Source organism: Hemitrygon akajei, chromosome 32, assembly GCF_048418815.1.
Source record: "Hemitrygon akajei chromosome 32, sHemAka1.3, whole genome shotgun sequence".
NCBI classification, from domain to species: domain Eukaryota; kingdom Metazoa; phylum Chordata; class Chondrichthyes; order Myliobatiformes; family Dasyatidae; genus Hemitrygon; species Hemitrygon akajei.
The window spans coordinates 2,429,068-2,501,156 of record NC_133155.1 but is presented as its reverse complement, the minus strand read 5'-3'; positions in this window follow the sequence as shown (position 1 = coordinate 2,501,156).

Genomic DNA, 72,089 nt, shown 5'->3' with positions numbered 1-72,089 from the left:
CTGGATGAAAATGTGATTAACTTAATCAAAAAATTTGTGGATGACAGCGAGATTAGGGATGTAGTGGATGGACAATGAGGAAGGCTATCAGGGCTTGCAGAGGGATCTGCATCAGCTGGAGAAATGGCTAAAAATGGCAAATGGAATTTAATGCGGACAAGTGCAAGGTTTAGCACTTCGGTAGGACGAACCAGGGTAGGTTTTACACAGTGAATGGTAGGGCACTGAGGAGTGCGGTAGAACAATGGGATCTGGGAATTCAAGTACATAATTCGTTGAAAGTGGTGTCAAAGGTAAATAGGGTCATAAAGAAAGTTTTTAGCACATTGGCCTTCATAAATCAATGTATTAAATACAGGAGATGGGATGTTATTGTTAAAGTTGTATAAGATGTTGGTGTCTTATTGGAGTATTGTGTGTAGTTTTGGTCAACTACCTCCAAGAAAGATGTAAACAAATTTGAAAGAGTATAGAGAAAATTTATAAGGATATTGCCAGGTCTGGAGAACCTGAGTTAAAAGGAAAGACTGAACAGGTGACACTGTATTCCCTAGAATGCAGAAAATTGGGGGAAGATTGAATAGATCTGTTCTGACGAAGGGTCTCGGCTCAAAACGTCGACAGTGCTTCTCCCTATAGATGCTGCCTGGCCTGCTGTGTTCCACCAGCAATTTGTGTGTGTTGCTTGAATTTCCAGCATCTGCAGATTTCCTCGTGTTTGAAGATTGGATAGAGGTATTCAAAGTTATGAGGAGTACAGGGAGGGTAAATGCAAGCAGGATTTTTCCACTGAGTTTGGGTAGGACTACAACCAGAGGTCATGGGTTAAGGATGAAAGGTTAAAAGATTAAGGGGAAGATGAGAGGAAACTTCTTCACTCAGAGGGTTGTAGGAGCGTGGAATAAGCTGCCAACACAAGTGGTGCATGTGCGCTCAATTTCAAATTTGAAGAGCAGATTGGATAGGCACATGAATGGTAGGGGTATAGAGAGCAGTGGTCCTGGTGCAGGTGAATGGGAGTAGGTAGCTTAAATGGTCTTGGCATGTACTAGATGGGCTGAATGGCTGTTTCTGAGCTGTACTCCTCTATCACTCTGACTCTATAATGCCAGTGATATTAAATCTGATTCTGAGTCTGTTTAGGCCCTTCAGGCACTTTAAGCAGTGCTGCCCCAAATTCAACCCTAGCCTAATCACGGGACAATTTTACCAGTGATGGTTGTTAGTCCTGAGCTGAACCCCCGAACCTGGAGGACTGATGCATCACTCTTAGTCTGGCCTCTGCCCTTTGACCTGTTTGGCATGGGTGACTCTACCAAGCATGAAGCTCTGACTCGAGCCAACATAACTCTTCCAGGTCACTGAGGCAAGCAAACTTCCAAAAACTAGACAAGGTTGTGGTCCTCTTGGAGGTGTCTTCTGTTCTATCAACTCTTAATAAAATGATCATGAAGCAACACATTTTGAGCCTCTTTCCTGACTTCTAAAAGAACCTTGGATTAATAACATCAGAACCCAACATGCTACTGAATATCCAGGGTATTTGGCTTGGCTCTGTCCTTTTGGAGATGGTCAATGATTGACATTTAGCTGATATGAGTATTACACTTATCCATCCAACAATTTCTTTGAACCCCTACCATCAGGCAGGAGGTACTGTAGCAATAGGGCATGAGCTGTTAGGATAGGAAACAGGTTCTTCACCCTGGCTGTAAGGCCACAGAACTTTCTGCCACCACGCAGATCTCATCACATATGAATTTCTGGAAGTTAGGGAAATTGATGCTCATAGCGTTAGGTTGAAGGCTACCTAGAAGGAATGTGAGGTGTTGCTCCTCCACCTTGAGAGGGGCCTCACTTGGCAGTAGGGGAGGCCATGAAGCGATACTTCAGAATGGGAATGACAATTGGAATCCTTCCTTCAGTGCTACAGTTTGGATATTGTCGTGTGTCATAGTTTTTGCTGTATCCAGTGCACTAAGCTGTTTCTTCATGCCATAAGGAGTGTATCAAATTGATTAAATGCTGACTCCCATCATAATGGACAGCACAGAAGGAGGATTGAAACAGATCATCTGCTCAACATTTCTGCTGCAAGTATCTCTCCATTACCTACAATAGTCAGGCAGTTTACTCTACCAACATGGATTAAGTGTGTGAAAATGATGGGTCAGAAAATATTCTACCGTAAGAACAGTTGCTTTTGCAAGAAACCCCTGTGTCATTTTTTTCTCACCAATCCAGTGCAAAACTGTGAGATTAAATGCATGAAAGATTGATACTTCGATGGGACATTATTTATAATGTTTACAGACTGTGCATCTTTCCCTGTACAAAGCTTCTGAGAACTTGTGATACATTACTTGGAAAGAACAGTGAGATTTCTTCCCACTTTGCAGACTGAAGATCATGTCAAAATACTCCATTATTCTTCATCAGGCAATCTGTAGTCTCAGCATTATTTCTCTCTCTGTTTCTCACAAAAGACTAATCATAATGTTATTTGCACAAGGATAAAGAAATTACACAAAAGACAGTTCTCTGCCCTTTTATGGGGAATGAGCACTAAACCAGTTCATCTTACATAGCGCAACTTTTCATGGAAATCTGCCTTCCTCTGATTACAACACCAGCTTCTCAAGTTGCAGGAACAAAAAAATAATATCCAAGCAGGTGCTACCAGTAAATATTGCGAACTACTATGAATCATACAATCAATCTGTCAGGGAGCAGCTACTAATGCTGTGAATAGAAGATAAATCTTTAGGTGACCCTGCTGGGCAGAAGGTCAATCTGCCACATAGTTCTCTTGAAATGCACCATCATTCTCCAGTGAGAACTGTTTATTTACATCACCTTCTCAAGCTCAAAGTAAATTTATTATTAAAGTATGTCTATGTCACCACTCGTCACCATGGGATTCATTTTCTTTCAGGCGTTCACAATAGAGCAAAGAAATACAATAGAATCAATGAAAAACTGCACACCAAGACTGACCAACAACCAATGTGCAAAAAGAAGACAAACTGTGCAAATATATAAAAAGGAAAATGACAATAAACAAATAAATAAATAAATAACATGAAGAACAAAAGTTGTAGAATCCTTGAAAGTGAGTCCATAGGTTGTTGGATCAATTCAGTATTGAGGTGAGTGAAGTTATCCACGCTAGTTCAGGGACCTGTTGGTTGAAGGGTAATACCTGTCCCTGAACCTGGTGGTGTAGGACCTGAGGCTTCTGTATCTCCTTCCCAATGGAAGCAGTGAGAAGAGAGCATGGCCTGGATGATGGGTTCCTTGATGGTGAATACTGCTTTCCTGTGGCAGCGATCCATAATGTGTATCTCAAAATTCCTTTTAAATAAAAAAATCATCTTGTAGCTTTATTGTCTCATGACTGTAAATCTGAATTAAAAACCTATCACCAGCCTAATGATGGTGGCATTAGGACCTGAGACTTACTCTTTGGCTGGAAAGGCAGAAAGGTTTGGCTGGGCATTCTGGTGCTAATAGTCCTGACGACTGAAGGTGTAGCCACCAATCACAAACAATAAGCAAAAGGCAAGAAACGGAGGAACGTGGTTGTAGGGCTGAGAAGTTTCTGCTAATTGTACCCATCTGTGTATCTTTGAGGATACACATATTGCAAATAAATATTTCTTAAAAAGTGTATATTTTTTTAATAACTCGCTGCTCTGCCAGATTCTAATCTGAAAATACATTTGTAGATTTTTGAAGAAGTTATTTTGTACTGGATTACTGACTGTGGAGTGTGATGTGCTGTGGCTGTTCTGGGTTCTGTGTCTGCAGGCTCACTTTCATTCTAAATGCTAGCTGCTTAATTTTATTGTTTGGCACAATTTGTTTTTTTCCCCCTCTTTGCACATTGGGTGCCTGTCAGTCTTTTTTTAATGGATTCTTTTGGCTTTCTTTCTTTTATGGCTGCTTGTATGGAGATGAATCTCAGAGTTGTATAATGTATACATACTTTGAACTTCACTCTGTGATTTAAAGTGTATATCTTTGGTGAGAAGCCCACTTTCAGCTGAATTAATCAAATGTTACCTGGTCACCAATCTTAAATATATCAAGAAAAATCTGCTATAGAAAAAAAATACAAATAATACATCTTAAACATTGGTTAATTGTACTAGAAAATGGCAGCTTTTGTGACTGCTAAAATGCAAATGGGTTGAACTTAACTTGATGGTGCAGGAGGAAGGTAGAGAATCACTTCAAAAACAAACGGTTTTTGTGCAGGATCACTGATTACAGCCAAAGAATTAACTCTGTCCTAGTGTAACCCTGCATTCACCTTTCCATCTAGTATCAACTTACCTCATTGTTAATTCCAATGTTACGTTGACAATTTCCTTCTCACTTGGCTGCAGTGACACACTTAGCTCACTGCCTGTTACATCGTTGGCACTTAGAGCAGCAATGAAGGTCTTCCATCTCTGGTGGTGGTCAGGGTTTTCTTCAACATGTCAGCAGCTTTCTCTCGCTTTTCACCACCGTCAGCAATGCAAATCCCGAGGAATACCATCACCCTCAGATGTAGAAGGATTCTTCATTGCCGTATCTGTAACAATTTTATTTGACCAGTCAGGGTTGTTAGTCCTGAGCTGAAGCCCTGAACCTGGTGAACTGGTGGACCACTCTTAGTTTTACCTCTACCCTTTGACTGCTACTCCGAGTTGCGTGTTCTGTCTCTTCATTGTCCAATCCCTTGCAGCTGAGTAGATCTGGCCGTTTGCCGCTACTCCGAGTTGGGTAGTCTGTCTCCTCCTTGTCCAAGTCCTCCAAGTCCAGGCTCCAAGCCGTGTTCAAGATCCAAGTCCCGAGTCTGAGTTAAGATCTGAGTCCCAAGTCCGAGTCAAGATCTAAGTCCGGAGTCCGAGTCCAAGTTGAGTTCGAGTCCAAGTCCTAGTCCAGGTTTTACCAGTTTGTTATCCAAAGTTTACGTCCATGTTGACATTTTTGTCCTCGCTCCCTGGCCTTCCTAGTAACTATCACTAAACACTTCTGTTTATACTACCCCTGTGGCTGTGTCCTGAACTTGGGTCCGCTCCAAATGCCCCCTTGTAGCAGGCACATCTCTAATCACTACCTCAGTGTGTTGTTATAACCCTGGGTGGTAATGGGGATATGCTTACATTACCTATTAAATGCTCCCAATGACGTGTATTTCAAATAGCCTCAGACAACCAAGCCCAACTCCTGGCCTTCCCATGTGGCTTAGCTACTAACCCAGACAGAACCATTGCTATTGACAGCAAAAGAGACACAAGTGGGTTAATGGCACCTTAAAACTAGTTGCTTCGGACAGATTCGTCTTGTCAGCTGTGGTTGGCAGCTCATCTGGGAGAAGGAAAACTGATCTCAGACTTCTGTGCCCACACATGGGGAAGGCTTCGGAAGTAAACCCCAAGGGGAAAAAATGGAGTTGGAGTCTCTAAGGCAGTCCTACATTGAGTTCAACGCTGACTGGCATCTCCTGCAATGCTGTTGGCACCAAAGTGTATCAGTCACTGTTGTTCCTTTGGTTCATGATATGTGTGGAGAGGGCAACAATTTGCTCTTCATTTTGTACTGTCCTGGTTTGTGTATCTAGACAGCGAGAGTACAGCAACCCATCATTGACTCTGACCGATAGAGGCCTATTAACTCAGTAGAGAAGCATTATGGCCATTTTAATTACTTTGCACTGCAATAGACTTAGTTTTGTTTTGTTTTAATTGTCACTTTCTTGTACAAATAGACGTGTATATTTTTTCATGTGAATGCTGCTGTCATGTATCATTCAGCTGGTCCTTCTAATACACAGAAGCAAACTTCAGCAAATTCAGAGTGGATCATATTATTAATGCATTTAGTATTTTACTTGCAAGGCAAGTTCTATCTCCAGATAAGTATCGTCTGGAAGTAACTTCCATCTTATGTTTCAAGCAAAGCACTTTTATACTTTTTACAGAGAACAGTAACTAGGTTGCTCCATTCCACAACATTCCTCAATTATCTTATTCTGACATTTGTTCTTTAGAAGCTGTATCCTGTTTACCTTTGTTGTCAAAACAGCCCCCCACCATAAAGCACACATTTTCCTGTCATAAGGCACACTCGTTGATGCCTATTGTAAGACACATACAGACTTGTAAGCTTCCCATTCAAACTAGCAAAGCACCCTGGATTTCATAGGTTCCATTTTGTCACATTACATTTTACAAAAGGTACAAATTCATGAAGGCACCAGGGTTACAGCTATATTTCCACACTGATCATTTGATACTATGTGCCTGTGATGCTGCAGTAAGTTTTTCATTGCCCCTGTGTGTACATGTACTTGTGCAGATGGCAATAAACTTATCTTTGACTTCTGAAGCTGTCAAGATGCCAGGGAAAACTTGTCTCAGTTAACTTGTTAAAAAAGAAAATTGAAAACACCAGAGGTTATTCAGTGGAGTTTTTGTTTTCTGTCACCCCTTTGGATCATGGCTAACATGAACTTAACTCCAGTTTCTCTCTGCTTTTTCCATCTCCCTCTTTATCATTCGCTACCAGGATTTTGTTATCTCTAATCTGAAAGTTTTAATCCACAGGGTTCAAGGGGAGAGAATCCAAATTCCTACCCTATTATTGATTTTACTTCTAATTTGCTCAGTTCTGAACATTGATTTTGTGACTTCCAAGCTCTCCAACCTGTTGACAGAAGAAACATCTTCTCTCAGTCAATCTTATTGATTCTCCTTTCAGCTTGGAGACTCCATAATCTCTGCAGCAATGGTAACATGAGGTAAAAGGAAGCAGATGTCTTTAAAAAGTTTTAAATTTGTAAAGTGAATCCTAATCAAAACAAAAACTCAGAGAACTTTAATGGTAATGGAGCTCTATGAAGAACTGAGCAAGATACACAGATTGCTGGGGAACACAGGTCGGAGGAACCAATACACTCAAAATCCTGGAGGAACTCAACAAGTCAGACAGTATCTATTAGCAGTAAATAAGCAGTCGACGTTTCTGGCCGAGACCCATCATTAGGGCAGGAAACCACCAGGTGGGAGAGTTAATAATAGTCATAATAGTAAGTACTTTATTGATTCCAAATCAGAAGTTCTTGTATTAGAACAGCAACATTTAAAACACACTTAGCAGAGTGCAGACTTAACTAGTAATAAAATAGAGGACTCATGAAATGCACCACCTGCTCCCATGACTTCATGTGACCCTAATCGGTGGTGGGGTGGTGGGGGTAAGCAGGTGCTACGCCTTGCCTCACAGTGACCTGCAGGTTAGTGAGGGGAAGGAACACCTTATAACTCCTTTGGTAGAGATGTATCTCCAACCCGCCACCCAATATGAAGCACTGAGCAAAATACAGAAAATGCTGGAGGAACTCATCAGGTCAGGCATTCCCATGATGGTTTCTAATCTGAGCTCTTTGACTTTGTTCTATCACAGCTTTTAATGATGTTGAACTCCTCTATTTGGTCACCTCTCCATGTCTTTTCTCAAGAAAAGGATTCCAATCTGGTCAACCTTTATAACTTCTCAGTTCTGGTATTATTTTCATTAATCCTCTTTCACACTTCACCAATGCTATAATATTCCTCTTGTCATATGGTCTGCATCACAACTGCAGTCTAACATACACATTTTAAACAATAACTATTCTTTATTCAATCCTATCCTCATATGGTGATGAAACATTTGATAATAGATTGCCAAGATTAGAGAAAAACTCAACCCAATCATCAATCCTATCCCTTTAGAATTCAAAATAAATTTATTATCAAAGTATGTATTATCAAAGTATGCAGATGTCACCGTATACTCCCCTGAGATGTATCTTCTTGCAGGCATTCTCAGCAGAACAAAGAAATCAGGAGGGCTAAAAGAAGGCAAGAGGTTGTCCTAGCAGACAAGGTAAAGGAAAATCCTAAGGGATTCTACAGATATGTTAAAAGCAAAAAGATTGCACAGGACAAAATTGGTCCTCTGGAAGATCAGAATAGTAATCTATGTGTGCAGCCAAAATAGTTGGGGGAAATCTTAAATAAATGTTTTGCATCTGTGTTTACTCAGGAGATGGACACAGTCTATTGAAGTGAGGCAAAGTGGCATCAATTTCACTGACCATGAGCAGATTACAGAGGAGGAGGTATGAGGCAAATGAGAATGGATAAAGCCCCAGGGCCTGACAAGGTATTCCCTTAGACCTGATGGAAGACAAGTGCAGAAACTGCAGGGGCATCCTTAGCAACAGGAGATGTACCAGAAGATTGGAGGATAGTCAATGTTGTTTCACTGTTTAAAAAAGGCTCTAAACAGAAACCAAGGAATGATAGGCCAGTGATTCTGATATCAGTTGTGGGAAAGTTATTAGGATCCTGGATTACAGGTCCATAGTTCGTTGAAAGTGGCATTATGGGTAGATAGGGTCGTAAAGTAACCTTTTGGAACATTGTCCTTCATAAATCAATGTTTTGAATACAGGAGATGGGATGTTACACTGAAGTTATATAAGATGTTTTCACACAAAAAAACTGTGTAACCCTTGGGCTCGGCCAGCAGCGTTAGTCTAGGGAAGACAGTCTCTGGCCCCGCCCAACATGTGAAATCTGAGGTGCAAAACATTTTGTTTGGGTGGATGCTGTGTGATTTATTCCCCTGTTACAAGTCAGTACCACAAAATAACAGACAGTACACCATATGCTATTAAATGATTTAGCTTTATAATTCTTAATTTGACTAAAGGGTTAGTAAAAAAAACAAAAAGAAAGGGGCCCATTTTAATGAAACAGTCCAATGTGCATGTTGGAGCTCACAGTTTCCCTTCCGCTGGTCCTCCATCGATTTCCCCAGGCTTCGTTGACTCCCGGCCCCACTCCAAGTCAATTCCTTTTGGATGTCTACGACCTCTTTCTGGTATCTTCTCTCCTCATCTTCCACTGAACAAAAGGCCCAGATCACCTCGTTGTCAGGCACACAACGAGAAAAAACATTCCCCTCATTGGATGGCATAAATTCCAAAGCCCCCGTTATCTCTAGTCATAACCCAAACACTGCTTCTACAGAAAAAACATGACATTAGCAGTGAAACCTTTCCCAGGGCGTTGCAAATGAAAAATAATTAATGTGCAAAAGAGGACAAACTGCTCAAATACGATAAAGTATATGCATAAGTAAATAAATAATAATAATGAGAACATGAGTTGCATAGTCCTTGAAAATGTGTCCATAGGTTTTGGAATCAGTTCAGAGTTGAAGTTATCCATGCTGGTTCAGTAGCCTGATGGTTGAAGGGTAATAACTGTGGTATGGGTCCTGAGGCTCCTGTACCTCCTTCCTGATGGTAGCAGTGGGAAGACAGCATGGCCTGGATGGTGGGGTCCTTGATAATGGATGCTGCTTTCTTGTGGCAGTGATTCTTGTAGCAGTGCTCAATGGTGGAGAAGGCTTTGCCTGTGATGGGTTGGATTGTATCCACCACTTTTTGTAATCTTTTATGCTTCATGGGTTTTGGTGTTTCCTTATAACCAGTCAGGATACTCTCCACTGCACATTTATAGAATTTTGTCAAAGTTTCAAAATTGAAACTTCATACTTGTCTAGAAGTAAAACTCTGTACTGTTTCCTCTTGTGATATTATCTTTCTTACTAAGATCTGAGATTAAACCCTAGACTTTTCATGGACTGCTTCCAACAGCTCATTGCAAATTAGTTTTGACATCTGATATTTGCAGATGTCCTAGTAAACATTCATTCTTCAAACAAGCCCTGAAATGGGGAAACTGTCAATTATTTCATTGTTTTTAATGTGAGCTGCCTGTAAATTATAACAACTGTAATTGTCAAAATGCATTTAATTGTCAAAACAATTTTCCACTGAGTTACTAAATAAAGTTTTACAATCTTACTAAAGATAGGAAGCAGGTGATGGCTACTTACTAAGGCAGATTTTATTTTAAAGTGTTTAAATTGAAGATGAAGACTTATTAAATAGAATATAAATTTCAAGCATGCAAGAGGAAATTAGTTTATTTGGACTCAAAATGATCCTTTTTGCCCTGAGCATAACTTCTGTAAAATCTTCATTGGTTCCTTGATGACTTGATATGCTGATAGCAGACTGTGGGCATGAGAAGAGGACCTGGATTTCCTATTTGACTTGAGCTGAGCCTCCGACATCCCCTTTCCCTCTTTTCTCTCCACCATCAAAATGATTGAATTCCACTCTTTTATCATCCATCATTGTCTCCACAGCTCATCCAAAACACTCACCTTTGCCCTCATTACAACTAAACCGGGTTTTCCAACCTTTTTTATGCCATGTACCAATGCCATTAAGCAAGGGGTCCATGGTCCCCAAGTTAGGAACCCTGCATTCATCTACTCTGTTGCTACCAGTGGCAATCTTTAATTTTGAACTCATCTGAATGCAGTTGTCTCTATGCTAACTTGTAAGTTCTGTTTACTCATTACCTCTGGATTTGTTGAATTATGGTGACTCCAAATACGATAATGACTATATAATTCCCATTCCCTGTCTTAGACTCTATTAAGCTCATATTCATTTCTATTCCATGAGAACCTGTGGAGTTCATTTCTATCCTCTTAATAGGCCCTTTCTTTTGGATGATGATCTGGGGATCTTGTGACAAGGAAATCTGCAGATCCTGGAAATGCAAGCAATACCCACTCAAAATACTGGAGGAACTCAGCAGGCCAGGCAGAATCTATGGAAAAGAGCAAACAGTTGACATTATGGGCTGAGACCCTTCATCAGGACTCAGCATAGATCATGGAAGGGGAGCAGTGAGAGAAGGTTTCACTGAGCTCCTGTCAAAGGGAAGATTTAAACTACTTCAGGGTAGGCATCCCTGGAAGAGACTTTGCAGTGTAGTAGTCCAATCACAAGCAAGAGGAAATCTTCAGATGCTGGAAATCCAAGCAGTGCTGATGAAGGGTCTCGGCCCGAAACATCAACTGTTTACTCTTTTCCATAGATGCTGCCTGGCCTGCAGAGTTAGTTCCTCTAACATTCTGTGTGTTGCTTGGGCATCTCATGTGTTGGACTAGACTGTTTAATTGTTATTTTCTTTGTAGTTTAACAATTAATTACCTGCTAGTATTTTAAATGACTATTTATATGCATGTAACTATTTAGTATGTTTCCTAGTGATCACAGTTATTTATATCATTCTGGAAAGTTCTGGAAGCTTCATTAGCTTTGTGTTAGTTGAATAGGGCTCTCTGATTGGTTAGCTCTTATCTATGAATTTGAATGGCATGTTTCTTATCTGAAGAGTACAAGAAGGGTGGAATGGCCTCACCATCTTTTAGTCTTTCATCTCTCTGTTCTTAAGCTACTAGACTTTTGCAGCTCTATATGTCCAATTCCCTTTGTTCTCTTTGTGCATAATAAAATGATTGTGAAGCAACAGGTTTTGTGCCTCTTTCCTGACTTCCGAAAGAACCTTGGATCAAAAACATCAGGATCAAACACTTGCCACTCTTGCCCCATGTGAAAACCTCTGCACCAGCCTCAAGGTGAAAATGCAGCCTTTCAGTTCCTCCCTGTCTTTTGACAATTACTACAATTTGTCACATGCACTCAAAGTAGGAATAATTCAGATTCAGGAACTTGTCCCTTAAAGTGATCTTTGTTTCTGACTTTGTCACTGGGCTCATGCAAACTGGTCTCTAGAGAAGAGTGTTGCTGCACTCATTAACTCACTGAGGTGTGGAGACTTGAGCATCTGCAACCTCTGTTTGTGCCAGATAGAGAATTCTAGGAACAGAAGTAGCACATTCAATCTTTCATGGTCAGACATTTAGTATGATCATGGTTGATCCTTTATTTCAATGGCATATTTCCATTCTCGCTATATCACTTCACACCTTGTGTGCCTGTAAGTACATGTGATTCCTATGTAAGTATATTCAGCAAATGGAATATTGGCCTACATATTATTTGGAGCAGAAATTGATCTGCAGTGACAATAGACTGGTGGAGAATGGTTGAGGTGCACCTCACAAAGACAAGATCAACGTCAGCACAGGTGCGCCACAAGGCTGAGGGCTTAGGCCCTGCTCTACTCACTTTATAATTTTGACTGTGTGGCTAGTAACAGTTCCAATGCCATATCACATCACCAGGAACAGTTATTACCCCTCAACCATCAGGCACCTGAACCAACGTGGATAATTTCACTCACCTCAACACTGAATTGACTCCACAAACTATGAACTCACTTTCAAGGACTCTACAACTCATGTTCTGAATATTATCAATCTATCTATCTAATCTTCCCTTGCACATTAGTTGTTTGTCAGCTTTTGACTGTTTATGTATAGTTTTTTTGTAAAATTCTATTGTATTTCCTCTTTCCCTGTAAGTGCCACCATTGAGCACATCTGGATGGAGAACTGTCGGAGGAAGCAGCATGTTTCTTCGGGGACTCCCACCACCCAGGTCATACTTTCTTCTTGTTGCTGCCATCAGGAAGAAAATACGGGAGACTCAGGACCCTCATCACCAGGTTTAGGAACAGTTAATACCCCTCAGCCATCAGGCTCTTGAACCAGAGGGGATAACTCCACTCAACCCCACACTGAACTGCTCTCGCAACCTATGGACTCACTTTCAAGGACTCCACAACTCATTTCCTCAATAATTATTGCTTATTTATTTATTATTATTATTTTGTATTTTTTCTAGTTTTGTATTTGCACTTTGATTGTTTGTCCATCCAGTTGCATATGGTCTTTCATTGATTCTATTGTGTTTCTTGGATTTATTGTGAATGCCTGCAAGAAAATAAATCTCAGGCTTGTATATGGTACTTTGATAATAAATTTACTCTGAACTTTGAGCAAATGAATCTCAGGGTAGACATGGCAGCATATACATTCTTTGACAATGTTTACTTTGAACTTTGAAATTCTTTGAATGTTACCATAGCAACAGAAAGTCAGTGTGGTATGGTAATCTCAACTTGGATAGTGAGAGAGCTAAATTTGCTTTGGGTGCTGGATAAGTGAACAAAGGCATGAGTTAGGATCCTTACTCCTGACTTTAACTGAAAGATATCTGATCAATCCCGAATGAAGACCGAACAATGCCTTCCGAGGGACAAGTATCTGTCAACCCTCATTCCTTTGTTTCAAACTTAGCTGCTTGACAAAAAGTCTTGCACAAGAGAGGGCTTCATCCCATTCTTCAATATACAATGTCCTAATTCAGTTAGATTAAAATAGAAATCCACTGTTAAATTCTGTTTCTTCTGGGACATTTATCAGGAACGCCGTGTACGCAGGATCATTGGTATAATCAAGAATCCCACCCATTCATCCATCATCCTCTGACATTCTACTGTCAGGCAGGAGACTCCGGTACTTAAAGTCAGGATGGGAAACAACTTCTTCCCTCAGGCCATTAGGCTTCTGAACTGCATCACATTCAAAGTGTCACCAGTTAGTTAATTTGTACTACTGTATATCTTACAACATTTAATTTATGCACTTCACTTTATTTATGCATAATTCATTTGGAGATTTAATTCTTACTTTCCTAAGTTATTACTTTACACCATGGTCCAGAGAAATGTTGTCTAATTTGGTGGTATACAATATAGTTAAATGACAATAAACCTGACTTGACTATTGACTGAATTGGATATTTAATGCACAATATATGAAGGCAATAGAGAGAATGGAGAGGAGTGAAAATTGTTATAAATTACTCTGGCAAAGCTCTAGCACAGTCACTATGGAATACCAGTACTGGAAATTAGGAGAAAAAACAAGATGTGTGCAATTAATCTTCAACACACGAGCTCATAACTGGTGTAAACCAACGTGGACCAAAGCTTGACCTGCCCTGTTGTGAAGATCTTTGATGAACTTTTCAAACAGGCTGCGAGCTGAGGGCGAAATGCTGAAGGAACTGTTCATACAAACCTGAACAGGAGGTGGTGGGGAGCCCCACAATGTGACTGACAACAAAGTTTTATAAACCAATCTGTAAGTAACCAAAAGTGTTGCCAGCATGGATTGTTCTGTTTAAAGCTGTTAACCACCAGAAAGTCACTGAAATAAAATCCATTCACCAGCTTTTCAGAAAGACAATCAGCTGAGACTTTTCTCCGGCAAGGATTTCTTGTACTAATGGTCAAACAACAATTTATAGACAAGTTCAAGTTCACGTCTATTGTCATTCACCCGTACACATGTATCCCATCACATAACATGTTTCTTCAGATCATGGTGCACAACACAGTACATAAAACTCATACACATAACACATAAAGTAATATTACCACAAATAAATTAACAAACAATAAGGTGCATATACAATACAATTAAGAAATAAACAGTATAACACTACTGGTCCTTCATACATGATAAGACTTGGATAGTGGCAGGGAGTTCAGTAGCATTACGGACTGGGGAAAGATACTGTCTTTCACCTTAGCAGTTCTTGTCCTCATGCTATGGTACATCCTGTCTGACGGAAGGAGGTCAAAGAGATTATTTTGAAAGGATTATACTTGAAATTATTTAAAATTAAAGAATTAATTACATTTTAACGGACAGTCCTTAAAGGAACTGCAGACAGAAATGATTGTCTGCAGGATGAAAATAGTCTCCTTCAAGCATTTGCTGGAATGAAATACATTCCGAGTTAAACTAAGAACGAAGTTCATGTGATTATAGTTAAGGGTTAAAGCACTGTGTGGTACAGATGACATGGTATTATAGAATGGTTTGCAGTATGTTTCATCATGTAATTTTTGATGGTGTTGTCATCGATGATAACAAAATAAGATAACTGGGCCCAGAACACACATTCTCTTATGACTCAAACATACTTTATTTTACTTGCGCATGAGGAGAACAGCATGGCCAGTGCCATCCACACGTTCTGAAGTCTGAACAAAGAAGTACTATTTTTATAGTGAATTGACAAGCAGTTACACATGTTGACCATTTGGTAAACTGTAAATATTTGAATTCCTTACTTGCAAGATCAATCACCATTCACAGTAGGTGTTAAAAGTCAATAGAGACAACAAGCTGACAACTGGTAATACTTTGAAATTAGTAAAGCAATTGTTCTTTAGTTGGGGTGTGTGTGTGTGTGTGCGTTGGACTACTCATCTCTAGACCCCTCATGTGCAAAGGGAAGTTATGCTCCTCAAAGATCGTTCTTGCTTGGGCTCTCTGCACTCAAACTGTCCTTTCTCCTTGCCTGGATATTATGTTAATCCTTCCCTTACCACAGCTTCCACAGTATCATGCAATGTTTTATATAATGTTAGTTGTAATGTTTATTCAGTCTGGATATAGTCTTGTTTTGAATAACGCTGATCTGTGAGATTTGGCTATCTGTGATCCAGATGGGTTCAGACTGACTTCTGTGGATAGTGTCAGAGACTTTGAGGTCTGCATCAAAGTCATAAAGGCTGGAAGGACAAGGTGAGAATACTAATATAATGTATTGTCTACCTATTCTTTGTAGGTATTCCCTTGGGCTTGAGGGCGAGTTCTGAGCTGACTAATGATTTCAATGATTACAGATTCACTGGGACAGGTGGAGCTTAGCAGGATAAGTAAATTGAATTATTACATGATCTTTTCACTGCTGATGTTAGGCCTCCAAATCCCCCTGTCAGAGAGATGTAAAATGCTGATTGTCTTCCTAAATCCCTTTCTGTTAGTTTGGGCCTAGGTTTTCCAACGAGTCACTGAGGGAATTACAATTTCTCAATGAGTTTTTCAGAAAGACCTTGAATCATTTTTTCTGACTTTTACGCAACCAGCAGCGATAGATATGAAATTGAGTCGGGTTTTTATAAATAAACAACAAAATTTATTAACCTCTAGTCAAAAATATCAAAATGTAAACAAACGACTAACTTAAATGGAAGTTAATAGTATTATGCGTCTATAGTTATCACACAGTCGAACTTAGAGATAATTTCTAACAGAGCTTATTCAAGCACAGTCTTAAAGTGGTAGTTTAAGAAGTGCAAGTGATTTATGAAGTAAGTGAGAGGAGAGACTTCCCGAACCAGCGATGAGTCGAACCTTGAAGAAAAGACGAAACTGCTGATGCAGATCCCAGCCGATAAATGCCTTTTCCGAAGAGATCTCGAAGAATAAGATTTCTCTAAGTAACTGATCTTTCACCGGAGGTGGTCACCACACACCCAAGACCTTTCAGGGGTTAACCAAAAGTGTGTGCCACAGTCCACATCAATCACTTCGAGATACCCAGAACACCGTTGATTTCTACCGAATTCTTTGGGTTTGCATGAAGCTGGTAATTCTTCACTCTCTCTCTCCTTCTACGATTGCGTAACCACGGACTGTGACTCCCAACAAAACAACTACGCAACAAATTACGGTCTCCCCTTTTATACCAGTGGGACATGCCATCACGTGACATCACATCACCCCACTATCAGAAGGCAATTACATCATACCAATATCACAAGGCAATTACATCATGCTCATGAGAAACTCATGGGCAGGTAACACTGACCTAGAAGTTTCTTGCTTTGACATAGCTTGGAGAAGAGTGTCTGCTTTCTTTGGTTGAGGTCAGTGTTAAGCAGGCAGATGGAATGAACTGCCTAACCTGATCATAGCAGAGCCCTGATGCTGGGGCAGTTGGCCTGGGAGAGGATGCTAACATTACTGCACCTATCGATGAATTCATTTGGAGGAAGATACAGTTTAGTCAGTGAGACCAAAAAACTGATTGTGAACTTCAGAAAGGGTAAGCTGAGGGAACACACACCAGCCTTCATAGAAGGATCAGAAGTGGAGAGAGTGAGCAATTTTAAGTTCCTGGGTGTCAGTATCTCTTGTGGATCTAACTTGGGCCTAGCATATCAATGCAGCTACAAAGAGTGACTATATTTTGAAAGCAATTTGAGGAGATTTGGTATGTCACTAGACACTAGCAAATTTCTACAGGAGTACCATTGAGCATTCTAACTGGTTGCATCACCATCTGGTATGGGGGAGGGTGTTACTGCACTGGATCAAAATCAGTGCAGAGAGTTGTAAACTTAGTCACTCCACCATGGACACTAGCCTCCATAGTATCTAAGACATCTTCAAGGAGTGATGCCTCAAAAAGTCAGCATCCATCTTTAAGGACTTCCTTTACCAAGTAGATGCCTTGTTATCATTGCTACCATCAGAAAGGAGGTACAGAAGCCTCAAGGCACCCACTCAACAATTCAGGAGCAGTTTTTTATCCTCTGCCATCCAATTTTTGAATGCACAGTGAACCCTTGAGCTTTTTCTCTATTATCATGTATTGCAAAGTACTGCTGCCACAAAGACTGCAAATTTCACGATATATGCTGGTGATATTAAACCTGATTCTGATTAATGGTACTCCTCTAATGTTGGCATATGCATACCCTAGGCTATCCATGTTTTGAATGTTTACAAGAAGGCTGAGATTATTGCTCATTTGTAGACCATTAACAGTGTGGGATTTGAGATCCTGGTCCTCAGTCTTTTCTTAGGAAGCTGAACGCTTTCCTAATATATTGCAGCCAGTGGCAGATTGCATCGTTGTTGCCTGCCCTCACCAAGGCGTGGCCACTAGGATATTGGTAGTGAAGAATTCACAACCTTTAGCTTTGTCAACAGAAGCAAAAACAATGACAATCTGTTAATCATTGTAAAGAATCAGGCCTTATTTTCAATAGTGTGACCAGTTCTAACTCAATGCATTGAGAACTTTAGAGAAAGTACAGGAAGAGTAGAAGGGGTGAGAAGGGATTCTGCCTGCTCCTGCCCCACTGAACTCAGTAATCTAACTGTTCAGATAGGCTCATTGTCTCTGCCTGCTCCTGCCCCATGTGCTCATATCCATATCCGCATGCATCAACTCCATTCTATCCTCAGTTCAGTCCCTTCCCACCTACATACACGACTTCACATGTTCTCAATCTCCTCAACAACTTTCAATTTCCTGGACCTGACCACTTCATTTTCACCATGGACGTCCAGTCCCTATACATGTCTATCTTTGATCACAAAAGCTTTAAAGCTCTCCGATTCTTTCTCAACAAAAGACCTAACCAGTTCACCTCTACCACCACCTCCTCCATCTGACAGAACTGGTCCTCACTCTCAAAAATTTCTCCTTTGGGTCCTCCCACTTTCTCCAAACTCAAAGGGTAGCCATGGGCATCTGCATGGGTCTCAGCTATACCTGTCTTCTTATTGGCTTTGCAGAACAGTCCATGCTGCAAGTCTTCCCTGGTAGTGCTCCCCAGCCCTTCCTCTGTTACCTTGACGACTGTGTTGGTGCTGCTTCATACACCCATGCTGAGCTCATCAATTTTATCAACTTTGCCTCCAACTTCCACCCCGCCCTTAAATTCATTTGTTCATTTCTGACACTCAATCTCTTTTCAAATTCTTTCTCACATCTCTCCGTCTCCATCTCTGGAGACTGACAGGGATTACTGACAGTTTTATAAATCTGCTGATTCCCACAGCTATCTTGACTATTCCTTGACATTTCCTGCCCTGTCTCCTTTAAAATGATATTCCCTTTTCTCAGTTCCTTTGTCTCTGCCACATCTGTTTCGAGGATAAGGCTTTCCTTTCCAGGACAACAGAGGTATCCTCCTTCTTAAAAGAACAGGATTTCCATTTCTCCTCCATTGATGCTGCCTTCACCTTCATCTTCTCCATTTCCCAGACATCCATGCTCACCCCATCTATCGCTGCCTTAACAGTGATAAAGTTCTTGTCCTCACCTACCATCCCATGAGCCTCCACATCCAACATATCATTCTTTCACAACTTCTGCCATCTTCAATGGGATCCTATCACCAAACATGTCTTTGCCTTCCACCCAGTTTCTGCTTTCCACGGGGATCACACCCTCCATGATCCCCTTGTTCATAGATCCCTCCCCACTAATCTCCCTCCTACAAGTAGGGTCAGAGCCATCTCTACTTCCTGAGGAGACTGAGGTCCTTTAACATCTGCCAGATGATGCTGAGGATGTTCTACAAGTCTGTGGTGGCCAGTGCTATCATGTTTGCTGTTGTGTGCTGGGGCAGCAGGCTGAGGGTAGCAGACACCAACAGAATCAACAAACTCATTTGTAAGGCCAGTGATGTTGTGGGGGTGGAACTGGACTCTCTGACGGTGGTGTCTGAAAAGAGGATGCTGTCCAAGTTGCATGCCATCTTGGACAATGACTCCCATCCACTCCATAACGTACTGGTTAGGCACAGGAGTACATTCAGCCAGAGATTCATTCCACTGAGATGTAACACTGAGCGTCATAGGAAGTCATTCCTGCCTGTGGCTGCCAAACTTTACAACAACTCCCTCGGAGTGTCAGACACCCTGAGCCAATGCGCTGGTCCTGGACTTATTTCCACTTGGAATAATTTACTTATTATTATTTAATTATTTATGGTTTTATATTGCTATATTTCTACACTATTCTTGGTTGGTGCGACTGTAATGAAACCCAATTTCCCTTGGGATCAATAAAGTATGTCTGTCTGTCTGACACATATCCTTGTAAGTGACAGAAATGCTGCACTTGCTCATTCACCTCCTGCCTTACCTCCATTCAGAGCCCCAAACAGAACTTCCAGGTGAGAAAACACTTCACCTGCGAATCTGTTGGAGTTGTCTATTGTAACTGGTGCTCCAGATGCGGCCCCCTCTGTGTTGGTGAGACCCAGCGTAAATTGGAGGACTGCTATGTTGAGCATCTCTACTTCATCTGCCAAATGTGGAATTTCCTGAAGGTCAACTATTTTAATTCCAATCCCCATTCGCTTTCTGACATGTTGCTCTATGGCCTCCACTTTTGTTATGATGTGGCCACCATCAGGGTGGAGGAGTAATACCTCATATCCTGACTGGGTAGCCTCCAACCTGATGGCGTGAACATTGATTACTCTTTTCACTAAAACAATTCATCCCCACTGCCCTCTTCATGTATTCCCTACTCTGGCCTCTTTTCTCCTCACCTGCCTATCAATTCCCCCGGTGCCCCTCCTCCTTCCCTTTCTCCTACGGTCCACTCTCTTCTCCTGTCAGATTCCTTCCTCTCCAGCCCTCAACCTTTCCCATCCACTTAGCTTCACCTACCATCTTTTAACTAGCCTCAGCATTCTTATTCTGGTGTAACTCCTCTTAATTTCCAGTCATGATGAAGGGTCTTGACTCAAAACATTGACTGTTTATTCATTTTCGGTAGATGCTTCCTGACCTGCTGAGTTCCTCCAGCATTTTGTGTGTGTTGCAAGGGAGGATAAAGGATCAGAAAATTTGGAAATATTCTTTTTGAAGTCAGTTTGATTTAATTGTAGTTCCAAAATTATGAAGAGTTTGAGGGAGGGTATGAGGTGAAACTTCCTACTGGCAAGAAGGTTGGGAATTAGAAGTCACAGATCTAAAATACTTGATAAAAGATATGAGGTTTTTTATTGAATGCAGTAATTTGTTCTAATGTGGAATGTACAGTTTGATATTGTGCATGAAGCAGATAGTATCTTTCAAAGAAAATTGGGAAGCTGCTAGAGAATGAAACACTTGTGATTTTAGGAGAAAAAGCTGGGAGTATATACTGAACTGAAATACTCTCTCACAGAACCAGGGTACTAATGATGAGCTGAATATCTTATGTCCTGTATTGTTCTGTGACACAATTACATATAAATCAGCAGCTGGCAATATAAATAACAAGCTTGAGCTTTAAGAACATCCTTGGATATCTGGTCCGTAGGGATTTTGGTAAGATGTGGCATGTTCAGGCATGGTGGTTTCCACAGGGCCAACCAAAGGGGGCATTGTCTTTTGTAAACGTATTTTATATGTTTGCAAAATCCTGCTGGACATTGAGAACTTGGAGTGGTGCAGGTCCTCCCTGCCAGTGGGTTACTTGTTTGCGGAGGAGCTGGGTTTGGTGCCGATCGTGCTGCTGTCTGAGTCAGAGGAGCTGGAGCGCGAAGGCGGTGTGCACTCCAACAGCAGGTGATCGTCTTAGCCACTTATCTTGCGGTCGCAAAACACTATTGGACATGGTAGTTGTGAAATGCTGCAAGTCATATTTATTAGTGGACAGCAGGGATGGACAGAGGGGGCAGTGGGGGGAAAACTGTCAGGTCTCAGTCAAAGTGTGGACTGGGCCTCGGGCTGTGGTGTTGCCTGTTTGTAGACACCCAAAAGAAAGGTGCTGGAGTCGGGTGTGGGGCGGTGTGGCATGGCGTCCAAACAAGAGTTGACTGTGTTCCCCAGAATTCGCTCAAGCCATTTTGTGTTTGTCTGCAGACTGCTGTAACACTCATGGGCACAGGGTCTTGAACTGTATTTTTTGTGTGACTGTAGTTTACTGATATTTATGCCTCTACTGCTTATAAAGTATAATTCTGGAAAACTCTGGAAGCTTCTTTGTTCTGCATTGTTTGAATAAGTGTCATTTCACTGGTTAGCTCTTAACTATAAATTTGAATGGAACTTTCCTTATCTCTGTAGTATAAAAACAGCTGACTGGAAGGCAGCTCCATCTTAATCTTACTTTTAGTTTCTTTCTCATAACCTCATAAATGAAAGCTACAATCCTGTTTACCTGCATTAGGACCTGTATCCTTATAAATCTTGCCGTTTTAGTACCTTGTCTAAATATTTCTTAAATATAGTGCTTGTATCTGATCCCACCAGTTCCCCAGGTGGTGTATTCCAGATCTCATCCATTTTCCATATTAAAAATAATCCTTTTACATCTCCCTTCCCCTCACTTTAAATCTGTGCCCTTTTGTATCTGATACCCCTACCATGGAAACTAGATTCTAATTAATTTATTTATGACTTCCATAGTTCGGTATATCTCTACTAGTACAGCTCTCAGCCTCCTTTACTCCAGAGAAAGCAAGTCCACCCTATCCAATCTTTCTCCATAACTTAAAGCCCTACACTTCAAACAACTATTCCTGATGAATCTCCTCAGTATTCTCCAAGAGTAATCACATCCTTCTTATAGTTAAACTGCACAATACACTGAGTGCAATTTAACTGCTTATTTGTAAAATGTCAACATAACCTCCCATTTTTAAAATATTTTATTTCCTAAGGCAAGTATACCACACGCCTGGTCCACCACTTTATTGGTCTGTGTTACCTCTTTCAGGGAGCTGTGGACTTAGAAACCTTAATGTCTCTCAGTTCGTGAATATCTATTTGTGCTAAATGATTTCCAATATATGTCTTATTATCCTTATTAATGTCTTAAAATGCATCACCTAACTTTTGTGGGGATTATATTTTGTGTGCTGATGCTCCACTCAAATTTCCTGCTGCTCGATTTCCTGCTGCTCCTTCAAAAGCCTTGCTTGCTGTCCGCAACACCTCCAATTTTTGTGTCATCTGTGATTTGTATTCCTCTATTCCTTTCTCCCTCATACTCACCTACCTCCCGATAACTACATGAATGCCCTGTCACAGCCAGTTTGACTTTGTAAAGGTATTTCTCCTGAATTTCATTTTGAATTTCATCTGAATACCCTGCACTTATGATCCCAAGTTCTGGGCTTTGCCGCACCTAGATATCCCTTCTCTATCCTTACCCTGTCACACCCCTCTATTAGAACACAGAACATAGAACTCAGAACAATACACCTCTGAACAGACCATTCTGGTTCAATGAGAGGCTAACCCTTTAACCTATGCTAAAATCAATATAATCTTTCCCTCCCACCTACCTCTGTATTTTCCTTTCATTCATATGCCAAAGAGGCTCTTAAATGTCTCTAATATAATTGTCTCTACCACCACCCCTGGCTGCACATTCATGCACCCACCAATCAGTGTGAAACAAACCTACCTCTGACATCCCCTATACTTTTAATTTCCTTTGGACACCTTAAAGTTGTTTATTTTATTTTTGTTTAGAGAAACAGAATGTTAACAAGCCCTTCCAGCCCAGTGACCCCACGGCACCCGACTCCAGCCACGTAACCAATTAACTAAATAATCTCTACGATTTTGGAATGCAGGATGAAACTGGAGCAAACCCACACTGACACGGAGGTAATGTACAAACTCCTTACAAACAGCGGTGGGATTGAACCCAGGTCAATGGTGTTGTAAAAGTTCTGCAGTATCCACTACGCTACCTTGTCACCCTTGAATCAGCCATGTACAGTACATCCTGGGAAAACATCTTTGTCTATCCATGTGATCTATGCCTCTTCTCCTCTTGTACTCTGTCAAAGCACCTCTTCTCCTCCAAAGCCATAGCTGACTCAACCTATCCTTATAAGATGTGCTTTCTCATCCAGGCATCCCACTGTAAATTGGGGAACTGCTTCATCGAGAACCTCCGCACCATCTGCCACAAGCAGGACTTCTGGTGGTCAAACATTTTAATTTCGATTCCCATGTTGATCCTCTTGTACCAAGATGCTGCCACCATCGGAGTGGAAGAACAACAGATCTGGGTGCCCTTCAGCTTGATGGCACGAACATCGATTTCTCCTTCTGATAAACAAGTTCCCCTTGCCCCCACCCCACACTTCATATTGTCCACTCTAAACTTTTCCTCCTTCTCATCTGACTATTACTTTCCCCCTGGGTTCCCTCCTCCTTCCTTTTCTCTTCACTCATCAGATTCTTTCTTCTCCAGCCCTGAACCTTTCTGCTGTGTCTGTGCATATCAACTAAATAAAAACACGCACGCGGGAGATGACTTTAACTGGCGTATTCACATTGCAGCGAGGGAGGGAGGAAGAGAGAGAGAACAATGCACATGCATAGACAACAGTGCATGGGCAGACAACAGATCAAAACATAGTGCTAGGGTGGGGGGGGGGAGTTAATACTCTAAATGAAATAGGTCCATAATTACACTTTCCTTCCCACCTGGCTTCACCTATCACTTTCTAGTTAGCCTTTTTCCCCTCCCTCCACCTTTATATTCTGGTGTCTTTCCCCTTCCTTTCCAGTCCTGGTGAAGGGTCTCAGCTTGAAACATTGACTGTTTATTTTTTACCATTGATGCTGCCTGGCCTGCTGAGTTCCTCCAGCCTTTTGTTTGTGTGTTGCTTTGGATTTCCAGCATCTGCAGTCTTACTCATGTTGATGATTGATCACCTTGGTAAACCCCTTTTGCACCTTTTCTAAAGATATCACATCCTTCCTATACTGAGGTGGCCAGATACATTTTTATAACATAATACATTTCGGTTTTGTTTCTTTTAAGATAAACATCCAAAGCTCTTTAATCCTTATCAATAATTATAATTTCCCCTTCTGATGTTATCCATTGATCTGTGTTACACATTCAATATATCTTCACCAATGTCACCATGTCCTCCGAGACCAGAGTTGCTTATCATTCTTCAACTCATTTCAAAGATATAATGGCTACAAAATTCAGACATGCATGAAAAGGGCTGCTGAATAAGTTGTAAGATTTTGAAAAGAGGCAAATTAAAGTTGGACTTTGAATAAAAGGTCTTTGATGTTAACTTTGATTTCAGCCCAATGGAGAGAAAAAATAGAGTTGAGGAGAATGTGGGAGGAAGGACTTGAAGCTGATGAGGCACAGGGATGAAAATGAAGAGGTGAGCTGATCTGATCATCTGTAGAATAGGAAAGAAAAGTATGAGATGATTTTCTAACAGGTAACTGAGAAAACACGGAGAAAAGAAGCCAAAGGCAATCTGCTGAGTGGTGTTTTTGATCTATTGATTCCTTGCCAATCGATTAATATGGAAACTTTTCATCATTTCTCTTGCCTTTGGCTACATCAATGATTCAGGATGATATCAAGTACAGCTGAACAAGTTTAGAAGGCAAGAGACTTCTGTGGACACGAGAGACTGCAAATGCTAGAATCCAGAGCAACGAAGCAATTACTGGAAGAGGTACAGTCTGTAGTTTTCTTCCCAGTTAACAAGGGGTTTGGAAAAATTAAGTGGGTCCAATGAAATGCAACACATACCTGGAATACACATTTGGAATTTTCATGTGCACAAGTATGTTTTGAAAATTCCGTATGCCACACACACACTCACACAAAGACACACTCTCTCTCTCTCTCTCTCTCTCTCACTCACTCTCTCTCTCTCTCTCTCTCTCACACACACACACACACACACACACACACACACACACACACACACACACACTGTCCTCTGCCTTCTTCTACTACCTTTAGTGCTTTCCCCTTAGATTCCTTCTTCACCTCTCCTGCCTATCCCCTCCCTGCTTCCCCTCCCCCACCCCTTGGTCTTTCCTCTGATTGGTTTTCCACCCTCCCCTCACCTTCTTTATAGGGCCCCTGCCCCTCTCCTTCTTTAGTCCTGACGAAGGGTCTCAACCCGAAACGTTGACTGCTCCTTTCAACGGATGCTGCCCGACCTGCTGAGTTCATCCAGCTTGTTCGTATGTCTTGGTTTGACCACAGCATCTGCAGTGTACTTTGTGAAGCTGTAGTTAATTGTTTGTTGTTACCTTTGTGCTGAAGAAGTACATCATGTAAGGAAAATGAGTTTCTCTTGGATTCTCTCTCCAGACGGTTTGCTTATCACTGTCTAGTGATTTTTTAAGTATCAGGATCCAGTTCTGCAGCTGTTTCTTGAAGAGGGAAAGTAGCAAACTGTAATGCACCTTTATTGGACTTTTTCAAAATAAATAAATCGCTTCACAGATTTTGTTTTCTAGATTTATTTCAGTAATTGGGGCATGAAGGCTACTGTATTGATATTTTTGAGTTTTTGTAATGTCTAAGGAAATAGAAATAGGAATAAAGCACCAGATCATACTAGTTATAGATCTCATTCCACTTTCTGTAGAACACTGGAGCAATACATACAAATGCTGGAGGATCTCAGCAAGTCTGACAACATCTAGGGAGAGGAATAAACAGTTGATGTTTCGGGCAGAGACCTTTCATCCGGGCATTTTGTATGTGTTATTCTGGATTTCCAGCATCTTCAGAGTCTCTCAAGTTCAAGATCAAGTTTAAATATCATTAAACCATACATGAATAAAGCCAAACAATATGTTGTTCCTCCAGGGCCAAGGTGCAAAACGCATTACCAACAGCACACAGCACATGTCACACAGCACAATAGCAGATATTTCCTGGAATGCCTTTTATCCCATTGTGGCTGTGCTAGTTCTTTGCATGAGTTATCCAATTAATCTCCTGCCTCAATCTTTTTCAAGTTTTTCTAAAAATGAAACTCATTCAAACTTATTCATTACTTTTTGAAAGTTGATATGGAATCCCCTCCTGCCATCTCTTTAGAAAATTCATTCCTAACTATAGCATTTTGGAGCATAAATAACGTTTTTCACAATGCTTCCAGTTTCTTTTTCAATTATGTCTTTGTTTATTCTGGTTACTTAATTTCTTTTCAATGCAATTTCACCTTATTTAATCCATCAAAGACTCATAATAATCTTAATAGACTCCAACCTCAGGCAATAACATTTTCATTCCCACTGATACATTAGATTAAAATCCAAGCATTGCACTAAATGATATTATAATCAAAATTTCGATAACTTTGTGCTGACATTTGGATGATTTAGTGACTTGGGCTCAATAACTGTCCTTTGTAATTATGACCTATTTTCTGAATGAATGCATGAATGGTTGACTGATATTTATTCTTCGTTGACATTAAATTAAATTGTGGTGCATCATTTAGCTGTAATGAATAGACATAAAGATTTGTAACACACACAAAATGCTGGAGGAAGTCGGCACGTCAAGCAGCATCCATAGAAATGAGTAAACAATCGACGTTTTGGGCCAAGACCCCTCTTCAGGACTGGATAGGAAGGGGGGAGATGGTAGAACAAAAAGGTGTGGGTAGGGGAAGGAGGTTAGCTGAAAGGTGATAGGTGAAGCCAGGTGGGTAGGAAAGGTTTGAAGATTTGCAATGAAGATTTTCCTTTTTTTGTTTAACCATTATGTATAGAAACCAGAGTTCATTGTCTTTAGTACATGCAGTCTGTGCTAGGTATAGGATTAACACCCAGTCAGATCTGGTATAAATTCAAGAAACTGGGTAACAATGTGTTTAAATCATGCAGTTTTTACTCAATGCTTGTTCTGACATGAGGCCTGTGCAGTTTCTATACAATGAAGGCAATCACACCTTAGCCATACTCTCTCTATGGCATTTACAGACAGGTTCAATAATGTGGAGACCAACAGCAGAAGCAGACAGGATATTTCCGGCAGCAACCGCACAGCGGGATCAGGACTAGTGTCCTGAAGTTTGCTGGCATGAAGGTAGATGTTTGCATCTTGTGATTTCTTCCCAGAGTCAGTTGTACAGCCAACCTGTCACTGCTACAGTACTCTGAGGTGCAGGCTAAATAGGTTGGCAGACATATTGGACTGAGGGACATAATAAGGAATTTCTATGATCAATGTTCTGTTTAATTCATTTTTACAGTAGCATGGACCAGCGATTGCTCTGAGCAGGAGATTTTTACATGGAAACTACCTGGCACATTAAAATCAACAGTATATAAAATAAAATTCCATCTGCACGGCAACAAAGGCTATGTCTGTGAGAGCATTTCAGTTACTGTGTGGCCATGCACCCACTCAGCTTAGAGGGAACAGTTTCAAATGATGCATCGCTGTTTCATTTGGCTATATTCACGGTATTGATGTGTGGTTGAATGATAATCAAATTTGAATTATGACCAACATCAGCAAACCACATAATAATGTTCATGAAATGAGTTGCAATATGAAAACTGACTTTGATAAATACTGTGAGTGAGACATTGTTGACATATTGGGGATGCATCAACTTCTGTGTCCTAGCTAATCTGATTCTTAATTGTGCTATTCAAAAAAGACTACAAGTTGTACCGTAATGTACCAAAAATAGTAAACCTGAAGTATTTAAATGACTGTAAATGGCTACATAAATACAAGTTCTTTCTTTTAAAGTGAACACGATCATCTTGAAGGCACGATTAGACTGTAAGCACCAGTCAAGGCAAATGAAAGCAAAGTGCCGTATGTGCAATACTAAAGACTGTTGATTGGTACATGACATGAAGAAAGGAATGTTTAGGATTTGGTGGACTTTTCCAAATCAAATTTAGGAAAATTAAGCCAAAAAATACTAGATTGGGAAAAGCATGGTCCAAGGTAAAACACATATTAGAAACCACTTTTTAAATACTTTTTCTAAGATAGTAGATGAATTAATGTAAGACTAACGTTGAAGTTTAATCATAATTTGTACTTTTTAACAAGCTCAGTACGTGGTGGTCCGTCCCCTCTTACTGGCAGAAGGCAGTATAGAGGTCACATATACCTTTTCATTTTTCATTGACTACCCATGTGATGTGATTGAGCAAACAGAGACCAGTTTAATTTTATCTAAGGAATTTCTCTTATCTCGAAGATAAAGGTGATGGATTTTTCAGAGGTGCTGTCTTTTTTTCTTTCTTATCTTCGCTTTCTTTATTTTTCATGCTTTGCTTCTCAGCTCTTCACTTAGTTTGCTTAGTGTTTGTGTGTTTGTTTAAGCTTTAAAATAACCAATCATTAAGAATTAAATTGCTTATCATTCTTGACCCCTGGAGAAATCCTAAGGATCAGAAAAATAACAGAGATAAAACACACATGACAAATGAGCCGAGGCATTTATTAAACTAACTAAGAGAAATAGTATATGTGGGCAGCATAGCAGTGTAGTGGTGAGTGTAACATTTTACAGTGGCAACTGTAACATCAGGGTTCAATTTCCATTGTTTGAAAAGAGTTTGTACATCCTCCCCGTGAGCGCATGTACTTCCTCCGGGTGCCTCGGTTTCCTCCCACATTCCGAGGATGTGTGGGTTAGAGTTAGTACAACGCAATGTTGTTGCCAGAAACATGGTGACTTTTGCAAGCTGCCACCAGTACATCTTCAGTCTGTGTTAGTTGTTGATGCAGACCAACACAATACACTGTATGTTTCCATGTACATGAGACAAATTAAGCTGATCTTCAATCTTTAAGTGCTCAGACTGATTTCTAAATGGGCACGAAGAAACTCAGGCTACATCCACACTACACCGGATAAATCCGTAATCGAAGCTTTTTCTCTTCATTTTTACCCTTCGTCCACACTAAACCGGCGTTTTCATCCCCCAAAACCAGAGCTTTCCAGAAACGCTTTCCAGGGTGGGTATTTTTGAAAACGCTGCTCGGGCAGATCAGTGTGGACGGGGTAACCGGAAATATCTGAAAACGCTGTCAGACAACAGTGTGCCATTTCATTGTTTTCCTGAATGTAACCTAACAATTTCAGAACAGACGGCAACGAAACTGACACCAGAAGTGTTAGAAATGTACTCACCAAATACTTCGACCCATAACTTACTGAATAAATAAGTCTACTCACTTTGCCCTGTTTTCCGTCCTTGCTTGTATGAATGTGGTTCACCTAGTACTTCTAGTAAGTACTTCCCTGACAATAGATGTGTAACAGCCTAATGTAACATTGTATGGAAATACAAGATAACAATGATGCAGACATGTTTTATACATTTAACAAGGTGCTTTATTAATGCAACAGAGTTAGTCAGTTTTTCAGTGTTGGTTGTCAGCCGGGTCAGTCTGTCCGTGAACTCCCTGTCGGTTGCCTCCGTACATTCCAGTATTTGTTTTATTTATTTTAAGTTCTCCTGCATGAGAGCCAAAAGCTGTCCGTTGTTTTAAGTTTTTCTAGTCTGTAACTACACAAACGCACACTTCTACGGCGAGATTCGACACCAAACATGTTGCTTGTTTTCGGTAGATGTGTCCTGCGCATGCGCAGGAGGAGGAGATTCGCCGAAATCTCCGTTTCAACATGGACAGAGATATTTTCAAAAACGCATAGTGTGGACGCCTATCATTTTTATGCGAAACCGGCGTTTTCAAAATTATCCTGTCTAGTGTGGATGTAGCCTCAGAAACAATCTCCAATGTGATCTATCATGCTGAAAATTGCTAGGTTGTACATCTGGGGCAAATTGCTGTTTAGTGACTGTAAAATGATTACCATACAATACACGGTCTCTAATCTATTAAGGTTGATGTACAAGTGGCTAACATTCCATGTCAACATAAATTAAAAACACCGATGTGGGCCTTTGATTTATATAAATGCCATTGACCAGCTGACTATATGATGTGTGTGTAAAAGACAAGAGGCTTGGAAGACCAGTCAGTAATCAATATTAGTGAGCTGTTGTTCCTAAACTAAGAATTATCCCCTCAGCAACAAGTGAAATAGATAAACTATTTATCACACTGATGTTTGCCAAAGTTTGCTGTGCAGAATTGATTCCCCAATTTTCAACTCAAGAAGAGTAGCCTCACTTTATATTGTACAGTAAAGCACTTTGGAATAACATGAAACAGTGAAAGACACCTTGGAAAAGCAAACTCTTTCTTTTAAAGCTACCAGTATGAACTTGATGACAACACTGCTATATTAATGGCTTGCAAGATAAATTAAAACTGAAGGCAAAGCCAGAAGAGATTGACTGGTATAAGATGAAAATTGTGATCTATCTCAGTAGTCTCTCGCAATGAAAAAGCATATTTTAGAATACTACATTGGGGAAAGTTGGTTCCACGGTGAAACTTCAGTTTGGACTTTGCTGGGGTTTGCCATCTGTTCAGTATGCAGCTGCCAGCACTTGCCTGAGTATTAGTGATATCCCTTATTAACGTTGAAGTTCTGATTTCACTGGCTGAACTCTGCATGGTTAGACCCCGCACAAGGTTCCACATGGCTGTAGAAATAAAGGATGATATAGGAAGTCGTGCTTTTCTTTAAGTTATTTTGTTTGTCATAATGGTTTTATTTAATTGATTTAAACAATTTTATTTTAGTAATAATTTTTGTATGTTTAAAGATTATAGATTGTCATATACAGTGAAATACATCATTCACGTCAAATCAAATTAATGAGGATTGTGCTGGAGGCAGCCCGCAGCTGTTGCCACACATCCAACACCAACACAGCATGCCCACAATTCATTAGTCCTAACGGTATGTTTTTGGAATGTGGAAGGAAAGCCGAGGACCTGGAGGAAACACTTGCAGTCATGGGCAGAACTGAGCACCAGTCTTACAGTTGCTGTTGTAATAGTGTTATGTTAAATACTATTGTATTGCCCCTGCTATGCTACCATGCTGTTTATTGTTCAATTTGCATGTTTATGAATGGCATGGGTATTCAGAAACATAGCTAAAATTCTGACAGCTGGTAAAGCTGGGTTTGGGACGTTGTTGTCTCTCAAAGTTTCCAGAGAGGCTTAATGGGCAGAGTTTGTTCTTCTTTATGGCCTTAGAGCCTCATATTGGGTCTTGTTGTTATATTGTGCTTTATTGCATCTATATCATAACTATCTGTATTGTGTGTGACTATATGTACTGATGTACTGTGTGTGACTATATGTACTGTGTGTGACTCTCTGGGCTGTGTGTGTCTCTCTGTACTGTGTGTGACTATCTGCGCTGTGTGTGACTCTCTGTGCTGCGTGTGACTCTCTGTACTGAGTGTGACTCTCTGTACTGTGTGTGACTATCTGCGCTGCGTGTGACTCTCTGCGCTGTGTGTGACTATATGTACTGTGTGTGACTATATGTACTGTGTCTGACTCTCTGGGCTGTGTGTGTCTCTCTGTACTGTGTGTGACTCTCTGTGCTGCGTGTGACTCTCTGTACTGAGTGTGACTCTCTGTACTGTGTGTGACTATCTGCGCTGCGTGTGACTCTCTGAGCTGTGTGTGACTATATGTACTGCGTGTGACTATATGTACTGTGTGTGACTCTCTGTGCTGCGTGTGACTCTCTGTGCTGCGTGTGACTCTCTGTGCTGCGTGTGACTATTTGCGCTGCGTGTGACTCTCTGCGCTGCGTGTGACTCTCTGCGCTGCGTGTGACTATCTGCGCTGCGTGTGACTATCTGCGCTGCGTGTGACTCTCTGCGCTGCGTGTGACTATATGTACTGCGTGTGACTATATGTACTGTGTGTGACTATATGTACTGTGTGTGACTATATGTACTGTGTGTGACTCTGTGCTGCGTGTGACTCTCTGTGCTGCGTGTGACTCTCTGTGCTGCGTGTGACTCTCTGTGCTGCGTGTGACTATTTGCGCTGCGTGTGACTATTTGCGCTGCGTGTGACTCTCTGCGCTGCGTGTGACTATCTGTGCTGCGTGTGACTATCTGTGCTGCGTGTGACTCTCTGTGCTGCGTGTGACTATCTGCGCTGCGTGTGACTCTCTGCACTGCGTGTGACTATATGTACTGTGTGTGACTCTGTGCTGCATGTGACTCTCTGTACTGCATGAGACTCTCTGTGCTGCGTGTGACTATCTGCACTGTGTGACTCTCTGTACTGCGTGTGACTATATGTACTGTGTGTGACTCTGTGCTGCGTGTGACTATATGTGCTGTGTGTGACTCTCTGTACTGCGTGTGACTATATGTACTGTGTGTGACTCTGTGCTGCGTGTGACTATCTGCGCTGCGTGTGACTATCTGCGCTGCGTGTGACTCTCTGCGCTGCGTGTGACTATATGTGCTGCGTGTGACTATCTGCGCTGCGTGTGACTATCTGCGCTGCGTGTGACTCTCTGCGCTGCGTGTGACTCTCTGCGCTGCGTGTGACTCTCTGCGCTGCGTGTGACTATATGCGCTGCGTGTGACTATATGCGCTGCGTGTGACTCTCTGTGCTGCGTGTGACTCTCTGTGCTGCGTGTGACTCTCTGTGCTGCGTGTGACTATCTGCGCTGCGTGTGACTATATGTACTGTGTGTGACTCTCTGTACTGCGTGTGACTATATGTACTGTGTGTGACTCTGTGCTGCGTGTGACTATATGTGCTGTGTGTGACTCTCTGTACTGCGTGTGACTATATGTACTGTGTGTGACTCTGTGCTGCGTGTGACTATCTGCGCTGCGTGTGACTATCTGCGCTGCGTGTGACTATCTGCGCTGCGTGTGACTCTCTGCGCTGCGTGTGACTATCTGCGCTGCGTGTGACTATCTGCGCTGCGTGTGACTCTCTGCGCTGCGTGTGACTCTCTGCGCTGCGTGTGACTCTCTGCGCTGCGTGTGACTATCTGCGCTGCGTGTGACTCTCTGCGCTGAGTGTGACTATCTGCGCTGTGTGTGACTCTCTGCGCTGTGTGTGACTCTCTGCGCTGTGTGTGACTCTCTGTACTGCGTGTGACTATATGTACTGTGTGTGACTCTGTGCTGCGTGTGACTCTCTGTGCTGCGTGTGACTCTCTGTGCTGCGTGTGACTCTCTGCGCTGCGTGTGACTCTCTGCGCTGCGTGTGACTATATGTGCTGTGTGTGACTCTCTGTACTGTGTGTGACTATATGTACTGTGCTTTGCATCTTGGCCCCAGAGGAACATTATTTCATTTAGCTGTATTAATGTGTATGGTTGAATGACACTAAACTTGAACTTGTTCCAGGGCTGCAGGGCTCAACAGCAAGATTGGCCCTGCGAATATGGGCTGAGTACACCTGGAACCATGCAAACATTGAGTGTTTGCATCAAACCTGCTTAACAAAATTGGGACGATCCCAATTAGTATGGTTCTTATCATCCCAAATGTGAAAATGACCCAAAACGTGCCACATCTTCCTACAGCTGCGTGCCACTGGATTTTGTACTGGCTTGGGGGCTGGTGTTGCTCTTTGTTGTTCACTCAGTGCTGCCCTCTGGTGTTTTCTTGGTGGAAGAACAAGCTAGACCAGGACAATACAGAGACTTGGGCTATATAATTTTTTTTTCTCTTTGTGACTATATTTTTCTGAAATCATAACCATATGCCTTCTCCTTCACCTTCATCCAGGGCCCAAGGCAGTCGTTCCAGGTGAGGCAATACTTCACCTACAAATCTGCTGAAGTTCTCTGTTGTGTCTGGTGCTCCTGATGCAGCCTCCTCTTCTTTGGAGGGCTCCTTCATAAATTGGAAGGACCACTTTGTCGAGCACCATCTGCCTCAAGTGGGACTTCCTGGTGGCCAAACATTTTAATTCCCATTCCTGCTCCAATGTGTTGGACCATGGCCGCCTCCTGTGCCAAGATGAGGCTGCCCTCAGCGTGGAGGTGACGCAACTTATATTCTGTCTGGGTAGCCTCCAACCTGATGGCTTGAATATTAACTTCTCCTTCCGGTAAGCAAATTCATCCTCTCCACCCCCCCCCCCCCCTGTTCCCACTCTGACCTTTAACCTCTTCTCACCTGCCTATTGCTTCCACCTTGGTCCCCTCCTCCTTCCCTTTCTTCCTTGGTCCTCTCTCCACTCCTGTCAGACTCCTTCCTCTCCAGCCCTTGACCTTTCCCACCAACCCATCACCTTCTGGCTAGTCTCCTCCCCCTCCCCCTATCTTTTCATTCTGGTATCTTCCCTCTTCCAGTCCTGAAGAAGGGGCTTGGCCTGAAATGTCAACTATCTATTCATTTCCCTGACCCGCTGAGTTGCTCCAGCATTTTGGGTGTGGTAATCTAAATAGATGTAATCTGCAGTCAGTGGAAGGCTCATTATTGTTTACCTTGATTAAATGAAAACTATATTTCAGATGTTAACTACTGCTAAGTTTTCTGTCTGCGTTACTATTTACTGACGACGGTATCTAAGCGAATCCAAAATCAGTGAGGATACTGTACCTGTCCAATTGTGAAGCAACCGGGGAAGCAAAAATTCGTTTTGCATTTTTGTTTTCCACACCTACCATGGACATAATGCACTTAACTACCATTGGTTCTGGTACTCCGAGTCAAAGTCGACTTTCCTATCATATAACCAAATGCACAGGGGCAATGAAAAACCTGCTTGCAGCAGCTTCACAAGCACATGACATCAGATTAGCAGCATTCACAAGGAAAACATAATTAACATAAATTATGCACAATTTTTACAAGAAAGAACACAAAAGCACAGCCAACAAAAGCCATTTCTTGTTCAAGTGATCAAAGTGGTCATAGTGCTGCTTAACTGTTGTGATTAAGGTTGTGCTAGTTAGTTCCAGAACCAATTGGTTGAAGGGAAGTAGCTGTTGTTGAACCTGATGGTGCCTGTGAGAAGATGTCATGGCCCAGATGGTAGGGATCTTTGATGATGCATGTAGCCTCCTGTAGAAAGTACCATTGGTGGGATGGGGCAGGACGTATTGGGAAGGGTCCAGCACATTCCGCAGTTTCTCATGTTCCTGTGTATTTGATTTGGCATACCAGACCATGATACTATTTGCCAGCATACTTTACTGGTACATCTGTCGAGGTTTATTTGAGTGTTTGGTGAGAAGCTCTCTTTCTGAATGGCGGTAAAGGGACTTGAACCCTCTTCGCAATATTTCAGAAACTAATGGTATTGATTCACAGAAGGAACAGGGGAAAAGCATTACCTACAAATGAATTCAGTATTATATATAATAGCCTAATTATCAGGTAAAAAGCAGTAGAATCATCAATTGCCATTAAAGATAAATAAATGGAGAGAGTGAATCACCAAACAACTAGAAACACCAGAAGGGTGAGGAGAACAAGGGAAACTTCCTAAACAAGAGAAAATCTGCAGATGCTGGAAACAGTGTGTGTTGCAGGGAAAACATCTTGTTGTTTGGGATTCTTTTGTCAAGCACCTCTGCTCCATCTGCAAAAAGTGGAATTTCTCAGTGGAAATTCCTATCCCTATTTCTGTTCTGACATGTTCCTCTTCTGCGATGATGATGTTGTTCTCATGTTGGAGAAGCAACACTTCATATTCTGTCTATGTAGCTCCCAACCCAATGGTATCAACATTAATTTCTCCAAATTCCAGTAATTTTTCCCTCTTCTTCCATTTCCCACTCTAGCCTCTTACTACTTCTCCTCACCTACCCACCACAACCTTCTGTTGCCCCTCCTCTTTCCTTTTCTCCTCATGATCTACTCTCCTCTCCGATCAGATTCCTTCTTCTTCAGCTCTTTACCTTTTTCACCTATCACCTCTCAGCTTCTTACTTCATTCCCCCTTCCCCACCCACTGACTTCACCTATCACCTTCTAATCCCCCGCCCAATCTTTTTTTTCTGGCATCTTCCTCCTCCTTTCTCAGTCCAGATGAAGGGTCTTAGTCTGAAAAGTTGACTGTTTATTCCTTTCCATAGATGCTGCCTGACCTGCTGAGTTCCATCTATCATTTTGTGTCTGTTGTTCTGGATTTCCAGCACATGCAGAATCTCTTGTGTTAAGGAAAACTTTCTGTTAGGTAATATAGAAAGACCGTTTTATAATCAGTTGTGCTTCCAGGACACTGTTTATCATAAGTTTATAGATGGAGCTTTGATCTTCAATTATTTAGTTTGTTGTCTTTTGTCAACTAAAAATCTCATTACATGAAACAATGAAATGACTGAAAAAGCTTCATAAATTTTTCCTATTCCTCTGACCTCAATTAACTTCAGCATGAGCTAGAGAAAGCTTAGAGCTCTGCATTGTCAGGTAAACCAAGGCCTCCCGAGGTTCATTTCCAGCTCCCACTGTTTCTGCTGAAGAATACAGTGCATGTAGACTAAATTGCATCGTGTTTTTATGATGCCATTATTGATCTATTTGTAATGCAGAGACAGAGGCTGCTAGGGGAGGGAAGCCCATAGATATTGGAATGGAACTGCAAAATGTTAGATAAAAACTGGAACACTGAGGATTTACTTAAGAGTGCCCTGGACCATAAAAAGATGGAAAAATAAATGTGTAGCACATAGTCACATACAAAACAAATGTGTCATTATGGCTCATCAGTTAGCACTTTATTCTTAAGATAAAACAAGAGGCAAGTTGCACACTATGCTAATTTATAAATACACTCTGTGGCCACTTTATTTATCTCCTCTTGTACCTAATAAAGTGGCCACTGAGAGTGTGTTCATGGTCTTCTTCTGCTATAGCCCATTTACTTCAAGGTTTGATGTATTGTGTGTTCAGAAAGGCTCTTCTGCACCCCACTGTTGTAAGGTGTGGTTATCTGAGTTATAGTCACCTTCCTGTCAGCTTGAACCAGTCTGACCATTATCCTCTGACCTCTCTCATTAACAAAGAGTTTTCATCTACTGAACTGCCACTCACTGGATGTTTCTGTTTTTCACAGCGTTCTCTGTAAACTCTAGAGCAGGGGTTCTCAATCTGTTTTTATGCCATGGACCCCTACCATTAGCCGAGGAGTCCATGGACCCCATTGGGAACCTTTGCTCCAGAGAATGTTGCGTGTGAAAATCCCAGGAGATCGGCAGTTTCTGACATACTCAAACCACCTCATCTGGGACCAACAATCAAAGTCAAAGTCCCTTACATCATATATAACAATTACAGCACGGAAACAGGCCATCTCCGCCCTTCTAGTCCATGCTGAACACTTACTCTCAACTAATCCTACTGACCCACACTCAGCCCATAACCCTCCATCCCTTTCCTGTCCATATACCTATCCAATTTTGCTTTAAATGACAATACCGAACCTGCCTCTACCACTTCTACTGGAAGCTCATTCCACACAGCTACCACTCTCTGAGTAAAGAAATTCCTCCGCATGTTACCCTTAAACTTTTGCCCCCTAAGTCTCAAATCATGTCTTCTTGTTTGAATCTCCCCCACTCTCAATGGAAAAAGCCTATCTACGTCAACTCTATCTATCCCCCTCATAATTTTAAATACCTCTATCAAGTCCCCCCTCAACCTTCTACGCTCCAAAGAATAAAGGCCTAACTTGTTCAACCTTTCTCTGTAACTTAGGTGCTGAAACCCAGGTAACATTCTAGTAAATCTTCTCTGCACTCTCTCTATTTTGTTGACATCTTTCCTATAATTCGGTGACCAGAACTGTACACAATACTCCAAATTCGGCCTTACCGATGCCTTGTACAATTTTAACATTACATCCCAACTCCTATACTCAATGCTCTGATTTATAAAGGCCAGCATACCAAAAGCTTTCTTCACCACCTTATCCACATGAGATTCCACCTTCAGGGAACGATGCACCATTATTCCTAGATCACTCTGTTCTACTGCATTCTTCAATGCCCTACCATTTACCATGTATGTCCTATTTGGATTATTCCTACCAAAAGGTAGCACCTCACACTAATCAGCATTAAACTCCATCTGCCATCATTCAGCCCACTCTTCTAACTGGCCTAAATCTCTCTGCAAACTTTGAAAACCTACTTCATTATCCACAACACCACCTACCTTAGTATTATCTGCATACTTACTAATCCAATTTACCACCCCATCATCCAGATCATTAATGTATATGACAAACAACATTAGACCCAGTACAGATCCCTGAGGCACACCACTAGTCACCGGTCTCCAACCTGACAAACAGTTATCCACCACTACTCTCTGGAATCTTCCATCCAGCCACTGTTGAATCCATTTTACTACTTCAATATTAATACCTAACAATTGAACCTTCCTAACTAACCTTCCATGCGGAACTTTGTCAAAGGCCTTACTGAAGTCCATATAGACAACATCCACCGCTTTACCCTTGTCAACTTTCCTCGTAACCTCTTCAAAAAATTCAATAAGATTTATCAAACATGACCTTCCATGCACAAATCCATGTTGACTGTTCCTAATCAGACCCTGTCTATCCAGATAATTATATATACCCTCTCTAAGAATACTTTCCATTAATTTACCCACCACTGACGTCAAACTGACAGGCCTATAATTGCTAAGATTACTCTTAAAACCCTTTTTAAACAATGAAACCACATGAGCAATACACCAATCCTCCAGCACCATCCCCGTTTCTAATGACATTTGGAATATTTCTGTCAGAGTCCCTGCTATTTCTACACTAACTTCCCTCAAGGTCCTAGGGAATATCCTGTCAGGATCTGGAGATTTATCCTCTTTTATATTCCTTAAAAGTGCCAGTACTTCTTCCTCTTTAATCATCATAGTTTCCATAACTTCCCTACTTGTTTCCCTTACCTTACACAATTCAATATCCTTTTCCTTAGTGAATACCAAAGAAAAGAAATTGTTCAAAATCTCCCCTATCTCTTTCGGCTCCACACATAGCTGTCCACTCTGATTCTCTAAGGGACCACTTTTATCCCTCACTATCCTTTTGCTATTAATATAACTGTAGAAACCCTTTGGATTTATTTTCACCTTACTTGCCAAAGCAACCTCGTATCTTCTTTTAGCTTTTCTAATTTCTTTCTTAAGATTCTTCTTACATTCTTTATATTCCTCGAGCACCTCATTTACTCCATGCTGCCTATATTTATTGTAGATATCTCTCTTTTTCCTAACCAGGTTTCCAATATCCCTTGAAAACCATGGCTCTCTCAAACTTTTAACCTTTCCTTTCAACCTAACAGGAACATAACGATTCTGTACCCTCAAAATTTCACTTTTAAATGACTGCCATTTCTCTATTACATCCTTCCCATAAAACAAATGGTCCCAATCCACTCCTTCTAAATCCTTTCACATCGCCTCAAAGTTAGCCTTTCTCCAATCAAAAATCTCAACCCTGGGTCTAGTCCTATCCTTCTCCATAATTATATTGAAACTAATGGCATTGTGATCACTGGACCCGAAGTGCTCCCCAACACATACCTCCATCACCTGACCGATTTCATTCCCTAACAGAAGATCCAACACTGCCCCTTTCTAGTTGGTACCTCTATGTATTGCTGCAAAAAACTATCCTACACACATTTTACAAACTCCAAACCATCCATCCCTTTTACAGTATGGGCTTCCCAGTCTATGTGTGGAAAATTAAAATCTCTCACAATCACAATCCTGTGCCTACTACAAAGATTTGCTATCTCCTTGCAAATTTGCTCCTCCAATTCTCGCTCCCCTTTAGGTGGTCTATAATACACCCCTATAAGTGTTACTACACCTTTCCCATTCCTCAATTCCACCCAAATAGCCTCCTTAGACGAGCCCTGATCTATCCTGCCAGAGCACCACTGTAATATTTTCTCTGACAAGCAACGTAACACCTGCCCCTCTTGTCCCTCTGATTCTATCACACCTGAAGCAACAAAATCCAGGAATATTTAGTTGCCAATCACGCCCCTCCTGCAACCATGTTTCACTAACAGCTGCAACATCATATTTCCAGGAATCAATCCATGCTCTAAGCTCATCCACCTTTCTTACAATGCTCCTAGCATTAAAATAAATGCAGTTAAGAAATTCTCCACCTCTGCCTCTCTGTTTATCTCTAACAGTACAAAGAACTTTACTGTCTTCTTTTTCTTCCTTCTCCCATACATCTGTTCCTACACTCTGGTTCTCCTCCCCCCTCATATCTAGTTTAAACCCACATTTCTTTCTCTTTCTAATGTTTGGTCTGAAGAACAAATGAACCACTTGACCAGGTCTGCATGTTTTTATGCATTGAGTCACTGCCACTTGATTGGCTAATTAGATATTTGCGTCAACAAGCAGATATACCTAATAAAGTGTTTTTCAATTTCTGTGTTTTTGATATATATTCTGAAAATCACAATGCTAGAGGAAATCACAGCAACTGGGAAAGGGTGATGAATCCTGGCAATTTGATATGTTTTCACCCAATCACGTATCACTGAGAGACATCCAGATGGGAGAAGTGTTCTTTGTGTGTATGCATATCGAATACTGATGGATTACATAACCCAGGAGATCCTGATCAGCAATAACCCAGAATGGTTGCTGGATAACCTCAGTAAGTAGATAAATAAATGGTACAGCTGGAGCTTGGCAGAAAGACTGGAGAAAGCAGCTAACAGTAGCTAATAGTGATGTGAGGATGGAGTTAGCATACTCTTACCTAGGGCTCAGCAGTTGGTTTTGCAGGTTCAGGAACAGTTATTACTCCTCAACCAATGCCCCAACACTCATCTCATTCCACAACCTATGGACAACCTATAGACTCACTTTTAAGGCTCTACAACTCATGTTCTTGATATTTATTACTTAATTATTTATTATTATTATTATTACTTTCTTTCTTCTTTTATATATTTACACAGTTTTTTATCTTTTGCACATTGGTTGTCTGTATTTGTTTGCATTCTCACTGACTTTAGTGTTTCTTTGCACTTGCTGTGAATGTCCACAAGAAAGTGAATCTCAGGGTTCTATGTGGTGACGTATATGTGCTCTGTTAATAAATTTACTTTGAATGTTGAATTTTGAATAACATGAATCTGATGGAACTGCTGATGGGTTCATCTAAATAAAGCAAATGGGAGAAGTGAAAAGGATGATAAATTATTCTGACTGGCAAGGAAGAATTTATAAATCTTTTAATCACTTAATCCCATGATTTACAGAGTTTTGAAAACTCATTAGTTCCATGAAGTAGTGTGATGACTCAAGATAAGTATGGTGCTCTCCCGAGGGTTATTTCCTTAATGGAGAATGCCTTTGCTTAAGTTTGTTTAGCATGGGGAGGCTGATGCACAGGCAGCCACCGCATGGTTCTTGATGATCAGAGTCAGGGTCCAGTGGCATGGAATGCAAGACGACTAGGGACTCTTCACAGCTGCAGTCTTCCTCCAACTTCACTGCCGTTGTGATGTGTCATCATCTTCCACAGCTCCACCACTGAGATTTCGGTTGGTCGTTCTTTGTCTGGATCCCGCTCCCCCCCACCTTAACCTTACCACCATGGGCCAGAAGCATTACTCTCTGGAACTCCAAGCCTCTTCACCGTGACAAGGAAATGATCCTCAGAGCAGAATGTAATTCCATGTAATGTACTTTCAAGCAACTTTAGCACAAAGTCTTCAAATCCTTTTTGCTTCAAGCATGCAAAGGGCAAGTTGTATAGTTGACATCTGTGTGCAGAGAGCAAAAATTGCATGACTAATCTAAAGTGCTGTCACTTCAGACAGGCAGAGCTGCACTGTTGCTCTGTGTCATGTCAATCCTAATGACAGGTTCTCAGACAGGGCTAGAAAATGCCAGGCAGATTAAATAGCCTTTGAAAGAGGGAAACTGCCTATATTCAGTCAGCCATGTGCATAATATGGGTGATGGTCTATAAATTTTAATGCTGTCAAGTAGGCACAGAACAGAATTTATTTATCTACCTACCTACTTCCCTATTGATTGAGATACAATGTGGAATAGGCCCTTTGAGCCTTGCCACCTAGCAACCACTGATTTACGCCTAGCCTAATCACAGGGCAATTTGGACTGTGGGGGGAAACTGGAGTACAGAGAGAAAACTCATGCATTCCACGGGGAGGACATACAGAGTCATTACAGATGAATTCCACCCTGAGCTGTGATAGTGTCACGTTAACTGCAAAACTACCATGGCCTTTGTGAAATGCAGGAGAAAGGATGATGGTTGGGGTTGTCCAGGAACTGTTACAGTATTTGGTTCCTTCTCTCCCTTGCTTTCTCCCCACAAACTCCAATTCCCATCCCAAACCTCCCCCCCACCATTCACTGTTCTAGTTGTCCCCGAGTTGTACAGGAGTTGAACATTTTCAGAATCAAAAATGTGCCATAAACTATGCAGCTCAGGGGACCATGATGCCCACAAATGTGAAATCCTTGTTCAGCCATGAGGAATCAATGGTAGACACACTTACAGATAATATAACCAAAAATCTCCATCAATATTGCAAGAGATATGATGCACAGAGGATAAAGAAATCCACGCGTAAAATTCCATTTGGTTAAGTAATGCTCATCTGAGGTGAAAACACTGCTCTTAGTCATTCTGGCTAATGTGTGACTAAATCAACTTGATGCAGTTGATTTTTAACTGGCTCACTTCAGGGACAATTAGAAATAAAGAATGCTATCTTATTTTAGTTCTGTCCCCTTTCATCTCCTTATTTATATTTGCTACACATCTACAATAATTCTCTCTATTTTTCTTTGTTGAAATTCACCCTCCTTTCCACCATCTTCCAGCTTCTTCCCAGATTCTTAAATCTATGGGGTTAAAGTGAAACACGTTGACTCGCCTTTCACTGTGATCTCGTCTCTCCCCATACTTCTCCTGCCTTGATGTTGTTTGCATTTTCCAGTTCCTGCAAGTTAAAAATGAGATGTTTTAGGCCTAAAAAATGACATCAACTTTTATCCTGGCATGAATTATGATTATGAATGCTTTCAGCTCATTTTGCATCACTTTGGAAGTTCAAGGATCTCATGTAATCTTCAGTCACACTTGTACCCCTGACATGATTTCTTTGGCAATCATTTATTTGATCAACCAAGTTCAGATTATCGCCTTTCACTGCAGGAGAAAATTGATTTTCAATGGCATGATATTGAAAAGGATGTTATTGAGTGAACTTCCAGGCAATTATATGTTTCACATACAATGTGTCACTTGGAAAGATTGCTTTTCATGCATGTAAACAGCACTATGGGATTTTCTACATTAATGGAGCAGTCTTGATTGTGTGGATTTGACATGTTACCACAGACAAATTTCTCTACTGTAGGTTCACAGTGGAGAGTACCCTAACTTGGGGTATCACAACCTGGTATCCAGCCTAATGGCCCCAACTTCTGGTATTTTTTTCACCCTTCCCCCTTCTTCATTTTCTCACTCTGGCTTCTCTTCTCACCTGCCGATCATCACCCCTTGGTGCTCTTCCTCCTTCCCTTCCTCCCCTGGTCCACTCACCTCTCCAATCAGATTCCTCCTTCTCCAGCCCTTTGCCTTTTCCATCTATCACCTCCCAGTTTCTTATTTCACCCCCCTCCCCAACTTACCAGGCTTTATCCATCATCTTCTAGCTTGCCCTCCTTCCCCTCCCCCCACCTTCTTATTCTAGTACCTTCCTCTTCTTTTCCAGTTCTGCTGAAGGGTGTCAGCCTGAAACATTGACTGTTTATTCATTTCCATAGATGCTGCCTGACCTGCTGAGATCCCCAGCACTTTTTTTGTGTTTTGCAAAGGAAATACCGACGCACAGGAATGAAAAAGACACAGAAAGTGGTGGACAGAGCCCAGTTCATCACAGGCAAAGCCCTCCCCACCACTGAGCACATCTACATGGAGCACTGACACAAAAACCAGCATTCGTCATCAAGGACTCCCATCACCCAGACAATGCTCTTCTCACTACTACAGTCGGGAAGGAGGTTCATAAGCTTCAGATCCCACACCACCAAGTTCAAGAATGGTCATTCCTCGACAACCATCAGACTCTGAGCCAGCAGGGATAATTTCACTCATCACTCTGAACTGATTCTATCACCTACAGATGCACACTCAAGGAGTCTGTTACAACACATGTTCTCAGTATCCATTCATTTATTATGTGCCGTGTCACATGTCATAGGCGATCATGGTCTTTCCATGACTATAATTATTCTACAGAAGTGGTTTGCCATTGCCTTCTTCTGGGTAGTGTCTTTACAAGATGTGTGACCCCAGCCATTATCAATACTCTTTAGACTAAAGATTGCCTGCCTGGCATCAGTGGTCGCATAACCAGGGCTTGTGATTTGCACCGGCTGCTCATATGACCATCCACCACCTGCTCCCATGGTTTCACATGACCCTGATCAGGGACTAAACAGCTGCTACACTTTACCAAGGGGTGATCTGCAGACTAGCGGAAGGAAGCCTTATCCCTCCTTTGGTAGAGATGCATCACAATCCCAATTATGATTAGTATTATTCTCAGTATTATTTTGCTTTATCTGCACAATTTGGTTTCTTTGTATGCATTGGTTGTTCATGAGTCTTTGCTGATCAGAATCCGGTTTAATATCACCAGCTTATGTTGTAAAAATTGTTAATTTTATGGCAGCAGTACCATGACATACATGATAATAAATATAGAGAAAAGACTGAATTATATTAATTATAATTAGAATGAAGAAGCTGATCCTGAATCACTGAGGAACTTGAAATTGCTCACTCTCTCCACCTCTCATCTCTCTATGAGGATTGGTTTGTGTTTCCTCGTCTTACCCTTTCTGAAGTTTACAGTCAGCTCTTGAGTGCAAGGTTGCTGCTGTGACACCACTCAACTAACTGGTATATCTCGCTCCTCTGAGATTCTGCCAGCAATGGTTGTATCATTAGCAAATTTACAGATGGCATCTGAGCTGTGCCTAGCCACACAGTCGGGGTGTAGAGAGAGTAGAGCAGTGGGCTAAGCACACCTCCCTGTGGTGCACCAGTGTTAATTATCAGGGAGGTGGAAATAATATTTCCAATCTATACAGATTGCTGTCTTCCAGTTAGGAAGTTGAGGATCCATTTGCAGAGGTTCTGCAGCTTTCTGATCAAGACTGAATGAATGATGGTGTTAAATGCTGAGATATAGTCAATAAACAGCATCCTGATATAGATACTTGCATTGTCCAGGTGATCCAAGGCCAGGTGGCAAGCCATTGGAAATGCATCTACTGTAGACTCATTGTGGCGATAGGCAAATTGCAGTAGATCCATGTTGGGATCCTAGCCATGATCAACCTGTCAAAGCTGCCATACTTGATATTGGGCTTTGCTTTGTAGGAAGTAATAGCCTGCAAACCTTACTAGAGTTGACATATAACCATATAACAATTACAGCACGGAAACAGGCCATCTCAGCCCTTCTAGTCTGTCCCGAACGCTTACTCTCATCTCGTCCCACCAACCTGCACTCAGTCCATAACCCTCCATTCCTTTCCTGTCCATATACCTATCCAAATTTTTTTTTAATGACAAAAATCGAACCTGCCTCTACCACTTCTACCGGAAGCTTGTTCCACACAGCTACCACTCTCTGAGTAAAGAAGTTCCCCCTTGTGTTACCCCTAAACTTTTGCCCCGTAACTCTCAACTCATGTCCTCTTGTTTGAATCTCCCCTACTCTCAATGGAAAAAGCCTATCTGCATCAACTGTATCCATCCCCCCTCATAATTCAAAATACCTCTATCAGGACCCCCTCAACCTTCTACGCTCCAAAGAATAAAGACCTAACTTGTTCAGCCTTTCCCTGTAACTTAGGTGCTGAAACCCAGGTAACATTCTAGTAAATCTCCTCTGTACTCTCTCTCTATTTTGTTGACATCTTTCCTATAAATCGGTGACCAGAACTGTACACAATACTCCAAATTTGGCCTCACCAATGCCTTGTACAATTTTAACATTACATCCCAACTCCTATACTCAATGCTCTGATTTATAAAGGCCAGCATACCAAAAGCTTTCTTCACCACCCTATCCACATGAGATTCCACCTTCAGGGAACTATGCACCATTATTCCTAGATCCTAGACATGTATCCGATGTTGCCTCTAACCTCTCTCAGAACTGATTGTTGGCTCTTGAAATAGCGCTCCGCAAGTCATACCTGGTTTTCTTATACAGATCTGGGTCATCAGACTTTAATGTCACAGATCTAGCCCTCAGCCAACTATGAACTTCCTGGCTCATCCATGGCTTTTGATCTGGGAATGTACAGTAAGCTATATATGTTTTGTTGTAGATTCAATTGCATTTCTATACTCTTCTTGTAACTGTTTACAAGAAAATGAATCTCATGGTATTATATAAGACCATAAGACATATGAGAAAAATTAGGTAATTTGGCCCGTCAAGTCTGCTCTGCCATACACACATATGGAGGTCTCAGCAAGTCAGGCAGCATCTATGGATGGGAATAAACAGTCAATGTTTCTGGCTGAGACCCTTCAATGGGAATGGAAATAAAGGGGGAAGATGCCAGAATAAAAAGGTTGGTGGAGGGGAGGAAGAAGTCCAAGGTGGTAGATGATAGGTGAAACTGGGAGAGGGGAAGGGGGTGAAGTAAAAAGCTGGGAGGTTGATTGGTGAAAGAGATAAAGGGCTGCAGAAGGGGGAATCTGATAGGAGAGGGCAGAAGACCATGGAAGAAACGGAAGGGGTGGAGCACCAGAGGGAGCTGATGGGCAGGTAAGGAGATAAGGTGACAGAGGGACATGGGAATGGGGAAAGGGGGGAGGGCCATTACCAGAAGTTCAAGAAATCACTGTTCATGCTATCAAGTTGGAGGCTACCCACACAGCATATAAGGTGTTGCTTCTCCAATCTGAGTGTGGCCTCATCTGACATGTTGGAATGGGAATGGGAAGTAGAACTGAAGTGGATAGCCACCAGGAAATCCTGGTTTTTCTGGTGGTCAAGCAACAGTGCTCAGTGAAATGGTCTCTCCATCTACGTTGGGTGCCACTGATTTACAGAAGGCCACACCGGGAGTACCGGATACAGTAGATGACCCCAACATGAAGTGCCGCCTCACCTGGAAGGACAGTTTGGGGCCCTGAATGGGAGTAAGGGAGGTGGTTTAGGAGCAGGTGTAGCTCTTGTTCCGATTGCAATGATAAATACCAGGAGGGAGATCACTGGGGTGGGATATATGGACAAGGGAGTGGTGTAGGGAATGATCCCTGACAAAAGCGGAAAAAGGAATGAGGAAAAGATGTGCTTAGTGCTGGGATCCCATTGGAGATGGTGGAGTTTACGGAGAATTATGTGTTGGACGCGAAGGCTAGTGGAGTGGTAGTCTGAACTTCCATTTCATCATGGCCCTAACATGAGAGCGTTAATATCCTTTTCAACTTCATTCTCTTGCTCTCTCCCTGTACTCTTTGGTGCCCCTACTAATCAAGAACTTATGGTAACACATACATGAATATTAACACATACGGTATTGTATACCTGCTTCGACAGTAAATTTGAATTTGAGACTTATGATATGGTAATTAATTGTGATGCCTTATTGCAGTCTTCTAACTACCCTCTTGGAAACGTCAAGACAAATGGAAGGAACTAAAGGCTGGATTAAGAAAGAGAAATCAGAGATACATAAATAAAATGTAAGAAACAAGAATAGAATAGAATTATTTAAAAAAACAGAATATGCAAGAATGAATTTGTGCATCTTAGCATTTTTTGTTCCTGAATCAAAGGTTTAGATCCAGCATTACATTAATAATTATTGTTATTATCAAAGGAACTTATAACCTCCAAGACGATCACAACCTTGTTGTGGTTTGGAGGCTTGCATGCCTCAATGACATGGAGAGCTATGTTGACTTTATGCTTTGCCTCTTGGTAGAGTCACTCACGCCAAACAGGACAAAGGGCAGACACAGACTAAGAGTGGTTCACCAGTCCTCCAGGTACAGGGGTTCTGCTCAGGATTAACAACCCTGACTAGTCAAACAAAACTATTCTGGAAACAGTAACGAAAAATCCTTCTACATCTGAGTGTGATGGTATTTCTGAGTCAGCAGCTAGGATTCGCATGGCTGACAGTAATGAAAACTGAGAGGAAGCTACTGGTACAGTGAAGAAAGCTCCGATCACTGCCAAAGATCGCCAAAGAGACATAGAGATGGAGGACCTTCTTTGCTGCCCTAAATGCAAGAGATGTAACGGATAGCAAGTAAGGAATTTGTAAAATGTATTATGATGTCTAGTTTTTGGATAGTTTTAATGAACAATTAATGTGGAAATAATCAATTAAAATAACAATTAATATTCGTATAGGATTTTAGCATTTAAAAATGTCTTAAGCTGTAAGTTTACCCTGTGCCGAAGGATTTCCCCACTCTGACTTTGGCCATTACAAGTGGGCTTACAGTAAAGGATCCTGAGGTACCATTTTAGTGAAAAACAGAGTAATATTTCTCCGTTAATAATCCTTGGATGGGAAATACAAAAGCAGATTTTCACTCGGTCTTTATAATGAAAAGGAAACTGTCACCATTGAGATAATGAAATACTCAGCTGTCAGGAACATTACATACTGATGGACAGTTTAGTATATGCTGTCAGCTTGTACAACCTTGCACTGCAGAAGGGTCAGCTGCAAGCAGACCTCTGCTGTCTTAAAATGATATATTGCAATGTTCAGACAAGAGTTTAGAAGACTTCTGTAAATGATTCTCTCTTCTAATCTATACTTCACAAGAAAGCTTCTTTGAATTGGGAATTAATCAGCCAGCCTATTAAATTGTTCGACAGTGCTGAGCAAAGCAACAGCAAATGGAAATCAAATTACACCTGGCTCCTTTAATTATCCTTGTAGTAAATATATGTAAAATATAAAAAATACACTAAAGAAACCAAGGAAATACGAGTGGAGCAGTCTATCAGCCTTACCTTTCTATATCATTATGGCTGATCTGCCCCAGGATCTTTTCTTCAGTCTCAGTAATCCTTTACCTTCAATTCCAAAAATTTTCAAGGATTTATCTCCCTCTTCTTTAAATACCCACAATGACTTACCTGCTACAAATCTCCAGGATAGAGAACTCCAAAGACTCATCATCCTCTGTGAGGTGAAATTCAAAGTTCAAAGTAAATTTTTCATCAGAGTACATCTATGTCACCATATACTATCCTGAGATTCATTTTCTTGCAGGCATTCACAGTAGAATGAACAAATACAACAGAATCATTGAAAAACTACACCCAAAGAAGTTTATCAGACTTTTTAGATGACTTGCTGAATCTGTGCAGTCTTCTAAGAAAATAGAGGCACTTTTGTGCATTTTTTGTAATGGAATTTTCATGCAGGTCCTGGGACAGATCCTCTGAAATGATAACATCAAGGTATTTAAAGTTACTGGCCCTCTCCATGTCTTATCTCCTAATGAGGACTGGCTCACGGGCCTGTGCTTTCTTCCTCCTGTAGTCAACAATCAGCTCTTCGGTTTTGCTGACATTGAGGGGTTATTTTTGTGGCAACTTTTAGTCAGATTCTATGCACCTCAGTTTAAAATGTCCACATCCCTACCTTGGAATTGTAACTCATCTTCAAGCCCACCCCATCTGTGAAAATGTTCTGTATTTACTCAGTCATACCCCCTTAACATCATAGATGTTTTAATACGATTATCCATCTAAACTCCTAGAATGCAGGTCCAGCACGTTCATATGCTGACGAGAGGATAGCTCACTCATCTCAAGCATTAGCCTGGTGAATCTATGCCCCACTATATCCTTAAACAAAGGGCAACATAAGTGTGCATAATACTCTAGGGTTGCTTTCACTAATTCCCGTACCATTGTAGCAATGCTTCTGAACCCCAGCCTCTTGCAATTGAAACCAATATATAATCTGTCTTGCTAGCTATTGCACCTGCCTGCCAGCTTTCTCTGATTCATGCATGAGATTCTCAGTACTTATGAACAATCTCTTTGTTGATAGTATCAGCCTTTTGATTCCTCTTTGTCACACCTCATACTTTTCCATATTAAACTCCATTTGCCCAGTGTTTGTCTATTCCCTCAGTCTACGGTCACCGCGTTGCAGAGTCTGAGGCCTGCTCTGGGCTCCGCCGTGTGCTAAACCGAGGCTGAGATTGTGAACCCGCTCTGGCTTCGTGTCTGAGGACTCCCTTTCATTCTAAATGCTCTAAACTTACTGTTTGCATCATCTGTTTTTGTTTCTCTCTTTCTCTGCACATTGGAGTTTATTGTGGGTTCTTTTAGGTTTCTTGTTTTGTGGCTGCCTGTACGGAGATGAATCTCAGGGTTGTATAATGTATTTGTACCTTGATAATAAATGCACTTTGAACTTTGAATCCAAATGTCATTGCAAGATACACTTCCATCAATTATCGGCAAATCGGTTTTTGATACAGATTGCAATGACATCCTAATGTGTTTCCATAATGCTAACACTTATGCTAATATGCCTTTCTGTCAGTCAAATAACCTGGTTCCTCTCCTTTGTGTAGCTGACCAGCCATCCAGTTTCAGACAACATGCATCACAAATAATTTGCAATCCTCCTCTGTAAGAAGTCCATAAAGAGTTTGTCAAGATTCAAGGTTGGTTCATGCCATTTCCTGGGCACAAGAAATAATTGTTACTCTGAATCTGATGCAGCACAGAAAAACACAAAAGATAAAGAACACAGTGGTGATGATGGTAATAATAATAAAGACACCCAATAAATATAAATATTGTGGCGAGCATTTGGTCCATAATGACAGATGATAAAAGCTCATTTAATTCAACTGCTGTTTTTATTGTTACAGCATAATTCAGACCGGGCACTATGACCTGGGGAGAGGACTGACTCAGTCACAAACAGACGGGGATGGGGGGGGTGGTGCGTGGTGGTGGAGGGGGAAGTTATTGTTACACACCCCAGTTACAGTCAGAGCAACCCACAGGTACACAAGTGAATAACTGTATAACCCAAGTTAAAATGTAACAATAAATTAACTTGAACATCCCACTGTAATCCCACAAACATATTTTAAAACAAGAACAATAAATAGTGCTGGCCAGCAGGAATGCTGGAGCGGGCTGTCAGCCACGCACAACCCCCCACCCTGGAGGCCACACTGCCTCAATGCCCCCACCTGAGGAGTCAGCCATCCCTGGCAACCCCAGTGTCCTGGTGCTGGTCGACGCTGCGGCCTGGGAAACGGGGGGTGGGGGGGGGGGGGTTGTCTGTAGACACCACCCCTCCCCTGGGAGGCATAGTTTGGTGAGGCAAAAGGTAGGGCACCCAGGGTGTCACTTCTTTCCTTCTGTCTCACTGGGTTGGTAGAGGCCAAGGGTGCAGCACAACTGCCTTTTGCCAGGTGGGGGCATATTTGAGATGCGGTCAAGCACCTCTCCTGGCCCCTCCCAGTGGCTTCCAAGCTTGGGAAATAGTTCCTTCTTCCAAGTCAGGGAGTAGCCCCATACTGGGGCCCCCACCGTGTACTGCTGCATTGGTGCTCTTGACTGGCAGCCCGGCCCATTCTGGGTTGTGCAAATGTTGCAGCACTGCACGAGAGGCTCCAGTTTTGCAGCTTGTGTGATGTCTTTGCCGCCTCAAAAGCAGCTGGCCCCCGTCAGCCCGTGCACCAACTGTAGTCCCACCGTCAGACAACTGCCACCACCTTAACAGCAGCCTGTTGTGCATCTTCATCATGCCCCACTGAGAGGATCACGCTTTATTCTCTGGATCCAGGGCGGAGGCCTTGGCCTACTCCGGCCACCACCACACTCAGCAATTCCCTCAGCCGGCCAGCCCAGGATTGCTCACCTGCTTGCTGGTCCACGGTGGGGACGTCTACCTCACCGTCGGCTGCCACCTGAAGCACCACCTCTGCCTCGTACCCCTGCTTCCACTGTGCTGTGCTGGGCTGCTGTGGAGTGTGCTGCACTGTGGCGGGTCACGGTGATACCGGTGGTGGTTGTTGCTGCCCCCGTTGGGCTTACTTCCTGGGGCTGCCCTGCCGGAGAGCCACGGTTTCAGTGCCGAGGTAGAGTGTTGCCCCCGGCACATCCACGTGGGCTGCCCAGCGGGACAGCAGGTCCAGGCCAATGATGCAGGACTCCTGGATGTCGGTGAGCCACACCTCGTGCTCAGATGTGTTTGTCCCCACTGTGGTACGTTTGCCCCATCGGGGTTCTATGGGAAGGCACGATGCTCAGTTCCCAGGTCTTCCCTCCAGGTCCTGTCTTGAGGTCTGGGGGTGCAGGGGAGGCATACTGCTCGGTCCCTTGGCTTATTCCCTAGGTCTTAAGGCATTCCATCCGCAGTCAAAGCTCTTCAATCTCATCATCAATTTCTAATCCCACTCCTGACACCAATGTGACAAGCATTCAGTCCATACTGACAGATGAGAAAAGCTCGTTTAAGGCAACAGCCGGTTTTATTGAGACACAAACAAAAACAGATGGGGCGCTATGACCCAGGGAGAGAGTCCACTCAGCTGCATACAGATGGGGGAGGTGATTATCACACATTTCAGTTACAGTCAGGGTGACCCAGAAACACACAAGCAAATAACTGTATAACTCAAGTTAAAATATAACAATAAATGAACCTGAACATCTCGCCATAATCCCACAGAAGCATTTTAAAACCAGAAAAATAAATGGCACCGGCCGCTAGGAATGCTGGAGTGGGCTGTTGACCATGCCCCCCTCCCAGAGCACCATAATATTTAAGAGAGCTTCTGTACATCGATTGATTGCATGTCCATAAAGTGACGCTTGGCTGTACATGAGGTGACCGATGGGAAATGATATAGTAGTGGTGGAGTTAGCGGGTGGAGGTGTTGATCAGTCTTATTGCTTGGGGAGAGTAACTGATTTTGAGTCTGGTGTTCCTGGCGTGGCTGCAATATAGCCTCTTCCCTGATGGGAGTGGGACAGTCTGTGTGCAGGTTGGGTGGGAGAGAGACAAAGTGTTTTGATCAAAGTCAGAAAAGTTCTTTTAGTTAGCCTGCAGGATGTGAATAGCTGCCTTGGGGATGGAGAGCTCTGTGTGGTTTAGAGTTTACTTTCAACATTGTCTTTACCTGCTGTGTTAATGTGATAGATTTGCAAAAATTAGTAACTGCGCGATACTTATCTGCATGGAATATTAATGAAAATCAAAACCATTCAACTCGGAACCGGCTCAATCATCCCTTCCAAGCATGTCCTCCCTTTTATCTTAAGAACCAGTATCCTCAAATCAAATGTCTAAACATTTCTATTGCGAGGATCCAGCCTGCATCCCCGAGTGCTGAAAGAGTCAGGCACCGGAGGGTGCAGATGCTGCTATCTGGAAAACGACCAGATTGTTGCTGGAGGAAATCAACAGGTCAGGCAACATCTGTGGGAGGAACGGAGCTGCTGACGTTTCAGGTCAGAACCTTCCATTTCCTCCCACGGATGCTGCGTGACCTGCTGAGTTCCTCCAGCAGACCGTTTGTTACTAAAAGAGGTAACCATGGAAACGATGACTGTACTGATTGTCATCTTACAAATTATACCGTGTGTTTTAATGATCAGTCTTGCACATCGGTGGGTAGCGAGTGTAAAACCAACAGTTGGAAAAGGAGTGAGTGAGAAAGCAGGGAACTGCCGAGCAGCGAGCCTGACGTAGGTGGTTCGTGAAGCTGGTTCGGAATGTGTTGAAAGCCAGCTAGCATCCTGCTCTCAGGATCAGATACAGAATGAGAAATCATGACAATTTCCAAGCCAATTACTTAGAAGAAGGTTATACACCCAGCACCTCTGTGAAGCTTTGCAAAAGAGCTGTTCACTTAAGCCTTTGCTATGTGCCTCTTAACTCTGCAAAAATGATTTTTTTCCAACTATTTGTCCACTTCAGATTTGCCATTGAATCGGCTTTATTTGCCCTTTCAGGCAGTCCAATCCAAATTAATAATTCACAAGTCTTGGAGAAAAACATAAAATTTTCCTCATTTCCTTTAAATTTCCTATAGATTATACGTTAGTTGCATTTGGATATCATAAGTTTCTCCTTACTTACTCTATATAATGCTCCTCAGACAGGATGAAGAGGTCAATACTCCCCAATGCCATTAGGCTTTACAATTCAACCGCCAGGACTTAAGAACTTTTTAAAAGCTATTATTAATGCTTTTTGAGATAGTGATTTAGATGCATATCATATTTTTTTACTGAGTTAAGTATTGTATGTAATTAGTTTTGCTACAACAAGTGTATGGGACATTGGAAAAAAGTTGAATTTCCCCATGGGGATGAATAAAGTATCTATCTATCTATCTATTTACTAGAATTAAGAATACATCCGAATGGACATTAACCCCATGAATAATACCTCACTACTATTTTAATATTTATTTTTTCACTACTTATGTAACTGATATATATATATAAATATACGACTGTGTGTGTGTATGTGTGTGTGTATATATATATAAGGCAGACAATCTCTGAAGAGTATTGATAATGGCTGGGGTCACCCATCTTGTAAAGACAACCTTGAAAAAGAAAATGGCAAACCACTTCTGAAGAAAAAATTGCCAAGAACAATCATGGTCAAAGAGACCATGATCGCCCATGTCATATAACATGGTGCATAATGATGATGTCATATGACATGTTACAAATGAGGAGCAACTCTGATGGGCAGAAGGGTACAGAATCGTCAATGCCCCCCCTTTGGAGAATTGCAAATCGCTACTATTCCGATGCTGTTATCAAAGGAAATGAGAGAAATAAACAGCTCATAGAAATTTATGAGAGAGGGGCACAGCACAGGTTGGAATGTCTCCTATTGTCAAAGAGAGAGATTACTGCTATTGTCTCTTGGAGAAGGAATTGTGTATTGAGTACTGTTCTATTCATTGAAACCCCTCAGGGGGCAACCAGAGTGGTCTGGTTGAGGGATTGCATCATCCCAACCTGATTGACACCTGAGACCCCGTGAGTGGGGATAAAAGTAGGGTCTGGGGAACACCCCTCAGACGTACCAGGAGAGATGCTACAAGACCGGTGGGGGCTTGTGTGTGTCCACCCTTGCCTGGGTGACGAGTCCTCCACGGAACGGTCCAGCTAAAGGACGGAGACGGATCAAGATTGTAAAAGGAAAGTCGGCAAGTTAATAGCTGTTATTCTCTCTCTCTCTCTCTCTCTCTCTCTATCCAACAATTGCAATACCGCGAACAACAACTACTGCAGCCTGCATGAACTGAACTTTATATTTCCATCAGACAATTCATTATCCCCTAGACAACGACAGAGCTTATTTCTTATTGATTATTATTATACCTGCACTTTTAGGTTTAGTATTGATGACGTATATTATCTGTATATTTGCATTGATATTATTTTTGTGTATTTTTACTAATAAATACTGTTAAAAATAGTATCATCAGACTTCAACGGATACTCCTATCTTAGCTGGTAAGATACCCAGTTACGGGGTTCGTAACACACAGAACATAATGATGATGGCGATCACCTTTAAGGTGAGATGGGACAAGTTTATCAGAGATATGCAGGTCAGTCTTTGATTATACAGAGTGGGAGTTGTACATTTTAGAACTGGGATGATAGATGTGATTGATGAAAGACCTGTTTCTATGCTGTACTATTTGAGGTGCTATGTTTAGTAATACTAATTTAAATAAAAAATTCTAAATTACATTTGAATAATGATATTTTTCATGAAATCATTCTAAATGCCTAATTACCAATTACAGAAGCAAATTTGTGGTTGTTTTAAAAATTATATAGACTAAATTAACATTTCAAATACACTCGGGCTTAGCTTTTGAAATGAATATGACAGCTTGAAAAGACCATGACCTTTTCAAAAAGCTACACGTCGTCTTTAGAACTGAGTCAACACAAGCTGTGACAAGTCACAGTCTCACAGTCTCACAGTCTCACAGTCTCACAGTCTCACAGTCTCACAGTCTCACAGTCTCACAGTCTCACAGTCTCACAGTCTCACAGTCTCACAGTCTCACAGTCTCACAGTCTCACAGTCTCACAGTCTCACAGTCTCACAGTCTCACAGTCTCACAGTCTCACAGTCTCACAGTCTCACAGTCTCACAGTCTCACAGTCTCACAGTCTCACAGTCTCACAGTCTCACAGTCTCACAGTCTCACAGTCTCACAGTCTCACAGTCTCACAGTCTCACAGTCTCACAGTCTCACAGTCTCACAGTCTCACAGTCTCACAGTCTCACAGTCTCACAGTCTCACAGTCTCACAGTCTCACAGTCTCACAGTCTCACAGTCTCACAGTCTCACAGTCTCACAGTCTCACAGTCTCACAGTCTCACAGTCTCACAGTCTCACAGTCTCACAGTCTCACAGTCTCACAGTCTCACAGTCTCACAGTCTCACAGTCTCACAGTCTCACAGTCTCACAGTCTCACAGTCTCACAGTCTCACAGTCTCACAGTCTCACAGTCTCACAGTCTCACAGTCTCACAGTCTCACAGTCTCACAGTCTCACAGTCTCACAGTCTCACAGTCTCACAGTCTCACAGTCTCACAGTCTCACAGTCTCACAGTCTCACAGTCTCACAGTCTCACAGTCTCACAGTCTCACAGTCTCACAGTCTCACAGTCTCACAGTCTCACAGTCTCACAGTCTCACAGTCTCACAGTCTCACAGTCTCACAGTCTCACAGTCTCACAGTCTCACAGTCTCACAGTCTCACAGTCTCACAGTCTCACAGTCTCACAGTCTCACAGTCTCACAGTCTCACAGTCTCACAGTCTCACAGTCTCACAGTCTCACAGTCTCACAGTCTCACAGTCTCACAGTCTCACAGTCTCACAGTCTCACAGTCTCACAGTCTCACAGTCTCACAGTCTCACAGTCTCACAGTCTCACAGTCTCACAGTCTCACAGTCTCACAGTCTCACAGTCTCACAGTCTCACAGTCTCACAGTCTCACAGTCTCACAGTCTCACAGTCTCACAGTCTCACAGTCTCACAGTCTCACAGTCTCACAGTCTCACAGTCTCACAGTCTCACAGTCTCACAGTCTCACAGTCTCACAGTCTCACAGTCTCACAGTCTCACAGTCTCACAGTCTCACAGTCTCACAGTCTCACAGTCTCACAGTCTCACAGTCTCACAGTCTCACAGTCTCACAGTCTCACAGTCTCACAGTCTCACAGTCTCACAGTCTCACAGTCTCACAGTCTCACAGTCTCACAGTCTCACAGTCTCACAGTCTCACAGTCTCACAGTCTCACAGTCTCACAGTCTCACAGTCTCACAGTCTCACAGTCTCACAGTCTCACAGTCTCACAGTCTCACAGTCTCACAGTCTCACAGTCTCACAGTCTCACAGTCTCACAGTCTCACAGTCTCACAGTCTCACAGTCTCACAGTCTCACAGTCTCACAGTCTCACAGTCTCACAGTCTCACAGTCTCACAGTCTCACAGTCTCACAGTCTCACAGTCTCACAGTCTCACAGTCTCACAGTCTCACAGTCTCACAGTCTCACAGTCTCACAGTCTCACAGTCTCACAGTCTCACAGTCTCACAGTCTCACAGTCTCACAGTCTCACAGTCTCACAGTCTCACAGTCTCACAGTCTCACAGTCTCACAGTCTCACAGTCTCACAGTCTCACAGTCTCACAGTCTCACAGTCTCACAGTCTCACAGTCTCACAGTCTCACAGTCTCACAGTCTCACAGTCTCACAGTCTCACAGTCTCACAGTCTCACAGTCTCACAGTCTCACAGTCTCACAGTCTCACAGTCTCACAGTCTCACAGTCTCACAGTCTCACAGTCTCACAGTCTCACAGTCTCACAGTCTCACAGTCTCACAGTCTCACAGTCTCACAGTCTCACAGTCTCACAGTCTCACAGTCTCACAGTCTCACAGTCTCACAGTCTCACAGTCTCACAGTCTCACAGTCTCACAGTCTCACAGTCTCACAGTCTCACAGTCTCACAGTCTCACAGTCTCACAGTCTCACAGTCTCACAGTCTCACAGTCTCACAGTCTCACAGTCTCACAGTCTCACAGTCTCACAGTCTCACAGTCTCACAGTCTCACAGTCTCACAGTCTCACAGTCTCACAGTCTCACAGTCTCACAGTCTCACAGTCTCACAGTCTCACAGTCTCACAGTCTCACAGTCTCACAGTCTCACAGTCTCACAGTCTCACAGTCTCACAGTCTCACAGTCTCACAGTCTCACAGTCTCACAGTCTCACAGTCTCACAGTCTCACAGTCTCACAGTCTCACAGTCTCACAGTCTCACAGTCTCACAGTCTCACAGTCTCACAGTCTCACAGTCTCACAGTCTCACAGTCTCACAGTCTCACAGTCTCACAGTCTCACAGTCTCACAGTCTCACAGTCTCACAGTCTCACAGTCTCACAGTCTCACAGTCTCACAGTCTCACAGTCTCACAGTCTCACAGTCTCACAGTCTCACAGTCTCACAGTCTCACAGTCTCACAGTCTCACAGTCTCACAGTCTCACAGTCTCACAGTCTCACAGTCTCACAGTCTCACAGTCTCACAGTCTCACAGTCTCACAGTCTCACAGTCTCACAGTCTCACAGTCTCACAGTCTCACAGTCTCACAGTCTCACAGTCTCACAGTCTCACAGTCTCACAGTCTCACAGTCTCACAGTCTCACAGTCTCACAGTCTCACAGTCTCACAGTCTCACAGTCTCACAGTCTCACAGTCTCACAGTCTCACAGTCTCACAGTCTCACAGTCTCACAGTCTCACAGTCTCACAGTCTCACAGTCTCACAGTCTCACAGTCTCACAGTCTCACAGTCTCACAGTCTCACAGTCTCACAGTCTCACAGTCTCACAGTCTCACAGTCTCACAGTCTCACAGTCTCACAGTCTCACAGTCTCACAGTCTCACAGTCTCACAGTCTCACAGTCTCACAGTCTCACAGTCTCACAGTCTCACAGTCTCACAGTCTCACAGTCTCACAGTCTCACAGTCTCACAGTCTCACAGTCTCACAGTCTCACAGTCTCACAGTCTCACAGTCTCACAGTCTCACAGTCTCACAGTCTCACAGTCTCACAGTCTCACAGTCTCACAGTCTCACAGTCTCACAGTCTCACAGTCTCACAGTCTCACAGTCTCACAGTCTCACAGTCTCACAGTCTCACAGTCTCACAGTCTCACAGTCTCACAGTCTCACAGTCTCACAGTCTCACAGTCTCACAGTCTCACAGTCTCACAGTCTCACAGTCTCACAGTCTCACAGTCTCACAGTCTCACAGTCTCACAGTCTCACAGTCTCACAGTCTCACAGTCTCACAGTCTCACAGTCTCACAGTCTCACAGTCTCACAGTCTCACAGTCTCACAGTCTCACAGTCTCACAGTCTCACAGTCTCACAGTCTCACAGTCTCACAGTCTCACAGTCTCACAGTCTCACAGTCTCACAGTCTCACAGTCTCACAGTCTCACAGTCTCACAGTCTCACAGTCTCACAGTCTCACAGTCTCACAGTCTCACAGTCTCACAGTCTCACAGTCTCACAGTCTCACAGTCTCACAGTCTCACAGTCTCACAGTCTCACAGTCTCACAGTCTCACAGTCTCACAGTCTCACAGTCTCACAGTCTCACAGTCTCACAGTCTCACAGTCTCACAGTCTCACAGTCTCACAGTCTCACAGTCTCACAGTCTCACAGTCTCACAGTCTCACAGTCTCACAGTCTCACAGTCTCACAGTCTCACAGTCTCACAGTCTCACAGTCTCACAGTCTCACAGTCTCACAGTCTCACAGTCTCACAGTCTCACAGTCTCACAGTCTCACAGTCTCACAGTCTCACAGTCTCACAGTCTCACAGTCTCACAGTCTCACAGTCTCACAGTCTCACAGTCTCACAGTCTCACAGTCTCACAGTCTCACAGTCTCACAGTCTCACAGTCTCACAGTCTCACAGTCTCACAGTCTCACAGTCTCACAGTCTCACAGTCTCACAGTCTCACAGTCTCACAGTCTCACAGTCTCACAGTCTCACAGTCTCACAGTCTCACAGTCTCACAGTCTCACAGTCTCACAGTCTCACAGTCTCACAGTCTCACAGTCTCACAGTCTCACAGTCTCACAGTCTCACAGTCTCACAGTCTCACAGTCTCACAGTCTCACAGTCTCACAGTCTCACAGTCTCACAGTCTCACAGTCTCACAGTCTCACAGTCTCACAGTCTCACAGTCTCACAGTCTCACAGTCTCACAGTCTCACAGTCTCACAGTCTCACAGTCTCACAGTCTCACAGTCTCACAGTCTCACAGTCTCACAGTCTCACAGTCTCACAGTCTCACAGTCTCACAGTCTCACAGTCTCACAGTCTCACAGTCTCACAGTCTCACAGTCTCACAGTCTCACAGTCTCACAGTCTCACAGTCTCACAGTCTCACAGTCTCACAGTCTCACAGTCTCACAGTCTCACAGTCTCACAGTCTCACAGTCTCACAGTCTCACAGTCTCACAGTCTCACAGTCTCACAGTCTCACAGTCTCACAGTCTCACAGTCTCACAGTCTCACAGTCTCACAGTCTCACAGTCTCACAGTCTCACAGTCTCACAGTCTCACAGTCTCACAGTCTCACAGTCTCACAGTCTCACAGTCTCACAGTCTCACAGTCTCACAGTCTCACAGTCTCACAGTCTCACAGTCTCACAGTCTCACAGTCTCACAGTCTCACAGTCTCACAGTCTCACAGTCTCACAGTCTCACAGTCTCACAGTCTCACAGTCTCACAGTCTCACAGTCTCACAGTCTCACAGTCTCACAGTCTCACAGTCTCACAGTCTCACAGTCTCACAGTCTCACAGTCTCACAGTCTCACAGTCTCACAGTCTCACAGTCTCACAGTCTCACAGTCTCACAGTCTCACAGTCTCACAGTCTCACAGTCTCACAGTCTCACAGTCTCACAGTCTCACAGTCTCACAGTCTCACAGTCTCACAGTCTCACAGTCTCACAGTCTCACAGTCTCACAGTCTCACAGTCTCACAGTCTCACAGTCTCACAGTCTCACAGTCTCACAGTCTCACAGTCTCACAGTCTCACAGTCTCACAGTCTCACAGTCTCACAGTCTCACAGTCTCACAGTCTCACAGTCTCACAGTCTCACAGTCTCACAGTCTCACAGTCTCACAGTCTCACAGTCTCACAGTCTCACAGTGATAAGGCAGCAGTTAAATGTTTATTCCAGAAAGTTCTATACATTCAGCTCACTTACATTAATACAGAAAATCAAACAAAACTGAAGGAAATGCTGGAAACCACAGGCCAAGCACTATCTGTGGAATGAGAGAGTTCATGTTTCAGGTCAGAGTCCTTTTATCACAGCTGGTCTTCTGACAAATGGTCTTCTCAGGAGTCTAAGGGTTCAATGCCCAATCCTTGGCCCAAACCCATGCAGCTGTGTGTAAAGTCACCTCTCATTTCCATCAAAATGCCCAGGTGTGAGATATATTCTAAACACAAGAGACTTTGCAGATACTGGAAATCCAGAGCAATACAACAACACTGGAGACACTCAGCAGATCAGGCACTATCTATGGATATGAATGAAGTCAACATTTTGAGTTGAGACTTCTCAATGAGGCCACTTCTTTCAACATTGCAATTGAGATTAATTAATTTCTATTTCACATTAAGAATTATTGATAAATATATTTATACAAGATAACATTTAGATGCTTCAGAAAGGACATGGAGGGAGATAAGAGGTGGGGGCATGGCACTACTGATCAGAGAGTGTCTACTGAGTCTCTCTGGCAAAAGTTAGAAACAGAACAGAGGTCAGTAACTCTACTGGGTGTTTTTTGTTTTTTTTAAATATATAGTCCACCCAATAGTAACAAGGACATTGTGGAGCAGATAGGGAGGCAGATTCTAGAAGTGTAATAATCAGTGTTGTCATGGTGGGAGATTTTAATTTCCCAAATACTGATTGACATCTCCCTAGAACAAAGGGTTTAGATGGGGTGCAGTTTATTAGCTGTGTTCAGGAAGGTTTCCTGACACTATATGCCAATAAGCCTACAAGAGGGGAGGCTGTACTTGATCTGGTAATGGGAATGAACCTGGTCAGGTGTCAGGTCTCTCAGTGGGAGAGCATTTTGGAGATAGTGATCACAATTCTATCTCATTTATCATAGCATTGGAGATGGATAGCAACAGACAAGTGAGAAAAGTGTTTAAGGGGAAATATGAGCTATCAGCCAGGAACTTAGAAGCATAAATTGGAAACAGATGTTCTCAGGGAAACATATGGCAGAAATGTGGCAAATGTTCAGCGATATTTGCATGGTGGTCTGCATAGAGACATTCCAATGAGTTAGGGAAAGGATGGTAGGGTCATGGAACTATGGTGTACAAAGGCTGTTGAAAATCTAGTCAAGAAGAAAAGCTTACAAAAGGTTTAAAAAAAAGTTATGATACAGACATTGAGGATTATAATGACTAGCAGAAAGGAGCATAACAATGAAATTAGGAGAGCCAGAAAGGGCCATGAGAAGGCCTTGGCGAGCAGGATTAAAGACCCCCCCCCCCCAGGCATTTTACAAGTAAAGACCATGATCACCCATGTCATATGATACAATGAGTGAATCACAGATTTGAGACTTGCCACTTCTATTATTGTTTATTTCTGATGACGAATCCTAGTTCAGCCATATTAATAGTAGGTACCAGGTTACATAGAAAAATAAACCTACAGCACAATACAGGCCCTTCAGCCCACAGTGCTGTGCCAAACATGTACTTTAGAAATTACCTAGGGCTACCCATAGCTCTCCATTCTCCTAAGCTCCATGCCCCTATCCAAGAGCCTCTTCAAATACCCTATCATATCCCCCTCCACCACCGCTGTTGCCAGCAGCCCATTCCATGCACTCACCACTCAACACTGTAAAAAGCTTACCCCTGACACCTTCTCTGTTCCTACTTCCAGGCACCTTAAAACTGTACCCTCTCGTGCTAGCCATTTCAGCCCTGGGAAAAAGCCTCTGACTATCCACACGATCAATCCCTCTCATCATCTTGTACACCTCTATCAGGTCACCTCTCATCCTCTGTCACTCCAAGGAGAAAAGGCCAAGTTCACTCAACCTATTCTCATAAGGCATGCTCCCCAATCCGGGCAGCATCCTTGAAATTCTCTTCTGCACCCTTCCTATGGCTTCCACATTCTTAACTAATTCAAAAAAAATATGTAGAGGCAGTGGAATTGCCCAAACTTTGAATATTTACCCACGGTGTTGCTGGTTTGTTGTTTCAGTACAATGGGGTCAAATCTAGCTGACTTTAATCAATACACTCACATAAAACATGAAGTTAATGGCTTTGACAAATTTAGCTGCATCTTAAAATACATTCAATGTGCGGGACTATCTCAGCAGGTCAGGCAGCATCAATGGAAAATATTGGTCTGAATCTACAACTCTTTACACTCTCCATCCATGTTCAATAAGTCAATATCTACTGAATATGTGTGCAAAGCTCTTGGAAGCTATACCCTGAGATCTTCAAGATCATTTAAATATAAGCATGATTACAATTTTGAGATCAGTTGCTGTTTTCTGAGTTTGTGCCATCACTTAAGGACAGTTGCCATGGAAATAGTGTAATTAGTCCAGAGGCTGCCAGTATCCAGTCTGCACTGTTGTCTGTTGTTGAATCCTTGCCAGTGTTGGGAAATTAGCATGATCAGCTTTGTCCATCTGAAAGAGGATGATCAGTTCATAATTCAGAAAGGGAAATTTTTCACTCCTCTGTGTATAATTAATTCAAGAAAATGGTTGGAGAAGCACAGTAGGTCTACCTTCCTGCAAAAAAGTTAACTTTCATTTTCAGGGTGCAAACTCCACATCCTTTGCTTCTCTTTTGCATCTAGATGCAGAGAAAACTCTCCAACTATTAGATAATAATTAAATTATTAGATTGTTAAAGTTGCTTTTAAAATTATGCTCTTTTCATCTATTTCACATTTTTTATCTTGTTTATTTATTGGAGCATTCTAATTGGTGAGTGGATTGGGCTCTCTACTGTTAAAAGTCAGTTGTTCATTAACAAGAAGGAAGCCAATGTAACTCTGGTCACAGACAAGCTGTGATCTCTGGACAGTCAGCATTCTTGTGCTATGCATTGGAGACAGCATTTCCTTATTAAATGTTCATGAATTTCTTCATAGATTCATGAAGGAAAAGCAGTTTGAGCAAAAGGCAATCAGATCATTTCTATATTTGCTTTGAGAATCATTCACTGAAGGGAAATAGTTTAGACAATGTACAATCTGTTTGTACACTCAGTGCAGACTTTCAAGGACAAATTCAAAGCACCAAAAACTGCAGCCGTTATCCCAACTGACTTTATGACAGTTTGGTTTTAAATTTTCTTCACTTTTATCAGATTTGTCCATTACCTTCCTTGTCTGATTTTCTGTTATCTTCTTCAAACCTATAACTCTCCAAGGTGCTTAAGCTCCTTCATGGTTGACCTCTTGACCACCACCAATTTCCTATAACATTTAATTCTCTGGAACTTACGCTTTGGAATTAACCTTCATAAATGGCTCTGCAACACTTTATTTCACCAAATCACAGCTCAGTACAAACTTAGTGCTAACTATTCCCTTCATCCAAGTTCCTTACTCCACTGTCCTCTATGCTTCACTTCAACAACTACCAATATTTTCCCATAAATCCTCAAATTTATGGTCACCTTATCTGGCTGGGTATAAAATGGTGCTTGAAGCTTAGTGAATGTTTTAATATAAAAACAATTTTATATAAAACCACACTTATTTTTAGTTCATAGAGACATACAACATATAAACAGACCCTTCAGCTCAAATTGCCCTTGGACAACAAAGATGTCCATTTGTCTTAGTTTGGCCCATAATAACTCCAAAGTTTTCTTATCAATGTACCTGTCCAAGTGTCTTTTAAATGTTTTGCATCTGTCTCAACCATTTCTTGAGGCAGTTTTTGTTACAGGACATTGGCCAAGGAAGAGCAGAACTGTACCAGTGTTGAGACGGATCATAGGAATTCAACAGAATGAGCTCAAGTTCATTGTCATTCAACTGCACACATGTATACCACCAAATGAAACAATGTTCCTCTGGACTAAGATGCACAACATAGTACATATAACTCACTCCATTCATAAGGTAATATTACCACCAATAAATTAATATAAAATAGATTTACCTGTGAATTTGTTTAGGTTGTCTATTGTATCTCGTTCCCCTGATACAGTTTCCTCTACATTGATGAGGTCCATCGTAAATTGGAGGACCACTTTGTCGAGCACCTTTGCTACATCCACCAAAAGTGGAACATCCTGGTAGCCTAGCATTTTAATTCTGATTCCCATTTCCATTCCAACATGTTGGTTCGTGGCCTCTGTTTGTGCCACAATGAGGCCACCCTTAGGGTCGAAGAGGGTAGCCTCCAACCTGATGGCATGACTATTGATTTCTCCTTCCAGTTGAAGGAAATTCCCTCCCCCTCCTCTCATCTATCCCACATTTTGGCTCCATCCCTCTTCTCACCTGCCTATCACCTCATCCTGCTTTCCCTCATCTTTTCCTTTCTCCTATGGTCCACTCTCATCTCCTATCAGATTCTTTCATTTGCAGCCCTTTGTCTTTTCCACCAACCTGGCTTCATATATCACCTTCTAGCTACCCTCCTTCCTCTCTCCCCACCTTTTTGTTCTGGCATCTTCCCCATTACTTTCCAGTCCTGAAGAGCCTCAGCCCAAAACATTGATTGTTTGTTCATTTCCATTGATGCAGTGACCCGCTGAGATCCTGTATTCACCTGTGTAACAAATAATACAGTGCATTTAATACTAAGTCAAGAAGTAAAGGGTATAATGCTATTGGCTCTTCATATGTGAGGAAACTTGGGTGGCGGCAGGGAATTTGGTAGTCTTGCAACCTGAGAAGGAGCTGTTTCCTATCCCAACAGTCCTTGTTCTCATTTTACCTCCTGCCTGATGGTAGTGGGTCAAAGAGATTGCTGGACGAATGGGAGAGATCATTGACAATGCTAAGGGCCCTATGTGATCAATGATCCTGATAAATATCTCAGAGAGGTGCTCTCCCATCATATGCAGCTAAAGATGTTGGATATACATTCAGAGTTTAGACGAATGAAAGTAATCTTATTGAAACAAAAAGATGCTAAAGGGACTTTACATGATACATGCATTCAAGATTCATTTATTATCAGAGGAAGTATAATTAGACAAACTTGAGATTTGCTACTTGCTCTTGGCCCAGATTTTGCTGCCCAACAACTCACTCCAGGCCCAGATTTTGTCACCTAGCCCAAAGCTGCTCTCAAGCACTTCAAATCAGCTTGGTGTCCAGTGATCCAATTTAGCTTCCAGGCCATTTGAATGGGTATTGGAACATCTCTGCCTGAGCCCGATCTCTCCTTTTGGTGTCAGAGTGATTCAACCTCCCTCCCACAGCAGCTGCTGGGGCAGATGTATGGGCATCGGAACTGCACTGGTTCTGTAACACCATCTTAGCTCATCCTCTAAACTTGCCTCACTATCGCTCACCCCTTCACTGTTTGCACTGATAACACAAAATTACCAGAAAAAAGGTATTTTTTAGTGAGACTTATCTTTTTCACTACCAGAATCTGTCACGCACATCTGTTAGTGTTATCTTAACCAGAAGTTTCATTCACTAATGGAAGGGTCCCATAGTTTTGGGATAAGGGGGCAGTCATTTTAAATTGAGATGCTAAGGTGTTTCTTTTCATAGATGGTGGTGACTCTCTGGAATTTTCTTCCTTGGAAGATCGTCAAGACTGGATGATCAGAAGTATTTAAAACAGCAATTTGGGGAATTGAGGGCTCTGAGAAACTGGCAGAGAAGAGGGCACGTGTCTCTAGGCGGATCACATTGAATTGTGGGACGGGCCTGAGATAGCTTCCTCTCTTGTGTGAAGTGAAGGGTAATGATGTGAGCACATGGAACGGGAGCTTTTACAGCAAAGCTGGAGGAGGTTGAAGCAAAGGATAGGTGCAATTAGAGTAAAGAGCGATTTGGGACAGGGAGTCGGAAGTAGATAGATGAGGCTTCAAGCTAGTGGGTTTAGACTAACCATGCCCAATGCCTGACTAGGCACAGTATCTACCGAGAAACTCCAACAAACAGAATGGATTTAGTTTCTGGTTTGCTTCATTGATGTCTCTGCTATTTCTCTGGAAGGTTACATACTACTTGCCTGGAATACTTGAGGCCCCAGCTTAAATTATGGGCAGTTTCTAGTAACCCTTTCTGGAAGTAGATGGACTGAGAATTAATAATGAGGGAATCACAGCAGTGAGGTAATTTATCATTTTTGAGGGAAGGAACTGGATCAAATGCAAATTCTGATATCCCCTAAAGTGGGTCAGTCAAAATAAGCTGGTAATGCTCAGGCCCTTTTCTGATTTGGTGCACTGTTGACATATTCTTTAACCATTTCCTCAGCAGAGGAATGCTGGAACTCTTATTCCTTGTCATTTTGCTTGCTATTTTTCAGTTGCAATGACAAAAGTAGGTCAGGAGATTTAAACACATTTTATATTCTGCTACTTCTGGTTCTGTGGATGTGATGAGCTAAATTTTTTGGATATCTGGTGACAGGGTCAAATCAAACTGACAGGCTCAGTAAAACTGGTCACTCAATCAGGTTTTCGCCCTCTTCAACACAGTCTGACATGGTTTTATATCCAAATAGAACTTAAGCCTCACGCTTCCCTATGATTTCCCAGCAGTTGTACAGGGGGCAGAGGAAACAAATGGGAAAGCCATTAATGGGAAGAGGAATGTTGGAGCCTCTGAAACTTACCTACAGCCACATCTTTACTGACTTGCTTCCCACAGTTCCCCCAGAGAGATACCTTTTGGCCCACGTTTTCAACCTTACTTCTTTCAAATTTAGTTTTGTTTCCACTCACTGAAGTTATAAAAATGCTTTCATATGAGGGGTTTTTAATCCAAAAGATGTTCCTTTGTGACTTTTAAACAGATAATAAAGTGTAAAACACACAAAGTTCTGCTGTTTGTCTAGGTACCATATCCGGTGCGGACGTTGGTGGCCGTGGTTTTCCATACAGATCTGTCCCTCGTTCTTTGGATGACTTCCATTTCCTCAAATGTGGCTAGGCTTTTGATGTACATAAGCCGAGGTCTTCCTCTACGTTTGCTCCCCTCAATCTTTTTAGAGAGTATGAGTTTTTCTAGTTCATCTTTCTGCAAGTTCTGCAGATGCTGTAAATCCAGAGCAACTCACTCAAAATGCTGGAGGAACTCAGCGGGTCAGGCAGCATCTATGGATATGAATAAACAGTCAATGTTTCAGGTCTAGACCCTTCATCAGCATCATTACAATATGTTATTGATTGTGTGCCAGTCTAGAGATGGAGTGGCCACAAAGTTCAAAGTACATTTATTAGCAAGTATGTATGCATTATACAAGCTTCAGATTCGCCTCCTTACAGGCAGTCACAAAACAAAGAAACCCAAAAGAACCCATTAAAATGAAGGCTGTCAAACACCCAGGGTGCAGAGAAAATAAAACCAATCAAGCAAACTCCAAACGCAGGCAAACAGTCCCCAGAATGAAAGAGCCTACAGACATGAAGCCAGGCATCACAGTAGTCAGAGCAGGCCACAGCCTCAATTCAGCGCAGAGCCAAGTAAATGTTGTGGAACAGCAAGCGGAGCTGGCCCAACACTCTGCCTTTTCTATCTGGCCCGGAGTTTAAATTGCCCAAACACCAGGTTGTTCCTTGCTCTAGGACCTGAACCCTGTCACTTCTATATGCTCTAGACTTGGATCTTGGGGCCACGTTTTCAACCGTACCCAACCTTTCCAAATTGGCCTGGCACTTAGATCGATCAATCCACAGGTCTTTTCTCACTCCCAGCTTTGGCAGATGGACAATTTTCAATGACCAATTATCCTAACAAACTGGTTCGTCTTTGGACTGTGGAAGGGAACTTGAGCACTCAAAGGAAACCTACAGTCACGGGAGAGTGTACAGACTCCTTACAGACAGTGATGGGAATCGAACCCAGCTTGCCTGTACTGTAAAGCATTGTCCCACTGTGCTACCATGATTTGGATGTTGATGAATGAAATTCTGGACTGAGTGCAAAATCTGCAGTTAAACTTGGAAATTAACATTGCATTGTGTGTGAAACATTAAGCAGAGTTAGGTTCTAACACCCCTCAATTCTGTCCAACATTCAATAAGATCACATTTAATACTGCATCTTGTCCAACAACCCTACTGCTAGGATTAAAATCAATGGATATTTATCAAATAGTCTTACCCTAGAAAGGGGCACGAGACAGGGTTGTGCATGGTCACCGCTACTCTTCGCATTATATTTGGAACCATTAGCTCAATACATCAGACAAAATGAAGATATCAGGGGAATTGCTATTAAAGGGACAGAACATAAGTTGGCTTGTTATGCGGATGACATTTTGATCTATCTAGGGCAACCAACATACTCTTTACCCAAATTGATGCAATCCTTTGAACAATATGGTCAATTATCAGGATACAAGATCAACATAGATAAAACCCAATTACTTTCATATTACTAGAGCCCACCAAGAGAAATTGAAAGGAGATATCCCTGGGCATGTCAAACAGAGTCTTTCAAATATTTGGGCATCATTATGCCAAAAGATATGGCAAAATTATCAAATGTAATTATCAGCTTTTATATAAAAAAGGGAAGATATGGCAAGATGGAACCGGATTCCTTTTTTCAGCCTCAGTTCAAGGATTGAGTCTATTAAAATGCATGTACTGCCCAGACTGATCTCTTTCAGACCCTACCAATAGAGATGAATCAAAATCAATTCAATGAATGGAACAAGATGTTATCAAGGTATATTTGGCAAGGTAAAAGGCCTATAGAGTTTGTCTCAAAACTTTGCAATTAGCAAAGGAAAGGGGGGGGGGATGGGGCCTACCTTCTCTTAGAGATTATTATTTTGCTGCACAGTTGAGAGCTGTGCAATTGTTGGTGCAACACATCGTATGATGCTCAATGGAAAAACATTGATGAGCGGGTACTTTCCATCTCCATATAAGCAATTTTGGCTGATAACAACCTGCAAAGGTACATAAATACTATTGATAACCCATGGGTGAAATTGACTCAAAATATGAAAAACTATAAAAGAATATAATCTAGAGGGAGATACTGCAATTCTTAAATGGTGTGCATATGACTCGGATTTTATACCAAATAAACTGGATGCTAGATTTAAGGACTGGACAGCTAAAGGAATAACAGTTCTTTGCAACATAATGAAAGGAGGAACACTGTTCAGTTTTGAAATGCTTAAAGAGAAACACTTAATAGAAAAACAAGATTTTTTAAAAATCGGTATTTACAGATGCGACAATATGTTAATAAGATGCTTAAAAATGTAACCAAGGCAAATACATGCTTGATAGAGCTCTTTAGAAAAGCATACAATTCAGATAATGGTAGTAGAATCATTTCAAGCATGTATAAGGGGTTGTCAAATCTTAAAACACATTCGACTTCATACATTAAAACAAAATGGGAGAAGGAGGGATAATTATATCTGAGGAAGAATGGACAATAATATGGAGGTATCAATGGAAGTGTACCAGTTCACAGAAATGGGAGTTCAGATGGAAAAACTTGATAAGATATTTTAGTACACCCTCTCAGAAATCCCATTATGATAGTAACCTCCCTGTTTGCTGGAGAAATTGTGGAAATCAAAATGCAAATCATTATCATATTTTTTGGGACTGCCCTGTTATCAAAAACTATTGAAGGGGGATACACAATGCCCTACAAGACATCTTTAAATGTGAAATATCCCTGGAGAGTAAGACCATATATTTTGGGTATATACCTCAAGAATGGTTGAAAAGAGATAAATATTTAATGAATGTACTGTTGGTGGCTGGTAAAAAGACTCTTACTAGGAAATGGTTATCACAGGAGAGCCCTACTTTAAATACGTGGATGGAAATTACAATGGACATTTACAAAATGGAGAAGATAACAGCATCTGTTAACCATAAGCTAGAATAATTTTATTCATACTGGAAAAAAATGGTTTAACTACATAATGCCTCATAGGCCTGATTTTATTCTCACAGATCAATGAATATGTTGTAAAGAAAAAATCACTCCCTACTTGTACATAGTTCTTTCCTTTTGCTTGTGTTTTCTCTCCACTCTTTTCTATAAGTGTATACCCCAGATAAATACTATGTGGAGATTTGTGTACATGTATATCATATAATCATATGTCAATGTCCAAAATACATCTTGTGGAAATGTTTGTTTGATGATGAGCTTCAATAAAAAATAAATTACAAAAAAAAAAGAATTCCCCATCTCTCCATCCACTTCAGTTAAAAACTAATGAACCTGCCTCAAATACGATCAATGAAAATATTCACAATCTTTGTAAAAATTAATTATAAATCACAAACATCTGACCGAAGGAAGCTTTCCTCATCACTGCTTTAACTGAACAACTCCCTATCCCAAGATGATGTCTTCTCTTTCTAGAGCAGGGTTTCTCAAACTTTGTTTATACCATGGATCTCTTCCATTAACTGTGGACCCCAGGCTGGGAACCCCTTTTCTAGACTCTCTAGCGGAGGATATAGTACTTTCAATGGATACTCTACAAGTCCTCCTAATATCCAGTTTGATCATCTCTCATGGAGTCAGAGTACTAAAATACAGAAACAGGCCATTTGGCCCACCTAGTCTGT